We start from the raw sequence: 72,089 nt of genomic DNA on the forward strand, positions 1-72,089 counted from the left end.
CGTATCCACTGTATGTAATGTGTGTGTCAAGGGTGTATCAAGTGTGTGTATCAAGTGAGTATCAAGAGTATCAATCTTATTAAAGTTTGTTTCAAGTAAGTTTGTGTAGGAGCTCTGTGTAGCCTTCGGGCTTCACATCTCCAAAATTATGTTATTTCTTTAGTCTGTTACATTGTATTTCCCCCTTCACATTTAGAGTGTATGAGCATAAAGCTAAATCCACTAATAACAACCAAAAATATTTTCATCGTGCGAAAACAATTTAAATATAGAACCACAACCAACGCTCCATGTTACATGCCAAAAATCATTTAAAAATTGGACCATGCTGACACAAGGTGAAAATCCAGAAGAAAATGGTATTGGCTAACCTCAAAGTATCGTGAACATAAGCGACATAGAAGAAGAGTAAAGGGGAAAATATCTATGTTAATAAGCTTTGAAATTACAAGAGAGATTGTTGGGGTAATTTTTTGTTTCAAATCAAAGATATGTGTGATCAAGAATATGATTTGTAACTTTGATCAGATTCACCATACTTACTGCCTAGTAAGTATGATTGTGATCACACACATTGCTCATCCATATATTAAGTAGTATATACACTTACCTAAAATTTTACGTAGGCTTTGGTATGAACGGATGCATATGTTTATGTTGCTTGTGGCAATTGTTCCTAAGACTTAAAGAGATGAAGAAGTACTTTTGTATGTTTTTGAAGGAAAGTGGAGGTACATGTCACTATATTTTGCTTATGAATCCCTTTTGCTTTTAAAAAGAAAATGTTGCATGGAATATGATATATTTTTGTGGTGATATATATTATGTACTTTGTAGAATTTTTAGTTGGGGTAGTCTTATATGTGGTAATTTTATTACAAATTTATAAATAAACCCAATCCTAGACATGTATTTATAAAAAAACCCAAGCACTATTTAAACATAGAAATACACCCAAAATCAACCCCAAAGTCAACTTTTTGGGTGTGTTTATAAATGGGTTTTGAGTGTGTGTAATGATGGGTTTTGGGTGTGTTTATAAAGTGTTTTGGGTCTTGGGTTTTTTTATAATTTCAACCTCCATTTTGGGTGTTTTAGTGAAACTCCCTAATTTTTTTTGGGACATTTAATAAAAGTTTTATAAAAACTATATTAAATTAATAATAAAAAAGAAAATAAAATAAAACATATTATTAATATTCAATAAAATATATATTTTTAGTTTTTTAAACAATTTAAAAAACCTCAAAATCAAAGTACTTGGCGACAAAATAATTCAATATTTGAGACAAAAACTTGGATGTAGATAGATTATCCCGACCAAAGCTTTTATTATAAGCAACCAAAAATATTGACATTAAATATAAACCAAGACCAAGTTTTTATTTGGTTGCCAATAAACATAACTTCAACGACCAAACTTTTACACTTTTTGGAGACCCAAATTGTAGGACGCCAATGGTAAACTGCGACCAATATTTATTTGGTCGCCAATCCCTTGGACTTTCACTCCATTTATCAATTTTGCGCGCCAAAGAGGCAAGGGATCGATGACGAAATTATGAGAAATGGGCGACGAGAACTATTGGTTGCTTATGAGAATCAACAACCAAAATAGTTTTTTGTCATTGTTTCCAATATCTACGACGACCCTTGTATGAAGGCTAGATTGCGACGAAAGTTTCGTTGGCAATATTTATCAGCGACTAAAACCATACATTAGGCGACCAAACTAGGGTTTTTCCTTGTAGTGATCCACGTCAAAAAACCAAAAAATTTAGACTGTTGTCTTTGATAAATAATTAAAAATCAAAACAAAAACAGTGTATGTTCTACCATTAGGCTCAAGAACTAATTAAAGTAGCAAACAAAAACTATCTTTATATAAGCCAAAAGTTTCAATTTGCTAATTTCCCGCTAAATCTTGAAGAATATTTAAATTTTCCATGGAAACAAAATTTGAGCAAGCAATGATTTCTCCACTGTATTAGTGTTTGAGCAAGCTCAGACCCTACAATCAATGTTTCTCACAAAGTTTGAGTAACCAAACATAGAAACTATAGGGTTAAAGCTCTTACCTTGAAAATCCAAGTATGTAGAAAGAGAGGGTTTTTATAATTGGGGGCATTTCCTAAAGATTTATGATATGTTGGAAGAAGAAGCCAACGGCTTTTTCCTCCAACCAAATCCAAGGGTATCGATGCAAAAATCGAGCGGAAAAGGAGGAGACGAGGCTTTGTTTTCATCGCTTCTTCACACACGGCTCTTCACGCTTCAATGCTTTGAGTCCAACTCTCCAAGTCCGCTTTCATTGTTAAGTGGGTTTTTACTTTTGTTTCAACCAAAAAAAGGCTAAGCGGGCCGGGTTCGAGCTATGCTTAAACAGGCTGCCAAGCCCGGTCCATGTTGGGCTAGGGTTGGCGTCCATGTCCGGCTAAGGGCCGCCCTAGTCCATTATACCTAATTTTTGGATCCCGGCCAGGCCCAAGCTTTGTCATGTCTCGAGCACGGCCCACTAATATTAGTGCTCTTGCCCTGTCGTGCCCTATTTAAACGGGCTGGGATCGTGCCGTGCTAGGCTGGCTCGTCCTATTTGACACCTCTAGTTTGTATGATAACATTGTAATGAAATGTAATTTATGCCCTAGCTATAATAAAATGTAATTTATGCATTAACATTGTCAAAATGCACAAGTTCCAATCTCAAGTTTCAAGTCTCAAAATACATAAGTTGTAATCTGCAATACACTCAAAATACATTGTTCCAATCTCAATTCTCAAAATACATAAGCACCAATCTGCAATACACTCAAAATACATTGTTCCAATCTCAATTCTCAAAATACATAAGCACCAATCTCAATTCTCAAATTAAGTTCCAATCTCAAACCCAAGTCACAATTAACACAAGTTCCCATCTCAAAATAATCAATTCCCATTTAAAAATATACCATTTTAGAGTTGACCATAATTCTTCCCATCTCAAAATGCAAAACATAACCAAACAAAAACTAAAACTGTGATCCAAATATCTTCTGCCTTCACATGTTTTTGCATAATTGTTTTATCTTTCTGCTTCTAGTTATGGGTTGACTTGGTCTTTCTCCATAGTTACTTGTTACTTGGCTGGCCTACATAACACAAATGTGCATTTCATGCAAGTTGATACTTAGAACCACCACATGTGCAGTTAAATGAATCCCACATTGATTGTTACTAACCTGGGTGGGTGCCTTTATTGAATTGGTGGATATGGACCTTCTTATCCTCATTGCAATTGGTTCAGTTGGTGGGTTTTTTGTCTATAAACATCAAGGCAATTTTATAAGTCACAGTAACCATACATGCATAGCTTATAAATGAAGAGACTAAGGTTTAGAGACTTACAAGAGTTGCTTCTTCATTTGTCTTCTTACCCTTTGCAGCTTTTTTTTTTCCCTTTTCTTTTCCCCTTGGAGACAGATGCTTCTTCAGTTTTCTTCTTTTGATTTGGAGGCAGATGCCTATGATGAATCTTGGTGTTGTTATCTTCTTCTCCACAGTAGCTGCACCTCATAGCAATGCTATGTTTTCCAAGCTATTTCTTCCCACATTTGGCAGTTTTCTCCTCAGGCTCCTTTCTTCTTAGTTTCCTTGGTCTTCCTGGTTGTCCACTATATGAAGATGGCTTAATAGCTTCATGCTCATACCTACCCCATAGATTTGGACCATTGATTGGTTGTATAAGGTTATCATAGGCTCCAAGGTAGGTTGATGCGCTATAGCATAAATTGACATACTCCTCAATTGGTTTAGCACCTTTGTACTGTACTACAACAATACCATGGGGACATGATATACCAGACAAGTCCCACTCCCTACAAGAACATGTGTGTTTGTCTAAGTCCACCACATATTGATCCCCTTTGCCACCATCCACTTGAAATTTAGAGCCTCCTGACCACATCACAGTGCATTGCCCAGATATAAACTTTTTTATCTTGCAATAGCTTTAAAATGTTAGGGCATATTTCATAAGAACAACTCATCATCTTGCTCCTTTTGGATACGATTCTACTCATCAATAGAATTCTTATCATCTCACTAAAGTGATGATTAGCTTATCTCTTGCAACCTTAATTGTGTTGTTGAATGACTCGCACAAGTTGTTGATGAGCATGTCACATTTAACTCCTGAGTTGAACTGGGATTTAGACCACTATTGTGGAGGCTTAGACACTAGCCACTCCTAGGCCCCAACATCAAGAGTCTTTGGATGATCCATTACCTTTTGATATTGCTAAATTGTAATGGCTCTTGCACAACCCCAATAGCTGTCCTTAAGTGCCTTGCCCTTGTATAGTTTGATGTAGTTGCTAAATAGATTCTTAGTACAAAAATGATGCCCAGCATTAGGTACTACATCTTCAAATGCTCCAAGCAATCCTTTTTGCCTTTCAGAAATAAAAGCCCACCCATGTGAGTTAACAATTCCAACATCAGCTGCTAGTAGTTCAAGGAACCAAGTCTAAGAGTCCCTTGTCTCCATCTCCACCACTGCATAAGCAATGACCCAAGTCTCATTGTTTGCATCTATTCCAATGGCTATCAAAAGTTGTCCCCCATAGACTCCTTTAAGTGACAACCATCTAACCTTATTAAAGGCCTACAACATTCCTTGAATCCCTTTTTACACTCTCCTAAATAGACATAGAGTCTCTGAAACACTTAATCCTTGCCATTGAAATCACACTTAATTTTCATAGTAGTTTCTGGATTAGCTCTCTTCACTTCTTCGTAATAATCCCAGAGCCTGCTATATTGTGAATCCATAGTCCCCTGTATCAACTCAAGAGCATCCCTTTTGGCTCTATAACACTTTATGTGTGATACACCAACCACCCATTCCTTATAAGCAGCATCCACAAGTGACTTTGATGAAATTTGAGGGTGATGAATTTTTCAGTTATCCATTTGGTGGTGGCTTGTTTATTCTCCCAAACTTTGGTACAAATATGGTTGGGATTGTAAATGTTCACAACCAAGGTCCTATCCATAGAACTCTTAGCAAATACATAAATCTGCCATGGACATGGCTTTGTCTTACATGGAATCTTCAGTTTGTATCTCTCATTCCTCTTATAGGTGACATCTTTCCCATGCTTCAAGTAGTATGCTTTGATTGCCTTTCTAAACACATGACAATCAGAATACATTAATCCTAACTCAAATTGTAGATCATGCTTGTTTGTCTCTGAATTGTATTCTGTGAACCTCTTTGACTCACTATCTTCCTCCCCATCTGACACAGCCCTGAGCTCAGCATTAATATGGTCACCATCCTCAATATCTTCTAGTGGCTTAAATTCATTGCCAAAAGACCCCTCCAAGCCATTCCTAGATTGAGACATATTTACACCTTGTTCATGCCCACTTGCAACTTGGTCATGCCCACTTGCACCTAGCTCATGCCTATTTGCACCTTTCTCAGGCCCACTTGCACCTTGCTTAAGCCCATTTGCAGGTTCCTCATGCTTATTTGCAGGTTCTTGAGTCTCATTTGCATCTTCGGTTTGGGCCTCACATGTAGTCTGCCCTTGTTTCTTTGTGCATCAAAAATCTCCAAGCCAATCATCTCCTAGTAAGGTATTTAGGTTAATATCATCATTCTCATGCATTACACAGCCAGTATCAACCAATTCTGAGTCGTCAACCATCATATGAATTAGAAGAATTAGATGCTTCTATTACAACTGCCTTTCCTATCCTAATTGTTCTCCTCTCCCTTACCAATGCCTCCTCATCTTCGCATTTCCAGCCTCAAAGCCAGTTTCAACTCCAGTCACCACTCAGTCTTAAACCCAAATTCAACTCCACTTGGTATAATTGCTAGGGGATTGTCCTCATTTATTTCCCCAATTTCCATTTTAGACTTCATAATTGTATCCACCTTTGGATTGGGAAGAACTCTTCAACGTCACAGTTTACATGCTCTAGATATATCTCAAACTCTCTAAATTTAGGAACTAATGCACACATATATACGACATCTTCATCATACTGAAGCAAGGTGAGAGAGTCCGAAGACCCATGTAACTTATAATGGTATAGTATAATTCCCTCTAGATAACCCAATTCCTTAACCATAGAACCTATTTCAACCACAGAAAATTTGTCCTTACCAACGTAATCAAAAAAGGCAATATCACCACCAACATAAAAATTGTCACTCTATCTATCCCCATGATACATGGTGACTGTGAACATATCAAGATCATCTAAAAATACCAAAACGCACATGTAATCAGATAGGAAATATAGTATAGTATTCATTGGGACCACACAACTCATTGGATTTACTATACAAAGTGGCAAAAACACACCTTTTAGTACACACCCCAATCACAACCCGTAAAAGGAAACAACATAAACAAATGGGAAAACCCCCAAACCAGCAAAGCAAACCCTAAAAGGGTAAACCATAAAAGCACAAAACACAAGTGCACCACGCCGATAAACAAAACCCAAAACAAGGCCCCATCATTCTGAACTTATAAATAGAACCCCCAATGACAAAAGTAGGGTGCAAAACTTACCATACTCTAGTCTCACCTTTTGTCATGGTCTCACCTTTTGTCGAGGTCCGCTACACCAAGCCATCACCAATAACAACTCAGACTTTCAAGATTTTATTCCCTTAACCTCTTTAATCCACAAGAATCAAAGGCTTTTGGCAATGGAAAAAAAAAAGTTCTTTTTTCTGCACTATGAAAGAGTTTTATTTTTTGTTCAAATTTGGGTTCAATTTGGGGAAAAGGGCTTCATCGTTGTCTTGGGGAATGCATTGACTCCTTTTACATTTGAGCGTAAATCAGACGTGGCAAGTTGGGTTTTGAGCTGCTTATGGTGACCATTCAAAATGGATTGTATCAGACAAAATACCAATGTTAGACAGTGCCACATCATCACTTAATGAGGCTCGTGACAGACTAAGTAACAGAGGGTATGTTAAGAAAGGTTTCCATAAGTTCAGGTACCGGTCAAACAGGTTTTTAAAGATTGGGTATGAATTTGAAATTTCCCCCATAGTTTGGGTGGTTTATTGTAGTTAATCCTAAAAAGAAATTAGAACTTGCTTGTTTATTATTATTCTGGAAAAAAGGGGTTTGTGCTAAAATAGCCATTTTTCACAATTTTCATTAGGAGCTGATTTTCCCACTCTTCTTTTGTCCATTTACACTCCTTATGTTGGAAATTGTAAGTTCCCACTACTTTTTTGTCCACTTACACTCCCTTGTATGTCACACACGCCAATAGTAAACAAATTCTAATTTTTGTGGTGACGCCACTTGTTGTCACCTGCTTTCCCTAACGGATAGAAGCCACATGGTGCTTCCTAGGTGTCTGATCCATTATTTCTACTCCAATCCAACAGTTGCCAAATTTTGTGTAAAAAATATTGAAAAAAATTGGAAAAAATACCTAAAAATTCTGAAATTTATTCTAAAAATACCTACCAATATTATTCACTCTCCACACCAAAAATCTTCAAACAAATTCTTTGCCTTCCAATATTATTCACTTTCCACATCAAATTTTCTACTACTAAATTTCATTTGTGTAAAAATACAAATGGCCTCTTCCATAGAAGCCGGAGGGTCTTGGACAATCATGGAAGATGTTTTGTTGTGTGAATGTTGGGTCCAAGTTGGTCATTGCCCGATCACGGGCAATGAGATGAAGTTCTCTCATATGTGGAGAAAAACTCATGCTGAATTTTGTGAAAGATTGAGTTCGACTCGTATGGAAATGGCATTGGCTAGTAGGTGGAAAATTTCGAATAAAGAGTTAGGGAAATGGAGAGATGCGTTGGCAAAAGTGAGGGACAACATTTGAAGTGGCGAAAATCTTGGCAACGGGGTACATTTTTTGTAATTTTCGTTTTATTAAATTTAATGTCATATATTTTAGAAATTTTCTTGCATTTCTAATTTGTTTTTTATTATAAAGTATGCAAGTACAAATGTGGTTCGGTGTCATTGGCCAAGGCAAAAAATCTTTCAACAATCACCAATGTTGGAAGGTTGTGAAGAATTGTTTGAGATTCAAAATTATTCCCACGGGTCCAAACGGTGTGTTGAATGAGACGCTGTTCTACAATTCACACTACTACAATTTTGTTAAACTATGACCTAATAAACAACCCTTTATATAAAAACTGTTGTAGTATTTTTAAAAACGACGAATGTTATAAAACCGTCGTTTTAAGGTACCTAATACATCGATTTATTGAGTTGATTTTTAAAATTACGACGATACCTTATTAGGACCATTGTGTTTTTAGGAGGCGCTAAATGAAAATTCACTTTAAGTTCGCAAGTGCAGAGCTTTTCAAAAAACCCTTGCTCGCTCAAAACACTGTACTATCTCAAATTCTCTCATGAACCTTTTAGAAAACCCTCTCCCTCACATCGATGAAGAACATCTCCCTCTCGACGTCCACCGAACTAGCCAAGATCGACATCTCCGTCACGTCGTTTAGGACACTGAGTTCGCTGAAATCATCGTCTCCATCGCATTGTTCAGTCCATGGAAATTACCCTTCCTCGTCGCGACCATTTTTAAGCCCTCAAATGGATTCCCATCTTCCATTTTACAAGCTTTAGATTAGATCTTCTTCCTCATAGACCAAAAAGGTACGAAGCTACTTTTTTAGGGTAACTTAGGATTCTTCTGATTTGATTTCAGTTTTTATTTTTTTCTTGTTTATGATGGTTGTTTGTTTGAGATATAGGGTTACGATTTGTTTGTTCTTTAATTTCGGTGCTTATTGATGTATGTTTTTGTGGTTAGATCTGACTTGATTTAAGCTGTATACAGTTCAGTAGTTGCATTTTTTAACCTTTTTGCTTTTATTTTGTTCAGAAATTCTAGTTCATATGTGTTTTTTTTTTTTTTTTGTACCTTTTAGTGTTTTGTTGTTGAGTTGCAGGGCTTGGAAAGTGGCTTGGTTTTAAGATTATGCAATCCTAACCATGATTTTGGGAGGCTAAACATGTGTCCAAAAAAAAAATACAAGATTATGATAAGACTAGCCATTTGTGTAAAATAATTGGTACTAAATGGGGCTCTGCTTAGAACTCAGTGATAATCTTAAATTTAACTTGGGTTTTGAATTTCTCTTGTGTTTGCAATTGAATTTCTTGTTTTTATTTCTGGATGCAGGTTTTACGTTTGCAAACGCACATGTCAACACTATCCATGAACTCTCAGTTGTAATGTCAATTGATTTCTCTAAGACAGTCAATGAAGTCCACCCAAGCTTGAATGATCACTCCTCTGCTCATTCCAAGATCTCTCAAGTTTTACATTTGACTTACCATTTGGCTCTCATTATGACTGTCTAATTTGTTAATTTGGCATCTGCATATTTGTTAAAATCATTGTATGTGAAGTAATTAGGTGATGACATAACTAGATACTTGCTACATTTGTAAAATCAACTCCTGTTTTTGCCTTTCCCCCATCAAGTTGAAACCATGGTTGATTGTCTTACTGCCCCATGGTACAACAGCTACAAGAATCATTACATGGAATTCAACAAGTAATTTTTTAATGCGTAATTTCTGATTTAATAAAATCTTTGCTCCTTGAAACCAATAAAGAAAAAGTTATGTTGGTTAAAAAATTCCTAAGCTCCTCTGGTTTTTGTGGATCAATTGAATTGGTATGAGTAAATGAAATTTTGTCAGAAAATATTCCTAAATAGTTGAGATGACAAATGATAATGAAAGCAAACACTACTTTGGCATTTGTACTTAGTGTCTTCAGCATTGGAGCATGAGTATCTGGTTTTTTATTTGGCACCATATGGATTCAATTGTTAGACTTATAATATGAATTCAATGTTATTATCTCCCTTGTTTCACTTGTATGTTTAGCTAGTACTAGAATAGTTTATGTGAGGTGGATGGGGTAAGAATTATGGTCTAAGCTTTAGATAAGCTAACTTTTCTAAGCAGCTGCTTTTTCTTAGTTGTGATTGTGTGGCTACTTTTTCCCCAATTGGGCTAAGTCCTTGCCTTGTCTATTGTAACGATCTGCTAAAGTGATGTAACTTTGGAAGTTATGGTAAGATTTTCTTCAATTCTATTGACGTAGGAGTTGTTTATTTCAGGTCCTGGCTCTTAAAGGATCTTATCATGGTGTTATACAGGATTCCTCCAACAACCATGGTATGAATTTTCTGTCACATGATACTTGAAATATTCCAAATCTGTATACTTATATCTCAACTTTTGGAGTTAATCAGCATCCAATAGAGAATATAGTACTCTTTTACTCTAGGTTTTCATTATTCTATTGATTTATGATTCTCATTATTTCAAGTTAAGTCATTATATTAGGTAGCACTATATTAATAATCCTTTCATTATTGGTAATGTTATTTGGATTGTATATCTCACTACTAAATTAATTTGGCTTGTTAAGCAGTTTCCTAGGCCATAGAAGTGATTCTAACGAAGCTACTCCTAGTGGTAAAAGTTGAAGAATGCAAAGGAAAATTGGTGATGATGAATGTATAGCTCTGTATACATATGGATAACTTGACTTGAAGGATAATTAAGTATAGGAATTTTGGTGTATTTATTGTAATTAGGCTTGCAGCTTGTAGCTAGTAGCCCTAGAGTACTTTCATTTTTTAGATTTTATTTTGTTCTATTGTACTCTTGATATTCTATTTATGAAAGAAACAATTTTTGAGTATATATATGTATGGCGTGGGTAATAGCATATTTGAGTATATATTTCTGATACCATTGGAAACAACAACAAAAAAACTAAAATGTAAAATTACGTCAGTTTTATAGTTAATAACCGTTGTCTTAGAGTTAATAGAAGATAAACCGTCATTTAATAGATGACGGTTTTTTAAACAAACCTGACGTCTTTGGATATAATAAAAGAAATGATGTCCACTACATATAAAGACAACGGTTCTTTCCAAAAAACTGTCGTCTTTACATCTAATAGACGAGGTTCTTTCAGAAAAACTGTCTTCTTTGCATCTAACAGACAACGGTTCTTTTAAACCGTCGTCTTTAGATTCAATAGACAACGGTTAATTACCGTTGTAGTTTGACATTCAAAAAGATGGCAGTCAATTTAACGACAGTTTTAAAAATAAATAAATAAATAAATGACGGTGTTTCCCATCATCTATTTCAATTTTTGTAGTAGTGTCACTGGCATTGAATTCACCATTGGACTTGCCAATGAATCAAGACTCACCAATCCAAGAGGATCCAAGGCCTATTTGGAGAAAGGCAACAAAGGGCAAGAGAGGGAGCACTTTGAACTATGATTGTGCAAAATTTTTGGAGCAAATTGCTATCAATGACACACTAAGAATTGAGAAAGACATGAAAAGAGATGAGGCTGACAAGGCAAGAGATGAAGCATTTGCAAGAGAAAGGGAGTATGCATATAAACAAGACATGGACAATAAAGATCGAGAAACCATGGCCGAGGATATAAGCCATATGTCCCATGAAACAAAGTCATTTTGGAAGCAAGAACGAAGGGATGTTATAAGAAATATGAGAAAAATGCTTTTCCTTGACATTGGACCTAGCAACACGAATTAGTTAAATGATGAAAACCATTAGATTGTATTGATAGAGTTGCTATTTCTTAATTAGTTGTATTGCTCTTTTATTGAATTAGTTGTATTTCTTAATTAGTTATATTGCTTGTCTTTTATTGAATAAAGAAAGCATTCAATAATATAGCTATTTATTTAAAAACATTGCATACATCAAAATAAAACATAATTCATTACAAAACACAAACAAAACATAATTCAAAACAAAACACAAACAAAGCATAATTCAAAACTAAGCATTAAACTTGACTTTATTGAACGTGATTGTCTCTCAGAGCCCATAAGTGCTCCATCAAGTCAACTTGATGTGTTTCGTGAACACAAGAAGATTGCATTATTGTGTAACGGTTAATCATACGATTGTCATAATGACTGTCCCTAATCAACGGTTAGTGCTCCAGTGGTTGTCCATTTTTCCCACAGGCCGTTCATAAATTCTTGTCAATGTCGTGTTCATCGGATCGGGTTCGAACATCTCTTGTTCATCATAATCATACTCATCATCCACAATCATGTTATGGAGGATGATGCATGTCATCATAATGCTCCGAAGCATCTCTTCATCAAACATACAAGTAACCTCCCTAATGATTGCCCACCGAGCTTGGAGGATACCAAAACATCTTTCCACATCTTTCCTATAACCCTCTTGATAGGCGGTAAAGTATTTTTCGTTCTCCGATTGGGGATGAAAAATTATTTTGATGAATATTGTCCACCTCGAGTAAATTTTGTCTACTAGGTAGTAGCCACCTAAGTAGATGGTATTGTTGATTTCATATGTAATATGAGGGGATTGACCTCTCAACACATCATTGAACACCGGGAATTGACTGAGCATGTTAAGGTCTTTTTTGAGATCCCGCAACTCCGAAAAAGGCATGTCAAACCTAGGTATCGAATGATGCAACAACTTCCAGAATGATACTTTTTTGGCCCTTCCTATTCTCATAATATCCATGTCAGGCAGTTGGACAATTCTTCCACTGCTAGTGCATGCTGTCGATGCTTCCAATCATGCTTGGGAAACCTCGAGCCTCGACTTTTTGTAGAAGCCTTTGGAGGTCCCTAGACATAGGTTTGCGAAGGTAATCCCTAGTGTAGATAGTTTCGATTGCATCACATAATCTCACCAAGCTCTCTAGGATAATAGATTTCCTCATCCTAGCAGTCTCATCCACCTGGTCTGCAGATGTACCAAACGCCAAAGATCTCAGAAGAAGTCGTAAGTTTTTGCTCTAGAAGAAGACCCAAAACCTGAGTAGCATCGTACTTCTAAACGAAGTATGTGTTGCAATTGCAAACATTATGCATGTTTTTATTGAACAAATGGGGTTGCATTCTATATCACCCTATAAAAATCAAAATTAGAGTACAACGAATTTGGGATAAAGTAATCTTTCAAGAGATTCTTACCTCAAGAGTGCCTACGTTTGTCCATGTTCGGGTCACGGTCGGGTTGTGAACCATGGTGGCGTTGGCTTGATTGATCAAGCATACCCACTGCCATGGCACTTGATCATCATCTACTTGCCACTCCTTTTCTTCTTCAACATGTTTAAGCATTCTTTCTTCATTTTCTCGCTCGGCCCTCTCCAACAACCTCCTCATGTAAGACATTGAAAGTAGAATGTGTTTTGTAAATATGAGAAATGAAAGGATAGAGAGGATATGGATGATTACTGTCAATTGTAGCAACTAAAAATCTTATTCGAAATCTGAAATGTGAATTTTATAATAAATATGGACACGTAACAACTGAAATCCTTATCCGAATTAATCGTTAAGTATAAAGAATAAAATAAATTTAAAGTGAATAATAATTGCCATTTGCCATAGTAATGGGTGGAAACCCAACTAGCATTTTGCAAGGACTCGCACTATTCACATAAATAGTAACAGACCATTTCCTTTTACCATGGCAAATGGGTAGAAATGCTAGTAAAAAGTATTAAAAAAAACAAAAGGGAAGTGGGAAAATCAACACTCTTTTTACTATAATACCACCTATCTTAGAGTATCAGACAGTGTCTCCTTAGAGCAATTCCACCGCACCACCCAGCTCGAGCATGAAGGGACCTAGGCCCTTCAAGTTGTTTCTAGCGATACAAAATAGCCTAGGCAAGGTGTGGGCTCCACCAATCCTTGGCCTGAAGGCAAGAACAACTCGAGTATTGCTGAGGTCTATGACGTCCAGAATGAAAACAAATTTAGAAAAATAGAAATAAATTCTGAAAAAATAATAACAATTTCGAATTTTTTATTTTTATAAATACCTAAATATTCTTCACTTTCCATACCAAAACTCTATACAAATTCTATGATATCTCATGAATACCTCTGGGTTGCCATGGCAATGAGTGAAAAACCAACAAAAAAATTGATAGGACAAGTACTATTCATATGAATAGTAACAACACTTACCTCCCCTTACCTTTTGTCATGATAAATGAGTGAAAATGTTCTTATCGTTCCTACCTCTTTAATGCAAGAGGTATTTTAGAATAAAATTTGTGAAAAAAGAGCTATTTTAGCCAATTTCACCAGAAGGAAAAAACAACCCCAAAATTATAAAACCGAATAGAGGGTTTTTTAATCTTTTGGCTGTCAGAAGAAACTTCTTTTTTCTCTTTGGTCGAATCTCTCTGATACTTCAGTCCTGAACTCTCTGAAACACCACCACCATCACAGGCACAGAGAGAGAAGAAGAAGAAGAGAATGGCCACAGCTGCTTTCAACTTAGCTCTAAGAAACCCGTCGACTTTCATTCTTCCAAAGTCTCCAAACCCTACAAAGCTTAGGGTTTGCACTCTCAGATGCTCCTCCGCCACCGCAAACGTGGTCCCAGGTACTGCGAGTACTCTTTCATTTCCCTCATTTCAATTGTTGTTCTTGGTTATGCCAACTATTCCAGCCCATTAGTGTGCCTCAGGGTTGAAATGTTCTTTATCTGAATTTTTTTTAATTTTTTAAAGATTATATTTAATGCACTGACAGTTAATTTCACAGTAATTGTATTGAAGGGCAAGTAGATTGGGTGCCATGGTAATTTTAATTGAAAATAAATATACAAAATGATGGTTTTGTTTGGTTAAACAATCCACAATTCAGCTATGTAATTCTTGTTCTTATGTTCAGAAAACATGTTTTGGATGAATAAACAATCAGTTGAACTGCAAATTTCGGCATCATATGTGTTGCACATTAGGATTTTTTACATTCTATGTAGAAGTTTCAAGAGTTTATAATGTTAGATGTTGTTAGTTCCTTACTAATACGGGGTTAATATTGCAATGGTTTTTTTAATCTTTAATACCGAACTTTCTCCCTTCCCATTTGTATTTTTCATCGTTGTTCCACAAGAAAATCTTAGCATGCTAGACCCTTATACTTTGATATCTACACTTCATATTATTTTTTATGATTTAGGTTTGTCAGAGAGACCTTGGAAGACTTCAGATGCTAGACTTGTGCTTGAAGATGGTTCAATCTGGAGAGCAAAGTCATTTGGTGCTTCAGGAACCCAAGTTGGTGAAGTTGTATTCAACACATCCTTGACCGGGTAAGATGACTTAATGGTGCATTTCCAGGAATTTATCTTAACATGTCAACTATCTTGTCACTTTCTTTCTTGTGGGATTTAGCTGCTATAATACAAGGGGTTTCTCAACCTTTCACCATGGACCCTCCTATATTGACTTGAGCAGTATATTTACTTGCACGAGTATTTCCTAGTCTTTTTGAAAGCTATTGCAATGTTAAGTTATTCCAGCAATTACTTCCCTACTATGGTATCATTTCCTTTTCCTGATTTAGTTGATTCATTGCTAAAGACCAAAAAAAGACGGAATTTGAGTCATTACCATGGTGCCGATGTTCATAATTTTATAATCGAGTGCTCAGGCCTGTGGTTTTCCCCCACGTGGTCTGGGGTTTGATTCATCAAGATAGCCTAGGTATTTGCTAGAGTTTCCTGCCTCCCAATGATTGTTGGGTTCCGCATGAGGCCCCAGTTTTGAGTTCAAATGAGCAAAGTGGGTTGGTGGGATTTCTGAGTATATATAAATAAATAATAGATATTTGTGTGCCCAAGGGTATAGGAATATGGAGAGGTTGATTTTACATGTTGTGGCATGTTTTGATTTCTCAGACTAGTTGATTTATTCCTTCCTAGGTGCAACATAGACGGAATCTGAGTGATTATTGAGGAGCTGGTGTTGATAGAGCAGCTTATGTTTTCCTTTATACATGTAGATATATTTTGAATTTTTTTTAATAAATTTTTTCAACCAACAGTAATAGTTGACTCCCAACTATTCTATGGGCCAACAAACATGCATGATTTCCCCGTATTGGTAGAAGAGATATATAGGCTCCATGTCTTCTTAACTGGATGGCATTGCCTTTTAATTTCTTCCTACTACATGCACATACCAGGCACTCAATCCTGAAACACACCCACCACACTTGTTGTTAAGGGAAAGGAGGGTGTTGTTAGGCCCATAGACCATTGGCTAGCAATTGTTGTTCAAATGAGTCAAACTAAGTGCCAAGTACCTTCCTGCACATTACATAGTTGTGAAATGTTCTTTCCTACAAGCCATGGTTTCTCCACCTCAAAATGTGTGAATATGTTAACTTGCATGGATACTGTCTATTAGTCAAATTACTACATAAGTCAGTCACTAAATGTTTGAGTAATTATTGAGTCGTCTGAGTACAAGCTGACCAACTTATTGAAATATTATACATCTCCTGTCTTTCTTCCATCTGAAAGTGAAGATGATAAATATTGTCATTTTGTTACATTGGAGGGAATAAAACCCTTGCCCTGTCCAAATCCTAACTCATTATCCACCCACCACTTGGGCTAACCCCAAGGGCTTGAAGATAATCACACTTTGGGTAAAGAAGATCAAGTGCTTGCATGAATGGAAGTAGTTACCACGGCTTTGGTTGGGTTGAATGTTTCTAGAGTTGCTAAGAACATACATGGCGTCTGATATATGGGCATTCCACATTTATATGCAGGTATCAGGAAATTCTTACAGACCCTAGTTATGCTGGTCAATTTGTCCTGATGACAAACCCGCATATTGGAAATACTGGTGTGAATTTTGGTAGGTTGGTTTTTCCTCTGTCTTAAAAATTTTGTTGACTTGGATATGTGAATTCTCATATTGATGGGTTCCCTTTCAGATGATGAAGAATCAAAGCAATGCTTCCTTGGTGGTCTAGTGATCAGGAGTTTAAGCATCAGGTATGCTTCCTTTTGCTAACTTTTCTGATTAGCTCTGCTCACTTTTTTCAGTAAATTGGTTTTGTTTATTGTGTTGCATGTTTTGCAGTACTTCAAATTGGAGATGTACAGAAACACTTGGTGATTATTTAGCCGAAAGGAATATCATGGGAATTTGTAAGTTAAACCAGGCTGTAATCTTTTTCTGAATCATGTTAATTGGTGTGATATGCTTTATCTGTGCAACTTCTGACTTTTTCTTTTGATGCTGGCTGATTATATAACAGATGATGTTGACACACGTGCTATCACCCGCAGATTAAGACAAGATGGAAGCCTTGTTGGTGTTTTGAGCACAGAAGAGTCGAAAACAGATGAGGAATTATTAGAAATGTCTCGATTGTGGGATATTGTTGGTAAGGATCTCATGGAGTTAGTTAAAGAAGTTGGTAAATATTGCACAGCTAATGGCTCATGGTTTTAATTTAATTTTGCAGGGGTCGATTTAATAAGTGGTGTGTCATGCAAGGAACCTTATGAATGGGTGGATAAAACAAATTCAGAGTGGGAATTTAACTACAGTGGAAGAGATGGAGAGGCTTTTCATGTAAGTTCTCATAAAGTTCTATTTGAATTTTGAATTACTAAATTGTTGCCCCGATGTTGCCATGTTGGTAGTTTGGTCTTAATTTACTCTTTTTCTGTGTATGGATTGAAGGTTGTTGCATATGATTTTGGAATCAAACATAACATACTTAGGCGCTTGGCTTCCCATGGCTGTAAAATTACTGTTGTGCCTTCAACATGGCCAGCATCAGAGATTCTTAAGAGGAAACCAGATGGGGTTCTTTTCAGCAATGGCCCTGGAGACCCGTCTGCTGTTCCGTATGCTGTTGAAACAGTCAAGGAGATACTTGGAAAGGTTCCTGTTTTTGGAATTTGCATGGGTCATCAATTGCTTGGCCAGGCATTAGGTGGTAAAACATTTAAAATGAAGTTTGGTCACCATGGAGGAAATCATCCAGTACGTAACCTTCATAGTGGACATGTTGAGATCAGTGCTCAGGTAACTAAATCACATAAGTTTCTTTTAAATAGAATGTGACAATATTTGAGTACTGTTATATTTGAATAAATTTGAAAGAACTCAATTGGCATCTTGAAGTAAGCATGCCAAGTGATAGGTAATACTGTATATTCTGTCTTAAGCTTGTTGTGCTAGAATTTGTTTTCCTTTTTTCTTTTTTTTTTGTAGTTAATCATATGAGTTACATCTATGAATTCAAAAACTTTTTCTGCATTTTCTTTTGTGGCAGAACCACAACTATGCAGTTGACCCTGCATCACTTCCAGAAGGTGTAGAAGTCACTCATGTCAATCTCAATGACGGAAGCTGTGCTGGTCTTGCCTATCCTGCACAAAACATCATGTCTCTTCAATACCACCCTGAAGCATCCCCAGGACCTCGTGATTCAGATTATGGTAATGTGAATTATGTTTCTATTTTACAATTATCAAATACACTGGTGCAAGGGGAAGGTAGAGCTCATAGCATGTGATTTTTTGCCTCGTCTTCTTCGTTGCTAATTTTCTTGCCCTACACACCCTTTTCCATTTCTTTCTGATGGTGCATGCGTACTGTATTGACATTAAGAAACCGGTATTGATTAACGGAACTTTTTACTGCAGCTTTTGGGGAATTCATAAATCTGATGAAGAAAGTGAAAGTAAATGCATGAAGGCTATGCCCCAACTTTATTGATGGATGACATGCCTAAGGTAGCGAGGGCTCGAACGGTAGTTCAATAATCGATCTACTGCTCTTATCTATTTGTTTTGCGGGTGCGGTTTCAGGTGCAGAAAACTAGTGAGGAGTGTGCTTCCCACCTTTTTCATTTTGTAGCATCGTGATTTTGCTAGTGGTTGTGAAGTAAAAAAGATTTACGTTGCTTAGACACCCAGTGAAATTTATAAAACAGCATTCCTCACTTGGAGTTGTATAATTATTACCCAATTGGTTTTGTTTTGTTTGCTTTCTTACGCGAATTGGGGTTAAATATAATGGTTATTCTATAGATGATCGCACACACATCTATGAAAATAAGTTCATGCATTGACTGCAACCATCCAACTTATCAGAACTGTCCTTCAGTAATTGTCCATCCGCCATACTATTATGTTTACAGTACATCAACCTAAAAAGAGAACCCCAAACTGTGAACATCTCCCCAAGACATGAGCTCTCCCAACCCGTCAAGTCTCCGGTTGTGGACGGTGAAAGCATTGGAGAGAGTAGGCCTGAGATTGTATGACTTTGCGAGCGTGCCACTATTAGTAGTGTTAAACCCTAATAAGCTTGAATAAGAATTAACTTGCACACCAAGAAACTGACTTTGATCAAACAATTTTCGAATTGAATGGGAAAACTAGTTCCATTTAGTTCTTTTTCATGACTCATGACAAATGATGCACTATAGTCAAGCAATGATAACAGTCGAGAAATAATGTCATAACTTGCACTATGGTCAAGCACAACGCCTTCAATTGATGCAAATCAATTGGAAATTGATACGAGAGATAGATCTAGCAGAGAAATTATCAATAAACTGGCTAGCCTTGAGAAAGGGATTAGGATTTGTATCGAGTTGATTGTTGAAAATTTGTGTCTTTGGCATTAGCTATCTCCTCCCTTTCACATGATTTTTACCCTATCAAGAGAGATCATAGTCTATTAGGTCACGCCTTTGTGAAGATCAGATCGTAATCTTTTAAAATCAATTATCTAATTGATTTGCGCCAAAAATGAGCATGAATTATCCTTGATTTCCTAGGTAATTATTAATTAATAGATAATTCCATTTTTAGCCATTTAAAATAGCCCAAGGAATCCATCCACTTCAAATAACGAAAACCCAAGCCACGACTTGGCCCAAATGGGCATTAATTTAAGATGAAAAAATCAGGCCCCAACAAGAGCACACAACAAATTTTACAGATCATACACGTGAGAGATACCATCAAGAAAAAATATGAAATTCCAATATTCAGCACGAAACTACCTACAATTTTAAGAATTTTTAGTTAAGATGGGGGAAGGGGGGAACATTTCAGCGCACACAACAAATTTTAGAGGGCACGCACCTGAGAGATACCGCTAAGAGAATACTAAATCTTAACATTCAGCACGAAACAATTTAAAATTTTAAGGATTTTTAGTTAAGAAGGGGGAAGGGAGAAACTCACACACACAAATACCATGGAGGCTTACCCCATGACCACCTGAGAGAGCAGCACACCAAAAATCAGAGTCAATCCAACTAAACACTGTACTAGGGTGGAGAGTAAAAAATTATTGAACCATATCTCATTTGGAGGCTCCAAAGAGACGATTTTATGTTCCATTAGTTACGAATAGCTTTTTCATCAACTTGTGTGATTTTTTCTGCCTTTAATGGTTGAGGTTCACTTTGTTAAAGTGATAGTAGGTTTAAGAAACATAACATCTGAGGGTGTAGTCAGAAAATAAATTTTAATTTAAAAAATTCTTTGGCCTCACAAAAGTCAGTTCATGTTAGGTTGAGCCAGACTTCTCACGTTAAAAGTTCAAGGAGAGGTGGCATTAAAATTTCTCAATTTCTTATTTGAAATCCTCAACTGAAATGAAATCCATACAATTAATTTGTTTTGCTAAAAAGGACATAATATTTGATATTCAAATCCAAATACAAATGGCCTTTACATTTTCTTCACTTTTATTTAGGATCTTGATGCCAACACCGTGCCCTCCTCCAAAACAAGTTTTTCACTTCATCCACTCTAAATCTAAACCCCAACACACAAAAATTATTCCATTTCTGATACCGATCATCATAAATTTTATACCCAAAAATATAGGTACTGTAGAGATCGCCATGCTCTGATTCTTTGATTCGCGGAAGCGATCATGCATCGAGTTTGTAAAGGAAGTATGGTACAGATTCGAATTTCATTGAGGTTAACTCATGAAGGAAGTTAACGTTCCACTCTAAAACCAAGCTCGAAAAGGAGGTTTCTTTTGGGAACTGAGAAGTTAGCCGGTCATGTTAACGGAATAAATGCCTCGGTTCCAATCTCATCTTCTTTTTGATATTTTCTTTTTTTCTTTGTATTTGTTAGAATATTTGAGTGGTAGGTACACACAAGTAGTTTCAAAGTGAAGTATGCATAAAGACAAAATTACAAAAAATTAAGAAATAAAACCCTTGGCAGGTCTCGCATACAATTGGCAAATGGCAAGCCCATCCATTCGTTTGAGGCCAAGGATTCCTTGACAAAATAAAACCCTGACCACGAACAAAAACAAAACGCCAACACACCTCAAAAGAACCAATTCAAAGCACAGAAGAGCCAAGATTCCTCTCAAGCTTTCAAGCCAGTATTTAAATATAATTTCCATAGCAGTTTATGACCACAAACTGACACTACCATAAAATTTCAGATACAATAAAGCTATTAATATTAATGTTCTCAGGAAAAAAGACCGTCAAATATAGAACAAAAGGGAAATAAAAAGGAAAAATGGAAAAAGGAAAAAAAAAAATGAAAAAGCATCCCAATCACTCTCCTGCTACAAACATCCTACTGAAAGAGATGGTTGAACCAAAGATTAGGTAAGGCGAGGATGGATTTCGACTGATTTTCTGCCCACCACATATACAGAACACCATTGCCATTGCAAGCAAAGCCTCTCACATGGATGAAAAGCTATGATACATCAACATCAGAATCTACTCCGTCCTTCACTGACCCCACCTCAACGCATATCGTTGCCAACCAAACTGACTTCACATGACACGACACGAAAATCCAACTAAATTGAAAAATAACTCACCATCAAAACATTTGTAGAACTCAGAAGCACTTCCTGTGGACAATGGATGGGCCAGACTCATCGTACTCACCCTTGGAAATCCACATCTAATTAGAAAAGAAAAAAAAGCATATCAGTCTCAAGCAAAACTATATATAGCATAGGAATAAAAAAAAAATGAAGGAAAGGAAATCATAAACAAGCAAGAGATACAACAATGATGATCACCTGCTGGAAGGTACTGAGGGATGCAAGGATGGACCCTCCAATCCAGACACTGTACTTTCTCTCTGGTGGAGCCACAACCTTAATCTTCATGCTGCTAGGAGCAAGAGCAGTAATCTCCTTGCTCATCCTGTCTGCAATACCGGGGAACATAGTTGACCCACCACTGAGCACAATGTTTCCATATAGGTCTTTCCTAATATCCACATCACACTTCATGATAGAGTTGTAGGTAGTCTCATGAATTCCAGCAGCTTCCATTCCAATGAGTGATGGTTGGAAGAGAACTTCTGGGCACCGGAATCTCTCAGCTCCAATTGTGATTACTTGGCCATCGGGAAGCTCATAGTTCTTCTCTACTGAAGAGCTGCTCTTAGCAGTCTCAAGTTCTTGCTCATAGTCCAGGGCAACATATGCGAGCTTCTCCTTCATATCACGGACAATTTCCCGCTCAGCAGTGGTGGTGAACATGTACCCTCTTTCGGTGAGAATCTTCATCAAGGCATCTGTAAGGTCACGACCAGCAAGGTCCAGACGAAGAATGGCATGAGGGAGGGCATAACCTTCATAGATTGGCACAGTGTGACTCACACCATCACCAGAGTCCAGCACAATACCTGTACAATGGGAAGCTCATTCAATGCCAGAACAATAATAATAAGATATCAAGATTCAGACTCAGCAAATAGTTGATACGAACCAGTTGTACGACCACTGGCATACAGAGAGAGAACGGCCTGGATGGCAACATACATGGCAGGCACATTGAAGGTCTCAAACATGATCTGCGTCATCTTTTCTCTGTTAGCCTTAGGGTTGAGAGGAGCCTCAGTAAGAAGAACTGGGTGCTCTTCAGGAGCAACACGAAGCTCATTGTAGAAAGTGTGATGCCAGATCTTCTCCATGTCATCCCAGTTGCTTACTATACCATGTTCAATGGGATATTTCAAGGTAAGGATACCTCTCTTAGATTGGGCTTCATCACCTACATAGGCATCCTTCTGACCCATACCAACCATAACACCAGTGTGTCGTGGTCGACCAACAATAGAAGGAAACACTGCCCTGGGTGCATCGTCACCAGCAAATCCAGCCTGCATAATTAGTCGTAGTATATGACAACGGTTTAATTAAAGCTTCAATTAAACTTCAATGCATAAAGAACACAAAAGAGGCAAATAAATGACACTTACCTTCACCATTCCAGTTCCATTGTCACAGACAAGGGGTTGAATGTCCTCAGCATCAGCCATCTTTTACAAACCTGAAACCAAGACATACAGAATTAATACAACAACAATATACTACATGAGTGAAACCATATCAGTGATCAAAATGCCATGCCATGTTCACTATCAAATATCTTGTCAGTTAATTTAGTTCGTGTATAACAAAAAGGTAATCAGTCTCATTATTCCTTTGTGCATTATAAGTCTCTTACATTTTCATTCATAAAGAATCACCTTAAAAAACCTCATGCACACTACTCCTACAATATGTTATTCAATTCAATACACAACACACTGATGAATACTGCCTAAAGTTTTAGATCCCATTCATCATAGCCAGCCAAAAGCAAACAAGACAAAATCAAACCATCACTACTATAAATAAAAAGATTTTTTTTCCATATTATCCCGATGGCTTAGATAGATTGCTACTACAATGCTCAATCAGCAAAATAAACATCTTTTTTTTTTTTCAAAACAGCTCACTCTAATACCTACTTCAAACACACTGTTTATCCTGGGTTTTTATTTTTCACAGGCAATGAAAAAGGCTTGCATGAGATTTAAATCTCAACCATCAGAGTTCAAATTCAATGCTTTCACTGAATATATGAACAAATCAAAGCATATCAAATTCCAACTAATTAAGATATACAGATCTAAAAGAAAAGAAAAACAGAGATATGCAAAACAAAGCAGATCACTAGCATTAGATCCAAAGAAGAGAGCACCAGATCAAACTTCAAAACCACCTCAATACAAAGAAATATTCAAAATCACAATCTACCAAAGCGATCGGTAAAAGAGACTACAGATCACTATGCTCATACAAGATTTAACTCCAGCAATCACAAATACACAAGAATCGGCAGCAAATCTTCCAGATCAGACACAAATGAGCTCCAATCTACTCGTCAATTACAAATCAAGCTCAATTTTCACCAAACAAAAAACAACACGCAGAGAATTTCAAACTACGACCACACAGAAATTGCAGAGATCCACTCAGATTACCTTGAAGACGAAGACAATCGAAGACGACGATGAAGAATAACCAAGCCAACCTCTGCAGACGAAGGCTTGGCTGTGTCTCTCTCTTCTTCAAGGCTGACAAGAAATGGTCGAAATGAAAACAGAGCAGAATTAGGGTGAGCCTGCAATGAGAGAGGGTCATATATATATATAGCTCCGGGTTTTGAAATGCACATGAAATTTGGACCAAATTAAATGTTGCATATTTTTATTTTATTTCCACTTTTTCTAAATTTTAATTTTTTTGGAATTTTATTTTCTGGGTGAAGAATCATTTCGACCACGAGAAAAGATAGGGTGACCTGGCTGACAGCCTTTTCTCCAAATCCTCCTACTCAACCCATGTTCTGTTCGATTGGGGATGTTGGTTTTTTTTATTTAATCTCAGCCGTTTGATCTGCTGCTTCCGCCTCTTGATTGCCACGTCAGCTTCCGGTCCGTATGGTTCGCGTCATAATTCAGAATCTCCGCGGTTGTATTGGTCTGTCCTTGACATTAATATCCATTGCAACAGGTGCTGTTTGGCTTAGCTCGGCTCCCTAGGCTCGGCTGTTGCCTTTTCCGGGGATTTGGTGGGTTTCCTTGCTTCGACTCAATCGCGCGCCGGCCAGTTTCGCACCAAAACACTTCAAATTTCAAAATCAATGCAAACCAACCAACCAATTTAACGAAAATTAAATAAAATGAAAAAAAAAGAATAATCTACTCTTACATTCAGATTGTATCTATACCACCTTATGTGGCGGATGAAAACACATCAATTAAAATTAATTTAAAGTTTTCTTAACTTGTATGATTTATTGACACTTTTTAATTAATGTGATTGTCTAATCCGCACATAATATAAAAATGATATAAATAAATTACTCAAAAAACCACCAAATTTATTTATTTTACTACTTTTTAAAAAAAATTATTCTATCAAAATCATTTTGCTCGATAAAAAAAAAAACACAGCCGAGTTCAAATCCACCTCCTCTTTATTTAGATTAAATTAAAGTGGAATATCGTTTATAATTAAACAAAAATTTAAATTAAAGTGGAATATCGTTTGTAATCAAACAAAAAAATTAGAAGAACCCAACACCTACCCCACAAGAATTTCCTAATTACAAAAATAAAATAAAATAATTTCAAACACTACTACAATTTTGGGATTGCTGTCACTTTTTTTAAAAAAAGTTGTTTCTACTGTGCTTTGAAAATAATTAGTTGTAAAGTAAAGCAGCTCTATGTTTGGTAAACAATATTTTTAAAGTGTTGTTAGTACAAAAAGCAGTGACAAAACCATTTGGTAAATTTTAATATAAAATTGTTGTAACTGTGAATAATGACTAAAATAAACATGATGTTGAAAGTGTTATGTACTAATCATGTGGTGGTAGTGGTGGTGGTAGAGTGGAGGTCATGATGGTGATGAAGGTGGAGTTGGTAGTTGTGGTAGTGGTGGTGGTGGTGGTGGGGATGGCTGTTGTGGAGGTGGTGGTGGTGGTTGTGGAGGTAGTGGTGGATGTGGAGGTTTTGGAGGAGGTGGTGGTGGTGGTGGTGGAGGTGGAGGTGGAGGAGGTGGTGGTGGAGTTGGTGGAGGAGGTGGTGGTTGTGGTGGTGATGGCGGAGGATGAGGAAAAGGAGGATGTGGTGGTGGTGGTGGCGGTGGTGGCGGTGGTTGTGGAGGTAGTGAATGTGGTGATGCAAGTGGTGAAGTTGGATGTGGAAGTGGAGGTGATGTCATTTTTTAAAATGAATGATGGTATTTTGGGAATTAAAAAAATTCATTAAAGGTTCATCTCTTCTTTTGAAAGCGATTTTGAAAAGCAACGCAGAACCTTTTAAAATTTGCTTTCAAAAGCCTCGCTTAAAATAATCTGTTATTTTATTTTTATCAAACACTTTAAACCGCTTAACTTTAAAGTGAAGCGAGTTTTTAGCCAAAAAATAATCCCAAACAGGGCCTAATACTAGCAAAAGAGCAGTTCAGCTAGCACTGGGACCCAATACTGGCAAAGTCTAATGATTTGTCACTACTAAATAATACTGACAAAGTCTTTTGTCACTACTAAATTTACTGGCAAGCCAATGCGCCAGTCCCTTCTAGCGTGGGAAGTGAAAATATTAAGCACTTAAAATTTTAGACACTATGAAGCCAAATCTTGTCACTAACGAGTTCGATTGCCAATACTATTCTTAAATATAATCTTTAACTTCAATTTTTTACTATTGATATATATAAATAAAATAAAATAAAACTTCAATTGTTTACTTAAACTTTCTCTCTACTTCCTCCAAACCAACCATCTCTTCCTTCTTCTTTTCATTGAAGAAGAAATTGCATTCTTCCTTAGAGCCATGGAGTTGGAGGGATGTGTGGTAGTGATTTTCGTGTTTGCTGGTTCAGATTGAGATATATATATATATATATATATATTAAATTTGGGAGTTTTCTTTGCTCTTCTCAATTGGGGTTGCTAATTCAGATTGAGAGAGAGATTAAATTTAAGGGTTTCTTTGCTCTTTTCAGTTGGGGCTGACTTGGTTGTTCTTCTTTAAAGAGGGTCCCTGTTTTGGTGAGATTTTTGTTCTTATTTTGTTTGTTTATTTTATTTTTTCAAGTATAACATAGGTAATGACCCATGAATCCTTCCAATTAGTTATAAAAATTAGAATACTGATATTTTATTCCAAGATATAAATGATGTACTGGTTGTATAGGTGAAGACTGATTACATCCTTTGATTTTTCAAAGCTCTTGTTTTAATTTTTTATTATTTGTTGATGAAGTCTAATATGCGGGTATGCATGTATTAATCTATTGCAGGTATGTTGAATTTTTGTTGGAAACTTAGGGCCCATCTGGTAACGTTTTGAGAATGTTTTCTGAGAATATTTTCAGAGAATGAAAACAAAAAAACAAATTTGCATTTTTAGGAAATGAAAATGCGTTTGGTAGATAATTAGAAAACTTGTTTAGAAAACAAAAACAATGAAAACGTGTCTGGTAGTACAATTGTTTTTCATGTGTATTTTTACTAATTTCAGTTCTACTTTTTTTAAAATTCTGATATTTTTAGAGGCTAAAATTATTATAAACAATGAAAATATGTCTAGTAGTACAAATTGAGAATAATATTATGTGAATTATTTTTCAAGGGTATTTTTGCTAATTTCTGTTTTGAAAAAATATTTTTAAAAATGTATAATTTAACAAATGAAAAATTCTATTGTTTTTTAAAAGATAAAACTATCTTTTTTCTCCTTTCTTTTTTATTTTTTATTTTCTCCTTTTTCTCCTTTTCTTTCTTTCTTTCTTCCTCTATTCTTCCTCTTTTCTTCCCAGATTCCTTTTTGTTTCCTTCTTCCTCTTCTCTACTTTCTCTCTTCTTCTTCCTTCCTTCTTTTTCACTCACTCCTCCTTCCTTCCATTACATGAATCCCATCAACCCATCTCTCCAGTTCCACTAATTAATGGTTGTGGTGGTTAGATTGGGTGGTGATGGTGGTTGAGCTGGGTATGTGGTGGTGGTTTCTCTCATCTCTCCCTCTGCAACTCTCTCTCTCTCTCTTTTTCCCTTTCCCTTCTTTTCCCTCTTTCTGATTCTTTCTCTTCTTCTTCTTCCCCTTTTTTTCTTTTCTTCTTCCTCTCTGTCTTTTTTCTTAGTTGCATTTGTGTGATTATGAGTTTTTTTCTAGAAATTTTGGGGCTGATTATGGTTGGAAGGAGGAGATTTGATTGTTTTGGATATAATTTGATTGGATTGTTTGCTCAAGTGACGGAGGAGAGTTGGCTTTGATTCGAGAGATCAAAACAAAAGCAAAACGAAACGAATTTCTGGCGTTTTCAACATTTACTCATACTTTCATTTTCATTCTCAGAAAACAATTTCAGCATGTTTCTCAAAACAACCCACCGAACACGTTTTCACGTGAAAACAGAAAACAAAAACAGAAAATGGCCCTTGAAAATGATACCGAACGGGCCCTTAGAATCCAAGTGTGTTTCCCTTTAATTTTTTTCTATTATATTGTTGTTCTTTGATTATTGTTGAATAAGACGTTGTATTGTTTGCTGCACTGTGAGACCAGGAATATTTACCTTATATTGTTGGGCTCGATCTCACAAGCAAGGGTTAAAATATCGGCCGATGCAAAAATTTGAGGGGTATGACAGTTTGAGCATTCCCAAGCAACAAGTGTAGGATGCAAAAAAGACATGGTAGTAGTCAGAAGCTTCCAAACGATGATAAAAGGTCAAGTACCCCGGTGGGTCGGTGGGGAAAGGCTACCAAACGACATGGAGGTGGTGGTCTCTCAAGGGCTCTTGGGTGACTTGAGCAATCTCTGGATGGGTGTGCCGTTTGGTATATTGGAACCCTTCTGAATCAGTAGTGTTGTTAATGGTGGAACGGAGAATTTAGCAACTTGGAAAGTCCTAGAGCCTGTGGGTATAGATGCCTTAGTCTGGAGTCTTCAAATATGAGATATCTTGAGAGGGCAAACTTTTATCGTACTTTGAACAGCATGAGACCTCTTTGCATAGATATTTTATTGACTTGCCAAATGACAAGTGTTGAATTTTAATAAGATGTAGTACTGCTGAAAAGCATATAGGCAACACAAATGGCTTTTGCTTATTTTAATTGGATAGCCTATTTTCTATTATATTAATAAGGGGGAAGACTAAGCTTATCTTATTGTTGGGCAATATGTTGCTGTTCGACAGCTTTAGCTTGCTAGGTGCCGAAAGGTAAGGGTTTGTAGAAGAGCTGGGTCCTTCATATTGTTCCTCTTCTGCAATATTGCAAGGCTTCATCTTCTACATGTTACTGCCTTAGCATTCATGGTTGCTCCAACAAAGTATTCCTGAATGGGAACTTAGGTGATGTTGATTGTAAGGGTGCCGAAGGGCACTAAAGGAGAGAACGACATAAGCTTTATGTGTCGATTCCCATAGACTGTGCCAAACTGTTGATGCTAAAAAATGGTTCAGCACTTTTAAGCCCAACTTAGTGATAAGGTATGATAGATGATGGGTAAAGGTGAGGACTTTCATCATGTGTGTGAAGATTTAGGCAAGCGATAGATATACAGAAGACAAGATATATGGGTTTCACCGTTAATGAATGGGCTACATCCACGGAGAAGTATATTCTAATTATCATAATAATGTATATTTACATTTGTACATAGGGTTGGACCCAAATATAAAGGTAAGAAGGGACAAGCCCATGACTAAAGATCAAGCCTAGCCCAAGGATCCCCTCCTAAGTGGAGAGTAATCTCCTTTTATAGGTGATGGGGAGTCTTCACTCTTGTAATATTCTAATGCGAGACTCTTTGTCTTGCTTAGAGTTGCTTCTAGTTGCTTGGTCAAATATGGTATAAACAAGTGTTATATTTCTTCTTTTCCTCAGTTGAACTTTTTTATAAAAAAAAATAAAAATCAATAGGAACTTTCATTAACCTTCAACATAAGGCACAAATAGCCAATACATCAATATGGAACAGGAGGGCGTAAAATGTAACAACCCGATCCTTAAATAATTATTAATTATTAATTTATTCAAATAAAAGACTATTTTACCCCCGCGAATAATTTATTAGGTTTAAAGTTGAATTTTTGACCGGGAAGGAATTTGGGAATTCCGATTGTACCATTGCGTAGAGCACAGTGAAATGAGTTTGTAGACACGTATTGGGCTCAAATCCGAGTTATATTAAGTAAAAAATGATTAAAAAAAATACTAAAAAGGGAGAAATTGTAATTTTGCAGGAAATCAGATTTTGTTTTTTTAAAACCCCTCTTTCTCTCTCTTTCGTGCGACACTCTCTCTCATCTCCCTCTCTCTCTCCCCAACGGCTCTTTCTCTCACTCTCTCTTTTCAAACTTCGCCAACCGCCACAATGACATGTAAGCTATTGCCAAAAGAATGGACGTTGTACATTTCAATTTGAATTAGGCATTCCGCGTACAAATACAAGTGATCATTAATTACATATATGTCCTGATCATATATGTATTACAAATTACAATAAATAAGGAGGATTTTAAAATGCGAGATCTAAAAACATATCTCTCCGTGGCACCGGTAGTAAGTACTTTATGGTTTGGGTCTTTAGCAGGTCTATTGATAGAGATCAATCGTTTATTCCCGTTGATATTCTCCTTTTTTTAATTCTCGTTCTAGTTATTGACATGGGAGGGGGTGAAGACGATTAGAGATATAATCAAATATCAGTGACTAATCCCTCCCCTTCCCTTCTTTGAATTTTCGAATTTCTTAAATTATAATAAGTTCGAAAAGAGAAAGAATAAAAGTGGATTCAACATTTCAACGAAATCTTTCAGAATTTGATTTCGAGTTAGCAACTTCTATTTTCTTTTTCGTTCCTTTCTTCTCTCTTTCTTCTCTTTGGATCGGAAAATGGAATAGTTGGTTAAAAAAGTCACCCTACCTATTTGAGTACTTTTTTAAAAATTTCAGTTTACATTGCAAGATCTGATCTGTCCCAAGATCTTTTGGAAATGATAAAATGCAGCAGCCTTGATGCTAGTCTCCCCATTACCCATGTGGCCTTAGAACCCCAACCTTATCCGCCATGCCGTCTTAGACAGGAAAAAGCGAAAACGGATCGGTTTTCCGCGTGATTTTCCCCGGCTTTGTTCTCTCTCCTCCAATCGCCATTTTTGGTAGTCAAGGTATGGAATCTCATCTATTCTTCGAGCTTTAGTTGATGGCTGGGTAAGATTTGATCAATTTCTAGTTTAGATAACCCGATTTTCGATTCAAAGTTTGGCTGGTTTTTGAATTGAAATTCCGGCCACTTCCGGCCATTTTTCGGGGTTGGTCCAAGAACAAAAGTCGCTCCAATCGATGTCCTGAACCTAGGGTAGGAATCTTGGCCCTTAATTTTGAGGTTTTTCTAGCAGCCACTATCGCTTAGGATACCCACGCTGCCAAGCGTGGGCACTATAGCAAAGGGGCATTGTGAAACGACATGACCCAAATTTCACTTTGGAATCCGGGTCGAATCTGTGCAAAATTGACACCTAGTGCCTGTGGGTCGTAAATGACCAAAATACCACAGGCGATAACACAAACTCGGGCCCTATCTCGTGTTGCGCTGTAGCGTAGGCGCCTCGTACCCTTTACGAGGATCAAGCCACACGTAGTTCTTTCACCGCCCCTGACACATGCGGTTCAATTATTCGTAAAACATACTCTAGGGCTGGCGTTTGCGGAGTATCCAGGACTCCGTTTATGATCCGCCAAATACTATACGATCTGGAAAAACCTAGATCAACATACGAAGTTGACTACGATCCAAGCGGTTCAAACATATAGAACTGGAAATCGCATACTAGGCGAGATCCGTTCGGGGTTTAACGGTATCCGAATTAAGATCCGCGAATTCCCTCGCGCTCATGGCGACCAGGATCATTCGGAACTAAATGGGGTCTCGACCAATCTGCTCCGCGCCGCCACAGCGGCGTGTGCGTGGGTGTCCTAGCGATAACGCCTTGCCAGAAAAACTCAACATCTAAGCTCAAGACTCTATCCTAGGTATAACACCCTATTTGGAACCACTTTTGTTCTTGGACCTACCCCAAAAACTGGCGGAAGTGGCGGAAGATGACCGAAAACCTCTGAAACCTAGCTCGTAAATCGAGTTATCTACGCTGAAAATTTCTGAAATCCTACCCAACCAGCAGCTAGAGCACGAAAAATAGCTAGAAAACCATACCTCACTTATGCGAAGCGATGGCGGAGGAGGGAGAACAGCTCCACGAAATTTAGTCAAAAAGCTGTCCAAATCATACTGTTTGTGGCGGTTTAAAGCTATCACGATGACGGCAGATCGAGGCGAGATGGCTGGGACTGGAAGAGGAAAGTGTGGTGGTTCTAACGTGACCGGTCTTGCCTGAATCGGTGACCGTAGGTGGGAGAAATAGCCCGGAAGCTATGCAGTCGAGCCCCCAAAACCAAATTTCTTGGTTTATATAAACTGAAGTTTGAAATATTTACGGTTATGTCACTGAACTTCTTTTGATCGTAACTCCTTCGTTACAACTCCGATTTGAGTCCACTACATGTCTGAACTCGTTTTGTCGTTGCTCTACATAGCAGTACAACTAAAATCCCAAATTCCTTCCCGGTCAAAAAGTCAACTTTTAAACTAATAAAATATTCTAAGGGTATTTTTGTCTTTTTCTCAAATAAATTAATAATGAAATATTAATTTTGGGTTTGGGTTATTACAATCTGCCCCCCTTACAAAAATTTAGTCCTCGAAATTTACTTTCCCTATAACGGAGGGTGAGTCTTGGACCCACAACTACTACTCGTTTGTAACTATAAGTCAGTATCTGCATCTAATATTCAAATAATAAAATCCGAGAGCAACCTATTTATATCTATCTACCCTCACCTTTTCGAGTGATGGGTACTAAGCCTACATCTATTACCGGGGTTCTCAAGTCTGTCCCTCTAGTACTGTACTCACTACTTGCATCTCAATAACTGTATCTATAGGGTAATCAATAAAATCTGAGGGCCACACATTTATATAACTCATCTGCCATCATGCATCAAATCATATTCAAGTAATCAAACATCATAATATTTTGGCATCAGGCCACAACAATTCAAATAATTCGATCTACTAATGCAATTCATGTGAACTTTTAGATTAGCAATGATACTCTGACAATCTCAAACATCCTGACTCATGCATGACTTATCAAATAGTAATTCTGCTGAAAAACACTGAATGTATAACTCATCATGTTACTGTAATCTGGCTGGACCAGAGACATCAGTCAACTGATCCATAATTCGCTCCCACAGTCGGATAAGCTGTAAGATTCGTGGGGCAAAATATGCTAGAAAACTTGAACTGTTTAATATCATAACAAACAATAAAAATTACTATCAACAATTTAAATAACATAAAATAAGATAACTTAAAGCACCCTGGATGAAAATAAAATAAAATAAACAAACTTTGAATAAACTTGCATCGAACTCATTTAAAATTCATAAGTAACCATGTGTGTGTATATATACATATATAGATGTAATGCTTAAGAAAATAATGGTAACTGTATAAAATCCTCTCCACCTAGGTGTACCCCCATATCGATCCGTCAATTCCTGATATTCCGTCAATTCACTGTTATCCGTCAATTCCTCTGGCAGGTCTCGGTGACACAAAGTCAACCCGAGCCCATAGCGAGACTCGGGGACCGTAGTTAGCTGATCCAGTAAAGTGGCAGGTCTCGGAGACAACCTCTCAATCCGAACTCGTGGGGCAAAATAACTGTACACTGGCACCACACGGTTCAGCGTCCCCGAACTCGTGGGCAAAATAACTATCTCAAGGCAACTGGGGGGTACCCTCACGGTGGGTTTGAAAACCATAATCTGCTATTTTCACAACTTCCAATAAATTGGTGTTCAACTGAGCTTAAAATATATTCATATATACATAATTATATACATATATTTATATATACCAAAATCTGATGAAAACCAAAAATTAAATTTCTTCCTTTTCAACCCCTGAATATATGCATCAACTACTTAGCTAGTTGGTTAACCACCTTACTCTCTGCTGAGCATATAATTCCAATAATAAATTTATACCCTTACAACACAATTAATCATAAGAACAAATATAGATAATTAAATACTGATCTTGCTAAACCTCAGTTCTCGACATATAAGCATATAATAACATATATAACAAGTTTCTCAAATGAAAACCTTAACAAATTTTTCAAATCCTTCTGGATATCTGTTTTCTCCGTCACACCAATGCAATAAATAAAATAACAATATAAAATAACAATGAAAATAACAATTGGAATAAAACAACCTAATAATTGTCCAGCAATTCTGAAAATACGGATGCACATGTAATGCAGTGTCTACAGGAAGTTAACCTAATGCTCTTATACCAATTGAAACGACCTGACCCAAATTCCACTTTGGAATCGGGTCGAATCTGTCTAAAGCGACACCTAGTGCTGTGGGTCGTAAATGACCAAAATGCCCAGAAGCGATAACACAAACTCGGGGCCCTATCTCGTGGCTGCGGCAGTAGCGTAGGCTGCCTCATTACCCTTTCGAGGATCAAGCCACACGTAGTTCTTTCACCTTACGACACATGCTTGGTTCAATTATCCGTAAAACATACTCTAGGGCTGACGTTTGCAGAGTACCGGGACTCCGTTTTACGATCCGCCAAATACTATACGATCCTGGAAAAACCTAGATCAACATACCTGAAGTTGACTACGATCCAACGGTTCAAACATATAGAACCCGGAAATCGCATACTAGGCGAGATCCGTTCGGGGTTCAAATGGTATCCGAATTAAGATCCGCGAATTCCTACGGCGCTCATGACGACCCAAGGATCATTCTGGAACTGAATGGGGTCTCGACCAATCTGCTCACGCGCCGCCACACGCGCCGGCAGCGCGTGGGTGTCCTAAGCGATAACGCCTTGCCAGAAAAACTCAACATCTAAGCTCAAGACTCCTATCCTAGGTATAACACCCTATTTGGAACCACTTTTGTTCTTGGACCTACCCCAAAAACTGGCCGGAAGTGGCCGGAACAGTGACCGAAAACCTCTGAAACCTGGCTCGTAAATCGAGCTATCTACGCTGGAAATTTCTGAAATCCTACCCAACCAGCAGCTAGAGCACGAAAAATAGCTAGAAAACCATACCTCACTCGTCTGAAACGATGGCGGAGGAGGGAGAACGAGCTCCGCGAAATTCCGTCAAAGCTGTCCAAACCGCCTGTTTCGTGGCGGTTTTCGGCTATCACGACGGCAGATCGAGACGAGATGGGCTGGGACTGGAAGAGGAAAGTGTGGTGGTTCTAACGTGACCGGTCTTGCCTGAATCGGTGACCGGAGGTGGGAGAAATCACCGGGAAACTGGCTGGTCGAGCCCCCAAAACCCAGAAATTTCTGGGTTTATATAAACTGAAGTTTGAAATATTTACGGTTATGCCACTGAACTTCTTTTGATCGTAACTCCTTCGTTACAACTCCGATTTGAGTCCACTACATGTCTACGAACTCATTTCGTCGCGCTCTACGCAAGTACAACTAAAATCCCCAAATTCCTTCCCGGTCAAAAAGTCAACTTTTAAACTAATAAAATATTCTAAGGGTATTTTTGTCTTTTTCTCAAATAAATTAATAATTAAATATTAATGTTGGGTTTGGGTTATTACACATTGTGTCCCAATGCAATCCCCTAGTTGTCATGAGCGCGTAGGTGCGCTCGGTTCCAATTTGGATACCATTTGAGCTTCGAACGAATTTCACCTGTTGTGCGATTTTCGAGTCAATATGTTCGAACTGTTGGATCGAACTAAACTCATGTATGTTGTACCCCATATTTTTAGGATCGTATAGGATTCAACGGATCGTGAATCGGAGTCCTGAATACTCCGAAATCGCGAACCCTAGGTGAAATTAACCGTAACCGTTCGATCGAGCGATCGTGCGATCGTGATTAATTCGATAGTCTAATTTGGACCAAACTTGCAGAGCATAGTTATTAAAATATGTCGAACCTATAGAAACTCTCGGATTGACAATTGGAGGTCATGGACCCCATGGGGTCCCAAGTCGACCAATATGGAAATCTATTGCTTATCGATTCCCGGGTCTTTTTAAACCATTCTAATCATTGGAAATGGCTTAAGTGGGCATATGAATGGTCTAAAAATAAGTGTACGCACTTCTAGGAGCCGAGGGTCAGGGTTTTGAATTAAATGATTATGTTGAGCTACTTTATTAATTAAATATTCGTAATGGCATAAATAGCTACTCGAGCACCAGCTGACCCACAAAAGGGACCCTCCTAAGGTCCAGCGAGCTCGGACGCTTAGTGAGTGGACTTTTGTTTTATAAATGATTTTATGTTATTTGATCTTGAATAAGTCATTATTGACTATGGCTTTCCAAGCATGTTTAATTGGATTTAAATGTTTTATTTATATGCTGCTATGTTGGAAATGAGAAAGGGCTTGGAAAGTAGGAAATGAGGTGATTACCAGATTGAGTGGTTTGATGAGAAATAAAATTATAGTTTTTATGAATGGCAGCAGAATATAAGGATAATTAAGAAATAGTTTTATAATCTTTAATCTCTTTTTTTTAGAAATATATTTGTTTTAAACCACCATAGGTGCCTAATTGCTGCCTTTGGTTATTAAGTTGCCTTCGGATAAATTGGTTGCCTTTGGATTATAGTTGCCTTCGGATATGACGATGTCCACGGACATCCTAGTTGCCTTTGGTTTTGTCAATGCGCTTGAGTTTTGCCTCACGAGTCTTAGGGATATCGGGATCGTGGGAGCAAGGAATGCGGAGAAGGTTGACCAAATGTCTCCTGAGTCCGGCTCGGATTGCGGCTCGGGTGACTTTGTGTTCCCGAGGCTTGTGAGGACGTGTTGCTTCGGTGGCACGAAGAATTGACGGAATATCATAGGTACACCTAAGTGGTAGAAAGTTATTTCTTTTTTATGATAGATAATTGGTTTGATAATTTGTTTAAATGATTGAATGTTTATATAAATATAAATATGCCTGCTTGATTTCTGTACGAATATAGTATGCAATTTGATTAAGTTTCCTAAATATTTCTACGAACATGTTAGTATGTTCTTATACTATTTTCTAAAACTTTATTTTTGTCAACTCACATTTTTGAATGTTTTGTGCCCTCAGGCAATAGACGTGCACCAGAGCGCCACCACTGGGAAGATTCCACCTTCCATTTCATCCTTTCCCTATGTAGGGTTTCTGTATAATTGAATTATACTTGTAAATCAATCTGTTTAGTTGCTCTAATATTGTCCTAGGATTGTTGTAAGCATGATGCCATTTCGTTTTGATGTTGAGTTGCTAGAATATTATGTGAAAGCATGTAGAACGTTTGGGTTACCTATTTATGCTTGTTGACAGGTTGAAATTTTGGGATCTGATCAAATTACAGGGGAGACTCTGCCGAATTTTCAGCAAAAGTCAATCTTGTAATAAACTTTGAAGTTGACTTAAAAGGGCAATTCTGTCATTTGTGCCCAGCACCCGCCAGGTGTCGGACACGCATAGGGTTTGGCTCGGATTCCAAAGTGGAATTTGGGTCGGGTCCTGATATAAAAGGTGACCTCGTTAAAATCTTGCCATTAGAAACCCCCAAGGGGGAAAATCCGGTCAAGGAAAAAGAGTGTCGCATCGCCTCCGACATGAACTAAATACATAAAAACCTGGCCTAACTCCATATCTCTGGCAAGGCTCGACTCCAGCCAAGGCGAAGCGACATCTTCCCAAACAAAAGTAGTCCCTTTCGATAATCCAAACTGTGCCAATGCATGCGCCACTCCATTGCTGGACCAGAGTTGAAAGAGCACTCTTGAAAACGCCAAGTCCACCATGAGTCGACAAATATCCTCCACCACGTTCCCAATATTGTTGGCTCGCATTAGAAAGAGTCCCTTCCTTATGGCCGCTAGCTCAGTTCCAATCACATCCAAACCCGTTGGTCCTGTAGCAGCAAAACCTCATAGGAAAAAACCATTGTAGTCCCGTATGCAACCCCCCAACCCCCTCTGTCGGCCTTCCTTTCCTACGACACCATCACAGTTGAGCACAAGGGTGTGATAAGGTGGACGAATCCACCAACCAAGAGGGGAGAAACAACAGGTTTTGATATCTCCATACAATTTTTGTTCTGTACTAGCCACTCCATTGTACGCTCCACCAAGACCACAGCCTCAGCTGTAATTCTTCCCTGGAAAAAATCATTTCGCATTTGCTAGAGTTTCCACGCACAACAATCGAAATGGTCCAAGTTGTCATGTGAGAGCTCTTTTGCAGCCAACTGAAAGAGATCAGCAAAAGACTTGCCATGGGCCTGAATACGTGCCACAAAACTTGTATAACACCAAAAAAATTTATTCTTCTTACAACTCCACAACACATGCCCCGAATCTTCACTACCCACCCCACACCTTGTGCTTGTCGGGGAATTCACAACCTTCCTATGAAAGAGATTAACTGTAGTTGGTACCTCTAGCTTCCAAATTCTTTTCCAGAACTCTTGTTGTGAACATTGATCTGACTCACCTTGATCTCCATTCCCTTCGCATTGTCGTAGTGCCACCCTGTAACCAGTTTTAACTGTGTATTTTTCACAAAGTACCAATATTTTCCATCCTCCATGAACAACAGCTCCTAAAGCAATCTCGAAAATCGCCTCCCGATCATCCTCATGAAAAAATGTGGCTAATAAAGCTTGATTCTAGCCTCTAGAAGGAGTAATGAGATCCAACCCTCCATTTTGTATCGACTTAAAGGTAAAAGGCTTACGAATCAACCGATCTTTGAAAACCTGTATGGAACGCCCACTCCTAACATGCCACACAAGCCCATCATCCACAACATCTCTACCCCACAGAATAGCCTTCCAGATCATGAAGGGTGAAGGCCCCGCAATTGCTTGCATAAAATCTCCATTCGGAAAATAACGAGCCTTTAGCATTCTCCCTACAGAGAGATAGGGTGTTCAGAATGCGCCATACCTGTTTTGCCACCATAGCTTTATTGAAAGCTTCAAAGTTTTCAAAACCAATTCCTCCCAGACACCTCGACCTCTTGCCCTTCCCCACGACGTGCGAGCATCATGAGCGACTCATGGCACAAGTTACGTAGTAATCTGAAAACACCCATTGTTTAAGTAGGTAGTGCTTGCCCCACTGCTTTGATTAATACCTCTTTACCTGCTGCTGACAATAATTTTGAATTCCAAGTAGATAATTTATGCCACAACATGTCACGAACATGGCTGAACATCTTATTTTCGTTTCGTTGGGTAAGTGTAGGTAGCCCCAGATATGTCTCATGGCAAGCCACAATTCGAACCCCGAGCATGTCTGAGATTAGTTGCTTTGTGATGGGATCAGTCTTGGGACTAAAGCGAACAGCAAGAGACTTGTCAAAATTAATCATTTGACGGATGCACTGTTCACACACTCGAGAATCTGAAGAAATTGGTCATGTCAAATAAATCGCATTCTGAGCGATGGTGTCATCGACCAAAAAATAAATGGGAGAGAGTGAGAGTTCCTTGCGCCACAAAAACCCTTTTAATAAGTTTCAATTTGAGGCCATTTGTCAGTAGCGTCGATAAACCTTCAACACAAATCAGGAACAAGTAAGGGGACATTGGATCTCCCTAGCGCAAACCCCTTGTTGGCACAATCATACCCGTAGCTTCTCCATTCACTTTAACTGAATAAGAAACTGTAGAAATACAATCCATAATCATGTTAACCCATCTGGCATTAAAACCCAATCTGCTCGGCATAGCTTCTAAAAATCCCATTCCACCCAGTAATATGCTTTTGACATATCAAGCTTGAGGATCATCTTTTTCAGCTTACTTTGACCCCGCCATTTAATAGCACGGATACTCTCAAAAGCCGTAATAATGTTATTAGTGATAAGCCTTGCATGAACAAAGGCACTTTGATACTCAGAAATAATAAAAGGCATGATCAGCTTCAATCTGTTTACCACTGATTTAGATATAATTTTATATAGCACTGTGCATAAATTGATTGGTCGAAACCCAGTCACCTTCGTTGGCATGTGCACCTTCGGGATGGGAGTCAGGAGTGTGTGGTTCACTTCCTTCACACTGGCTCTCCCATTCATAATATTTAGATAGAAAGTCACAACATCATTACCCACTACATCCCAATACTTCTAATAAAACAGAGCAGGCATGGCATCTACACCCAGCGATTTGGTAGGGAACATTTGATTCAAGGAACCTTCAACCTCATCCCTAGGGAAGGGATGGTTTAGACTCTCATTATGCTCCAACATTACAGCTGGCCGTACCACCTCAATGATGTAAGAGTTGTCAGTCGTGCCATTTGTCTGAAATAATCCTTAGAAGTAGTCACAAATTTTTTTACCAATTCCCTCTCTAGACATATACCAATTGCCACTGTCATCTAAAATCCCTTTTATTGAATTTTGCCTTCCTTGCTTCTTGGCTTGCTCATGATAAATTTCGTGCTCTAGTCCCCATATTTCAACCAGGATACACGAGACTTCTGACGCCACAACATTTCTTCTCAATCGAACAACACATCCATCTTGCAGGATAGAGCTCTCTGTTGAAGAGCAATTGTTGCATCTTGCTCCTTTTCCATTAAAATATCTAGCTTACTATGCAAAGATCTTACTTTAGTGGGAATATAGCCCACCTTCTACTATAGTGGCAATTTGCTCAAAACAGACCCCTGATTAGCCCCCCTAAGCACTAGTAATGGTATCCTGACAACCTTCAACTGTGGTTCAAAGTTCCTCGAACATAAAGCGTCGCTTCCTCCTTGCCCAACTATGCAACCCAAACCCATAAAGATAGGGAGATGGTCCAATACCACATAATTAAGATGATGGGTAAGCATATCCGGGAAAGCTAGAAATATTAAATCATTCGCCACCATTCTATCCAAACTTAGCTTAACATTGCCACCACCTCTCCATTGGTTGGACCAAGTAAATTTATACCCTTTGAAACCTATCGTCGACAGACCACAATCCTTAAGAGTTGTGCCAAAATCCCTCATCTGTGACATAACCCTAAATTGATGGCCTAAATACTCATGTGTCGCAACGATTTCATTAAAATCACCACCCACCAGCCATGGGCCAGTCACATCATGTGCAATCCATCGTAACAGATCTCATGCGTAGACTCATATCTGTATTTCCATAAAAACTAGTAAACCTAAATGTAGTTGGCTCCAAACCCCCAATGATGGCATCAATATGACCTGGCGAGGAAGAATGAATCGTTATATCCACCCCATGTTGCCAAAGGAGGGCAAGCCCCCAGGGACAAGCCAACTTTGCCCACACTAAAGCAACCAGCCCAACGTAGCAGCCATTGAATGTATTCCATTGACAAGTAGTTTTTTTCGTTTCTGACAAGAAAACTACCCAAGGCTTTTTGTATCTAAGGAGGAATCTCATAGCCCAAAATGTTCGTGGATTGCCCAGACAACAAACATTCTAGCATAAGATTATCATTGCTCATGATGGGCCCAATTCCTGGGTCACGGATTGACCATTTTGGCTCGTCTTTTGCTTTTGTAACTGCACTTCTCCTTTCCCTCGTCCACCACCTCTACATGGCCTGTATCCTTTTGTTGGCCTGTTTTTCGTTCAATTACCTCTCATCGTAAAGGCCCCCTTACTGCCTATCTGCTCTTTACCCTTAGAGAACAAAGATAATCCTAGTTGTTGTTCAACATCGACACAGTCTATCAACGCCTTCTCCATAGTCCTAGTCTCTGGCAATTCTATCAGTACCTCTTGAGTTCTTGATCCCCCAATGCTCATTGATAAACCCTTATGAGTTTCACCTGGCCCCTCCCCCATCAGTACTGTCACTATGTGAAAATTGACCTTTAGCTTTGGAGAATGTCCATTGCTAAAGGTACCCAAGAACCGAAGTATTGGGAACTGATGCATATGATATAGTTATACACTTTGGACATTCCCCGTCGCTAAAGGTGATTTACGACTTCGCTCTTCACTTAATTGCCAATGCTTAAGTTGTTACCATATGCCAAAAAGAGCGTTGACCTTTGATGCCTAAACCTTTAATAACATTAGGGAATATATTAGCACTGATGCTAAATATTCTTTATAGCATCAATGGTTTTCTTTATACTGAAGCGTGTCTGACTTACCACTTCAGAAAATATGCCACTGCTGTTGCAAATTATGGTTTACAAATTCATTTTTTGTACTTATGCGGAAGTGAAAAACCAACAAATAGTTTGACTTTCTACAAATATTATTGACCTTTCAGATTATAGGCTTCGATTCCCAGAGAGTGATGATATTGTTTTTATTTTTTAACTTCAGTTGTTATGGCAAAACTGAGGTTGTTATACACAATAGACATCCTTGTTACTAATAAAGTGTAAGCAATTTTCCACATTTCACATCATATTTTACTTAGTTTCTGTCTCAAAATATAGAGGCATCTCATCCATTTCATATATATTGCCATTGCAACATCAAAAAAACTAAGTAAAATATGTAAACTTATGAGTTTTGCCAGTAAACCAAAATCCATACATCATCCATACATAAATAAGCAAAATACGACAAAAACAAGGAGAATGTTCAAACTCAAATCCACTCTAGCACATGACATGCCCATTCATCTCGAACCTTGTCCAATTCCATTTGGGTGTAAAATGCCTTCTTTTTCCCACTTCTCGCATACTGAAATGAAATGAAAAGATCATATAAGATTAAGAAAAAGTATATAAAATCTTTACCAAGAAGCTATGCGCAATATTTAACAAAAAGCTTAAGAAAAACTATATAAAATCTTTAACAAGAAGCGATGCACAATAAGGTTTTATATTTAACATTCATCGACACAAAAATAAAAAATAAAAACAAAAAAGTCACCTCAAAGCTGGAAACATTGCCAGAGCCGAAAAGGAACAACATCAAACAAAGGAATCAAAAAAATTTGGTATTTTAGCTGAACCCAATCATCCAATCCTTAACAAAGACTAAAAATACTGAAGCTGTATATAATTTGTGTAAGTACCTTAGTTCAAAATGCAAGGGTTGAATCTTCACAAATTTCCTTCATGTACCGCATCACACAATAACCACACGTCTTTCCATCAGCTTGTTTAGGAGGACCCTACATTATGCGCAAAACACATTCAGCATTTAGTACTTACATTCCCTAAAATTAATCTTACTAGATTGTCAAATACACACATACCGAAAGCATAATCCATGTTGGTGGTCTACGCAGGCCTCTCCCTTTTTCAGCATTGAATTGTTTAATTCCACTTTAGCACAAAAATAACAGAAGATTTCAGGCTATAATACAAATGAAAAAGTTTGACATATTAAGGAAATAATTAAAAAAGAACGACTTACAGCGTTTACAATACGTTTCCACACATCATGAGGGTGACGAGCCCCAAGAGGATCCATGATATACATATTGTCTTTCTCTTCATCAATGATTGTAAGGATCCAATGACCCCTACATATTAATTGGAAATATATTAGTAATAGTCATAAATATATATTCTAAAAAACAAACCACTTTACTTACCCAGGATTGTATGGGATCAAAGGGAAGTTGTCAATACTAACTTGGTTCAAAGCTTTCACAATGTATTGAACCCTCCCTGCCTCATCCGGTGACTTCGGATCATGAAAGGTAAGACTTGGGTTCATAAATACAATCATTGGTTCCCATTCTTGGTCTTTTACCAACTTAAATAAATAGCTATTAACCATTATCATAGAGTCAGTAAACTGAAATACATTATTAATATCCAAATATAAACGTAAAATTATAAAACACAAAGTGACTATTACCTAATGTAAGCGGTTATTACAGCTTGTCCTATTTCATTCATTTGAATGAAGCTAATAACATCTTCTTTTAGGACATATATAATCTTTTCTAACCCAAATATGCCCTCATCAATATATGAAGCGAGAGTCTGACCTTAGGACATCAGTTTCTATGCAAAGCCATATAAAATCTTGCAAGACTTTGGTACTATTTCCAGGATAGACTGAAACAATGACTTTGGTACTGTTTCCGGGATAGACTGAAACAATGACTTTGCTAATTTTTCCTTTGTAGTTTTCTTTTTCTTCTCCTATCACATATACCAAAAGGTCACATATATATTAGGGATAATATGAAATAAAAGAAGTTCAAAAGTAAGGTTGCTTACCATATATCATCTATAAAAACTATAAGATCCTTTGGCCAAGCTACTTGAGACCCAACAACATCCTCAACAGTATTCAACACTCCTTTCACTGGTATTGGTAGTGGAGAAGCTCCATTTATGGCATAATTAACAGAGATTTTTATATTTCCCTCTCCTAAAGGAACATTATGAAGCAACTGTTGAGGCACATTGATGTCAACAATTGTGCCACTTGCAACAATATTGTCCTTTGAGTCGAAAGCCAATTTGCAATCCTTGCCCTAATACACATATAAAAGACATTTAAACAAAAAAAAAAAATAACAATCAAGCATACCTTAGCCTTAAACTAAATTAAGCATATGCATATTATAAAACTAGAGGCATTGTTGTTGGGTCAAATTCTTCCTTACCATTAAATTCTTTGGTTAATTTTCTGTAAGCATGATAACGTGATAAGAATCTTCGATGCCCAGTGAATGCCATTTTATTTTCATGTTCCAACCTTTCCGCATATGTCTTGTCACCACATATTGGACATGCATAATACCCTTTTGTAGTGCATCCAAACAAGTTACCATATGTCGGAAAATCATTGATTGTCCATAAAAGGATAGCTCTCAAAGTGAATGACTCTTTCTGGAAAGCATCATAGACTCCCTCCACCCCATCCCATAGTAACGCTAAATCATCAACTAATGGTTCCAAGTAGATGTCTATATCATTGCCAGGTTGCTTAGGGCCAGAAATTAACAATGTTAACATCACAAACTTCCTCTTCATGCACAACTCTGTAGAAAGGTTATATGTCACCAAAATCACTGGCCAGCAACTATATCTACTACTAAGTGAACTATGTGGATTGATTCCATCTGAAGAAAGAGCAAACCTAAGGTTTCTTGGCTCATTCCCAAAATCTGGCCACCTATAATCAATCAGCTTTCACGATGGCGAATCAGCTAGATGATGCAATCGACCATCCTTCATTCGAGCTTCATTATGCCAAGTTAAACGTTTAGATGTTTCCAAGGACTTAAACATACGTTTAAACTTGGGGATAAGGGGAAAGTACCATAAAACCTTTGTCGAGACCCCTTTCTTCACTACGTTCTTCTTTGTCACCTTCCATCTTGAAAGGCCACATTTGGGGCAGCTTGTCAAATCATGATACTTCTTCCTATACAAAATGCAATCATAGAGCATGCATGTATCTTCTCATATTTCAATCCCAATGCATTCAACGTCTTCTTTGCCTTATACATAGACAAGGATAGCTCTTGACCAATCGGGAGCAAATCACCAACTTTGATCAACATATCCGCGAAACAATTGTCGGTCATGCCATGCCTTGCTTTAAGATTGTACAACTTAACCAATCCTGATAACTTGGTGTGCTTTTGACACCCAGGATAAAGAGGCTTCTCGGCTTCCTCCATAAACTTCTTAAAATCCTCTGGATTTTCAGTGAAGTGTTCATGTGCACCTTCGCACATGTCAACCGTTTCACGAAAAAAATCACGTTCCGGTTGTGGTTCTTAATTTACAGTTTCACTAGCATTTATTTCAATAGGCTTGGCATGCCATATCCAATCCTTGTATGTTTGGTCAAAACCATTAAAATACGTATGCTCCCTTATTACTATAATCGTATACTTTCTTGTATTCCCACATTTCTGGCATGGACAACGAATGCGTCCATGATCAATAGCATTTGCTAATGCTATCCTTAGAAATTCTTCAACTCCCATTTCATACTCTTTACTTCTCTTATCGGCAAGCATCCAAGATTTTTCCACAATTGCTTAACCCATCATTTTTGCCAATACACAATTAAGTTAGAGGAAACACTACTTTATATTCAAACAAAGAGGGCAGCAACCAATTGCATGCAATTCAGCTCAATTGCAATGATGTTACATGAATTACATACTACATGGTGCTGCTATGGATATTCATAGTTTTTGACCTTATATTTAATGCCTCTAAATCAAGAAAAAGGCATGCATACAGGAAGGAAAAGGAGTTGCGAATGTGTCACCTTTTGGTGGGTTTGGATGGTAGGCTACAATAGAATTAGGGGCTACTCTTAAGTGTTTTTCTAATTATAAAGTTAATCTAATCCGAAAGTAATGATTAATTGGCTAAAACAAGCATAATCTAATAAGGTAAGTTGGTTACCTTGGATTTGTACTAAATAATTTATTTTAGAGCTTGAATTTCAGCTTTTAATATTGGTGGCTGAACCTAAAACAGAATAATGGGCTCAAATCTTTGAAAACTATACCATTGTGATGCATTTATCAACCAACCATTGGATTCTCTATTTGAGAACATGAATCACGCAGAGTAAAAAACCATGCAGACACAAAAAGCTTCAAACAAACAGCATCAAATTTACACTCTAAACCATCCATTGCAATGGAAATTACAAGCACAACATTGACCTTCCATCATTTAAATAAAATTGCATCACAATATTTCCCACAGTTGCCAACAAAGAACCAAAGTTTTTTTACTAACTCTCAAAGACCAAACCAGAGTATTCAAACAATTTTAAATAGAATGGTATCCAAATAGAAATAGTAAAAGCATAAATGGAAGCATACGAAACTCAGAACTCAAATAGTGAGAAACAAATACACTCAACATTGAAGAGGAAGATGCTTTGTCTTACCTATAGTTATCAAGATTCAGTACAGGTAGAGATAAAAGACTCCACCAAAGGCAGTTGCGTGAGCTCCAAAGGGAATGCAAAATTTGGACTTCAACTGACCTCCAAATGAGTTGTTGAAGGTTATTGTGGTGCCCTTACCCAGTCTCTGAAAGAAGGCACCCATTTTCAGTAAACAATGTCAAAAAACCACAACCCTTAACAAACTGAAAAATAAGCTTCAAATTGCAACATGCAACATCTATGAAAAATAATAGAACTCAGATGAAGAATAATCAAACCCTAAACTTAAAAATTATATGTATAACAAATTACCCAAATCAAAAAATGCCATGTATAGATCTACCAAACTATGACTTTAACTTTACTAAAATTTAGAAAATAGAAAGTAATTCACAACACATAGAACATGAGCAATCTCAGAGCCATAACAAAAAACAAGGCTAGCTCTCAACATCTAGAAAAATTGATCCCATAAACTAGCAGAAATTCCACACACAGAAAAATGCAAACATGGGATCAAATCCACAAACAGAAAAACGATGGTAAAATCAGCTAAAAATGCAGCATAAAGTGTACAAAACGACATTCTCATAATCGTAAAAGCAAGAACGTACCAGCAAAGGATCAGAGTTACGAACCCTAGCTGAAGAAGAATCGTCAAGAGGAAGGAAAGAGATGACCGACGAGCACAGATCTCAAAACGAAGACGAGGCGAGTGGATGCGTGACAGGATGAGAGAGTGATGAGAGAGTGACAGTGGCTGTGGGTATAGCGAGATAAGGTTTAAGGTGAATGAGGGTATCGCGAGAGAGAATAGATGGAGTTTGAAGGTGAGAAGATGGGAGCTCACTGTCGTTCGTGGGTATCGAGAAAGGGAAATTTTTGGTGAGAAGGGGGGAATCTGAAATATTCACAAGGGACTGAAATTTTTTAGGAAAAAATCACTGTAGTGGTCAACTATAGGCTTTTGGCATCAGAGCTAAATTGGCGCTTAAATTTATTTTTCGCATCAGTATATATCTATCATAGATGCTAAGTGTAATCAATGGCATCGATAGTGAAAACCAAATATTTGTGTTGATGCCTTTATATACTTTTAGTCTTATTATTTATAAAACCGATGCCTAATATACTAACAGCATCGGTATTTCATTTCACCGATGCCTATGTAGTGTTGCGGAAAGTGAAATTTGGCATAGTGTGTAGTGGTATAGCCTTCACCTTCACTAGAAAATCGTCTCTTTCTGAATAGATGTAGCACATGATCACTTCCCAAACCATCTTCCTCCATGGTTGTCTCTCCCTGGCTATTCCCCATCGCTTAGCGTGGGTGAATAATGCCCACCACCTTCAGAGGTGAAGCATAATTGTCCAACTGTGTCTCGTCCCCCCTAATCCAACCCGGTTCCTTGTCAAATCATTGACCATCCTAATACAAAAAACATCTTTGAGCATAGTCTTCCACGGCCCATATCGTTCCATAGTAATATCCCTTGTCTGTTTCAACTCACAGTTTGAACCTACATGGTCCAATCTACCACAATACAGACAAAAATAAGGCAGCCATTCATACTTGATCTCGTACAGCTTTGCAAGTTCATCAAGTGCTAAACGAAGCGTAACACAACACTTTAGGGGCTCTGATATCTTCAACCCTACCCTAATGCACAAGAAACTGCCCAAACAATCCCCATTCAATCCGTGATCCACCATGACAAAAGATCCAAGGTAGTTGCCCAATTTTTCGCCCATTGCTGGAGTCAGAAACAAGGGGAATACGCCTAACCCTTACCCAAAAGTTATGGGTATCTAAAGTAACTGTCATCGGATCAACATAACCATCTATTGCCTCAAGCAACAACAGGGCCTTATCAAAAGTCCAAGGAGAACTCCTCAACACTCCCCTACGATCAAGATCAGACTTGAAGGAGAACAAAAACCTCTCGCGTGCATCCAAGGAGACTGCAGTGACATCCTTCCGTGTACACCATATATTCTTCATAGTACCAAACAACGCCTCTTTATGGAAAGGCTTAGTTGTGAGTAAGCTCCCAACCAAAAGGAAACGATCAGCCTTCAATTTACTCAGCTTATCCACGCCTACAATCTCCAAAGCCTCTGCCTTTGAGAGAGCCAGGTTAATGGTAAATCCTTGAACGGTATCCTCTAATGCCTTCATAGCCCACTCTAAATCTCACCCCAAAACCTTCACAAAACGCGATGTCGAACCCTGGAGAGTCACGAGCCAATCACCGTCATCAATCCTACACAGATAGAGGACGCCTATAAGCGGGAAAGAGCTGCATGCGTGGACGTGAGCACTAGACAACGCAAACCCTAGTCGCCAGACTTCAGTTGAATGAATGTGCAATTTTAATATATTCTTTAGACTCAGGTTTTGGTATTTTAATTTGGTTTTGCTAGTGAATTGAAGTAGAGGATTATGAGGGTCATCCATTGGATAATAAATTGACCCACTTGATAGGAATTTATAGACAGTAAGTATGAGGGATGATCTATGCGGAATAATTGTATTTGATGCCTTGCACTTAATATTAGGTGAACTATGGATAAAGTTTGGTACATTTTAGGAGAAATTGTAAGGAATACGCAGACAGAATGAGAATGTTTTGGTATTTTAATTTGGTTTTGCTAGTGAATTGAAGTAGAGGGTTATGAGGGTCATCCATTGGATAATAAATTGACCCACTTGGTAGGAATTTATAGACAGTAAGTATGAGGGATGATCTATGCGGAATAATTGTATTTGATGCCTTGCACTCAATATTAGGTGAACTATGGATAAAAGTTTGGAACATTTTAGGAGAAATTGTAAGGAATACGCAGACAGAATGAGAATGTTTTTAGATGACGTCTTTACCATAGTGGGTTTTGGAGGTCATATGTCCTTGCAAAAAATGTTGTAACCATTATCGCTATGAAAGAACCATCATCCAACTGCATCTTATAGAAAAAAGAATGGATCCCACATATATGAATGGCCCTTTGGAGGCATCGTGGAGAGCCCATGACAGATTTACCATTCTAAGAGGATACAGAATCAATTCACAATGAAGAAGTAGGTATAGAAGACATTCATGATTTTCTCAATAAAGCCTTTGTGCAAACAATAATTGGAGAAACCGTTGGGACTTCGAGAGAGCCACCTATCTTTGATGGCCAAACACATGAGGCTGAAATTTTTATAAGTTACTTGAAGAAGCAAACATGGAGTTGTACCCTGGGCGTAAATATAAGAAATTGTATTATGTCGTGAGATTGTTCCAGATTAAACGTTTAAGGAACATGAGCAATAATGTCTTTATAATGCTGTTACAATTGGTTAAACAATTGTTTGCCAAAGGGAGTTCGGACTCACAGTCCAGAGGATTGACGCTTGCCCCAATGATTGTATGCTATTTTGGAAAGATACATTATACCTGACTGAGTGCACACTTTGTGGTGCTTCAAGGTACAAAGTCAATATTGTGGGAGGTTGTTTATGTTGAAGCATACTACTGAAGATATAAGATGGCATGCAACCGAATGTCCTAAAGATGGATTCATGAGGCACCCATTAGATTCCCATGCGTGGAAGCATTTAGATTCCTTATACCCTGAATTTTCTTCGGAGATACGCAACGTGCGAGTGATGGGTTTAATCCCTTTTCAAATATGAGCAAACCCTGTACTGTCAATTTATAATTTACCTCCATGTATTTGAAGCCATTAATCGATGAGTTGAAAGAGTTATGGGAGGTTCGTATTAAGACGTTTGATGTGTTTACCAACCAAACTTTACAATGAAGGCTGCATTGTTATGGACGATTAATGACTTTCCTACTTATGCCATTCTTTCGGGATGGAGCACGAAGGGGAAGAAAGCGTGCCCGCATTGCATGAAGGAATAAAAGCTCGTAAGGACCTTTATATAAATGGGAAAACATTTTAGGTACATTGTTAAATATTCCTGGGAAGACAAAGGATGGAATAAAAGCTCGTAAGGACCTTCAAATTTTGAATATAAGGAAAAAACAACACCTTTATATAAATGGGAAAGGTAAGGAGGTTTTTTATCCAGCATTTTTTGACATGAGGAAAGGGAAAAAACAATGTTTTGTGAAGTCTTGGCCAATGTGAAAGTTCCTGATGGGTATTCTACAAACCTGTCTAGATGTGTTAATGTGAATGAGATGAAAATACACATATTGAAAAGTCATGACTATCATATTATAATGCGAGAGCTGCTGCCCCTTGCAATACGACAGGTATTACCAAAACTTGTTACCATTATATTGCTTGAGCTAAGTGCAATTTTTAGACAATTATGTAGTAAGAAGGAATCTGAAGCGTCATACATGGCTTTAAAACCTAGGATTGCAGTGACATTATGCTAGATGGAAAATATATTCCCTTCTTCCTTCTTTGTTGTGATAGTACACTTAATCATGCATTTGGCAGATGAGGCTGCAGTAGTAGGGCCTACCTCATATCGGTGGATGTATCCCATTGAAAGGTAATTAGTTCAACTCTTATTTATTCTTTCTAGTTTTCTATTTTAATTTTAAATTAACATGTTCAATTTTACCATGTCTTTAGATACCTACAAACGTTAAAGAAATATCTTTGGAATAAGAGTTATCTTGAAGGAAGTATGGAACAAGGATATCTTGTCGATGAGGGATTAGCTATGTGTACCATGTATCTTAGCAACGTTGAGACTCGAAGGAATCAAAAGGGTCAAAATGCTAATGGTATTGGTCGTGGTGTCAAGTTTTTGACTCTTCAGGTCATTCTAAGGGTTCAGGTGAACAAATATATCTTGACAAAGATGTCTGGGACCAATGTCGCAGAGTTGTCTTGTTCAATTGCGATGAAGTTTTCCCCTTTTTAGAGTGAGATATATATAAATAAAAACAAGCAAGTTGTTGATACTTTTTTTTTTCAATCCTCAATTATGAACTAATAACTAACAAGTCATTACATTATATTGTAAAACAGAAATTGCTTCCAAGAATTGAGACAAAGTAATCGACAAAAGACCATACGAGAAATTGAGGGGATGAGAAATAAGATATTTCCAACTTGGTTTAAGGATCATGTAAGTATGTTTAGTTCTATTATGATTCATTTTATGTTGCTGCACCATATTTTCAATTAAAGTTATTTACTTTAGTTGTTGTTTTAAATTATATGTTACTAAATTGTACACAGCCCATGATATGTCAATATCTGAGGACTTGCGTTGGCTATCAATTGGTCCTAGTAGATTTGTGAATAAGAATAAGAATCACATAATTCATGAGTGCAAGTTCTGGATTAAATCAGTACACAATAAAAAGAAGAATCAGAATAGTGGTGTATTTCAATGTGCACAGACATCTATTTACTCAAGCGCAAAAGACCGCAATCCAGTAATTGGCAATGTTAATTATTACGGTGTTCTTAAAGATAACCCTTTAAGTGTTGCTGATAATTATGTCATTTCGAATCTTGATGATCAGCTACTAAACAATGAGGAATTGCATATTAGGATTTATATGGATGAGATAGTAGATGAGGATGAGCCTGGAAATGAGGATGAAGAAGATGTAGAGTCTTGAGATGATCTCTCCACTGAAAACGAGGATGAGCTTTATGATGACATGGAGTATAGAATTTTTCATGCATTTCTCATCATGGCAATCATCCCCCTTCTCACTCTCGTGGCTAGTCGGGTTCCTCCATGGTCTATTCGGGTTCCTTCACAACAACTCCAACACCAATCGGCGTTCCAACACAGGCTATCATGGCGTTTGTCAGTGATGTGACACTTAAGGTCATAGTGCTAATCGCTGCCCTCATCTTTCCTCTAGCTCCTCCACTCCACCAGTGGTTAATCATACTACCACTCGTACATTGCAGGCTCCTACTTGGCTCCTAGACTCGGGTGCCTCTCACCATGTTACTTCTTCCATTGCTTATGATGGTCCCGATGAGATTATTATTGGTATTGGTAAAGGTTTACGCATCACACACTAGCTCCACACCACTTCCATCTCCTTTTGTCACACACTTTCATTTAAATGATGTCTTATGCGTTCCCTCTATTCGTAAAGATTTAATTTCTATCACTAAATTTAATAAACAAAATCACACTTCTATTGAACTTTTTCCTTATTTTTTTCTTGTCAAGGATATGAGCAAGTGGCGGCGTTACTTCACGGCCCAAATAAAGATTATACATATGAATGGCCTTCCTCGTTGCCTTTGTCTCGCCCTCAGCCACAAGCTATAGTGGGCGTGGTGCCCCCCCTTCATTTCTAGCATTGTCGGCTTGGTCACCCTAATCATCTCACCTTCCTTCAAATTTTACATTCCTCCTCGGTTGCTATGCCTTCTGATCCTCCTGTTTGCACTTCGTGTCATTGTAATAAGGGCCATCAACTCCCCCTTAGAACTTCTTCCCTTGTTAGCAAAGGTCCTCCTGACCTTCTTTATAGTGATGTTTGGGGCCCTGCCCTGTACTCTTCCATTGATAGTTTCTCTTACTACATCATTTTTGTTGATCATTTTACCAAATTTATTTGGCTTTATCCCATGAAAAGCAAGTTTGATGTCTTCTCTATTTTCACTAATTTTAAAGCTCTTGTTGAGAATTATTTCAAAACCAAAATTATCACCCTAGATTTTGATGAAGGCAATGAATTCATTAAACTTAAAAGCTTCCTTGCCACCCATGGCATCACTCACCTCATCACCCCATCCCACACCCCTGAACATAATGGTGTTGCTGAACATCGTCACCGTAATGTAGTTGAAACTAGTTGAACTATCCTTCATCAAGCTTTCTTGCTCCTTCCTTATTGGTCATATGCCTTTAAAGCTGCCGTGTATCTTATTAATCGGATGCCCACTCTCGTGCTTCATAACATCTCACCATATAAAGCCCTCTTTGGTGATGATCCCAATTACACTAAGCTACGTGTCTTTGGCTGTTTGTGCATCCTATGGTTCTGCCCATACAACTCTAACAAACTTCTCCCCCAGTCCCGTCCTTGCCTCTTCCTTGGCTATTCCTTCACTCAAAGCACTTACTAATGTCTTGACCTCTCTACTTCTCGGGTTTTTGTCTCTCGTCATGTCCAATTTGACGAAAACACTTTTCCCCTCTCATCTCGTGACACTACCCCTTCTCGCGCTTCATCCTCCAATTCACCTCCCTGGACTGCCTTTATCCTTTCTTCATCATCTCAGTCGTGGGATTCACTGGCAGCAATGTCTTCCATGATTTGATGATCTCCTAGCAATCCAAGGAACCTACAGAGAGAGAGAGAGAGAGAGAGAGAGAGAGAGATGGAGCAGAGAGATAATCAGGGGAATGAGGGAGGAAGAGACGAAATAGAAGAAGAAAAAAAAAATATAAATTTACAAAAATGCCCATAAGCTTAACGGGTTAACGGGTATTCGCGAATTGACACGACACAACCCGATAGCTTATTGGGTGGCTAATGGGTCAACAAATAGCAACACGACATGATAGCTTGGACTCGAATACTGAATTTTTTTTTGCGAATTCGTGTCGTGTTAAAGGGTCATATAAGATATTGGCAGGTCTAAACACAGGTATATTCACGATCTCCTTTTCAAAGCCAAGACGGAAGGCGCCAAAGACCCCACTGTCTACTATCGATTCCTTAGTTCTCTCTGATGGCTCTTCCTTCACAGATGCCACTATCTTTCGTCAACTCATTGGTGGCCTCCAATAACTCTGCCTCACTAGCCCGGACATCTCCTTTGCGGTTTACAAGCTCTTGCAATTCATGCATCGCTCGACTACGTCTCATTTGCAGGGCTTGAAAAGCCTCATTCGCTACTTGAAGGGTACTATCTCCCATGGACTTCTTCTCTATCATCTTGCCTCTTTGCATTTCGATGCCTTTTCCAATGCAGATTGGGCTGGTGATCGTGATGACCACACGTCCACCACTGGTTTTGTTGTCTTGCGGTAACTTAATCTTATGAAGCTCTTGCAAGCAACGTTCTATCGCCTGCTCATCCGCAGAGGCAGAGTATCTTGCCATTGATGCTAAAGCTATTGAGTTAACGTGGGTTCACTCTCTCCTTCAGGAACTTAGTGTATCTCCCCCACACAAACCTACCATATCTTATGACAACATTGGGCCCACCTTCTACTATGCCAACCCAGTCCTCCATTCTTGCATGAAGCACATTGAACTCAATTTTCAGTTTGTTCATAATCGTGTTAATCGTGGTCTCCTTCAAGTGTCCCATGTCTCCACTCATGATCAACTTGCTGATGCGCTCACAAAACCTCTTCCTTGTCCATGGTTTCAATTACTCTAGACCAAGATTAGTGTCTTAGATGGTGCCACCATCTTGCAGGGGAGCAAAATTGATTCCCCCCCAATCCACGACAACAACTCCTTCATCATCAGAAGTCAACTACTCCAATCAAGCCTAATCCTCTCCAAGCTGGCCTTCCCTTTTTAGATTATTGTAATTGATTCTTTATATTTACTCCATTGTATTTACTTAATGTAGGTCTCTAAAACCTGATATAATAAGTATATCTTCCTTCTATAAACAATCAATGAAATATATTATTCATCACAACCTTTATAATGAGAAAAGAGTTGGAAGCTGCCTGACCTCGCTTGGAGTATGAGAAGAAGAAAACGGACGAGTTGACTGGCAAGGCCTGGGAATTGAGGTTAGCATGGCTTGTACACAGCCGAGTAGAATAGTGATTATACAACGAGATTCCCTGGAGGGTCAACCATTTGACCAATCTGCTCACTTTCCGATTCTGAGGTTCGATTTCCAGTCTGAAAGTTCTGAAACTAGAGGAGTTCAATGTCTTCGCAAACCTATTGACTGGAAAAATACCCAAGTCGTTGTCAGGTTTCCCAAAATTCTCCTTCATACAAAACAACAGTCTATGTCTCAAGTGCATGGCTTTAATGATCCTGCTCTCCACTATAGCGAAACAACAGAGTCTATGGTCTCCCTATGCACCACATTCGAGCATTAATTAAATTATAGAAATTTGTCCAGTCTTACATGAAGTGCTACTCTAAACATCTTACACCTGTGATAGGTGTAGGAAGGAAATATTGGACAAAACCTTGAAAGACATAACACAATACACCCCCACCACCCCCTAGCCACCAAGCACTTAGCTAATTACACCAAACCACCGCCTACAAACAAACACAGTACTTTACTTTCTTACTTTCCTACCTTTAAACACATGCATATTAGAAGCCTAGCCTATGCGTGAGATCCACGTTTGTAGTAGCTGCAAACATGGGCTCCTCTATCTGCCTAGATGAAAAAAATGTGACAGCAAGAGCTGCACTTGAATTTGACCTCGAACTCTTCCCGATGCTTCTTCTTGGTGTGGTCAACAAGGCCACTTTTGTAATAAAATTTACAGTTGCATAGATAGCAGCGATATCTTGGAGAGTCCACCACATGGAGCAGCTCTATGTGATTAATCATGGTAGCCTAACTTGAACACGTTGAGTGGTAGACATCATAGTCCATCTTGAAAAAAATGATAGAATAAACTATTGTTAAAAATGAATGAAAAATCCTTTATCTCTCATCTGAAAAATAAAAAGATAGAGTATTGAAAAAGAAAGCAACATTTCCAATTCCAAGCTGCTCTCTTTTTGAATCTCAGGTGTTCAAATCAACCCTTTTTCTGGTTTTTCTCTCTCATTTTGAAGATCTGCAAGATTCTCCTCTCACATTTATATTCTCAGATCCCCACAAGACTTGTTTATACCATAATCAACCGAGCCTCAAAACAACTAGCACCAAGGCAGACACGCCTTCTCCCCTGCCGAAGGAAGACACTTTTCCGAGGTGGTGCACTGCCAAACTCGCAAACTGCTAAACCTAATCTCCATGACACGTGTCGTCACCGCAGCAACCTGCGTAAAGTCCCACATCGGAAATCTACACAATCCTCCCACTTTCACTTGCCTATAAAGGGAACAATACCCTAGTAAAAGGGGTAATTACTTTTCTACCTTTTACTATTACTCTACAAAAGTTACCCTTCTTAGCTGACTTAAGCATCGGAGAGCCTTCGGCCGGCACCACACCGGTGTCCGAAGCTTAACGATTGCTTCTCCCATTTTTGTCTTCCGCGGGCTAGCCTTTATTGAAGGTCCGACCCTCTCCCTGCTGAAGGCAAATCCCTTTATTTTCTCTAAGTTGACCCTCTCCAAAAAGAGCATCAACAGGTTTGGCGCCGTCTCAGGAAAGCGATACTTGAATCCCATTTTCTCTACCCACCTCCTTCTCCTATCCGGCCCGTCGCCTCTTTTCACTCCACACTCATTCTATGCCTACCGAGGATAGCCAGGCGACTCAACACCATACCCCATAGGGGTACCTCCCAGAGGAGACCTTGGCAGATGCCAATCTCCAGCAGAATCGGAGAGCCTGCGCCGATGTCACCAGGATGTCCGAGAAATATGACCATCTTCATGCTAAGAACGTCGAGCTCGAGCATGACTACCGCACACTAAAGTGTAATCTGGGAGATGAATCAGCCCAAGGCTCTCAACGCAGCCTTACCCGGGAACTCGAGCGTACCAAACCATGAGCACTCCCACCACAATGTCCCAATCCACCTAGGCCCGGAAGCGTAAAGGCCCCTCCATCCGGAGCCGACCAAGTCGCGGCCCGCATCTCCCGCCGAGAAACCGCCCCATGAACCAACAAAGGTTTACAGGATTGCGGGGACCGTGATTCGGGACCGTCGGATCAACCCTTCTTGTCCCCGCTAATCTCCAAGACCCAAAGGTGACACACCTAGGCCCCCACCAAAGCTTACCCAACTACCCTTAGAGAAGGTACAGGGGACTCGGAGGAACTGGGGTAGGATTACTTAGAGGACTACGAGTCTTATCACACCGAAACATTTGAAGAACCTTATCCAGCCGATGGCCACCCACACACTAGACCCCAAAGATCCGAGACTCTCCCTCATACCGACCCGGCAATGAGGCTTCTCTTTGAGAAAGTCAGGCGCTGGAGAGCGAATAGCAACGCATAACCATCAACCCTTTTGGGTAAAGCCATGACTGGGCCTTTACCGAACGAATCCTTAATTACCTACCAAGAGAAGGACATCCACCACTCCGACGCTTTCTACACCGCACAGAGGATCCTCTCACCCACATACATTCTTTCCACCGCTCGAGATGCAAGGCCTCACTGACGAAGGCATGTGCCTCCTCTTCCTTCCACTCTCGGGCGCGCCCTAAATTGGTTTCTACAGTGAACCCCGCACCATCAACACATTTGACACCGAACAGCTTTCTGGACCATTTCATGATCCGCATCGACGCTCTACTCGCGGGACGACTTATACATGCTTCGGCTGGGTGAGAACGAGCTCTTCGGGAGTATGCAGCCAAGTTCAACCACGAATACTCCGCTGCCCAGACATCGATGATCGTGCCGCCTTGGTGCTTTCAAGAGTGGCCTCCGAGAGTCTAACTTCCGATACGGTGCATGCGAACCCTTGGAACACATATGTCGAGCTCATGAAGCAGCGACTCACGCCAAGGCCGAGTATTTCAACTCCAAGCGCAGAACCCCCAGATAATCCTTTGTCGATCCTCCCCGCCTCAGTACCCATCCCAGCTCCACCTCAACATTCGCCCTACACTGAGCACCCAGGTGCCCAAAGACCCCAAGAGGAAGGATAGCTACCAAAGATACCTTCAAGAACAACAAGCGGGCGCATATGGCAACCACCACCACCTAGTGAAAGCAACCCCCAGACAAATGACTGGGCCCCACTCCCATTCTCACCCAAACCCGGGTTCGAGGTCTTCACCACCCTCAATACGCCTATGAGAATGTCCTAGTGCACGAGGCACCTATCATACCCCAGCCTCCACCTCGGAAACCGGGTAGCAAGCCTATGCCTAACATGTGTCTTTTGTCGCTTTCATCAGCCTCGGTGGCTACGATACCGAATCTTGTGTTTCCTTGTGCAACATTATTGAGGGACTTATTCGTGAGGGGAAGCTGGATAAATATGTGCACAACCTCCCACCCCCACCTAACCCTCACCAACGGCAGATCAACATGATCTCAACCATCAGTGGTGGCCCTACCTTGGCCGAAACCTCCAACAACTCCATCAAACATTATGTCCGCTCCACCTATGTGCACCAAGTCTTCAGCACTGAGCAAGGACGCTTGCCAAAGACACAAAAAACAGCGGGCCCCCATTACCTTCATGAGGAGGAGGAGCGTGGCGTTATCCTCCCTCATGATGACCCAATCATTATTCGAACCGACATCTCTAATTTTGATGTTGGACGCATTTTGCAGACACCGCAGCTGGGTGTGATGTTTGTCGATGCCTTCAACGAGCTCCGTGTCCCGCCTCATTTGCTCGACCAAGTGTCACACCCTAGTAAGCTTCTCGCGATGTGGTCCACCTATTGGGAGCATTCATCTCCTATCTCTATTGAATAGCCTCACGAAGACGCTACCACTCCCTTCCTCATTATTGATTGCCCTCACCTACAACGTCATCTTGGGGGCCTCGCCATGGCCTGATGAAGGTTTTCATTTCCACACATATGTTACTATTGAAATTTCCTACGCCTTATGGCATGCACGGCGCGGCGATCAACTTGGCGCCCGGTCGCTATGCTTCGCAAAGAAGTCTACCAATCGCCAACATAGGGGTGAGGCCCTAGTCAGAACCCGGCCCCACCTACCTCGAGCCGCACCGAGCGCCGAAGACCCTAGGAGGAATCGCCACCCAACAGCCGAACTGTGAAGGACTCGAATCGTCACCCTCTATAAGGACATCCCGATCGACAGTCGATCGCACCTCCTTTCACAAGAGCTCGCTCGATCTTGTTGCTTTCCTCCGCCTCAACTCTGAAGTCTTTGCTTGGTCTTACAACGATATGCCGGGCATATCACCGACGCCATCTCCCATAGGCTAAGCATTAATCCCGCCGTCCGACCCGCTCGCGTAAGGCCGCGGCTTATGACCCAGAGCGATATGAAGCCATGAAGGCGGAGGTGGATAAGCTGAGCACCATTGGATTCATCAAGGAGGTGGATTATCCCACATGGCTAGCCAATGTAGTCATGGTACGTATACCAAGGAAGGGCTGGTGCATGTGCATAGACTACACAAATCTCAACCGGGCCTGCCCAAAGGATAGTTTCCCCCTACCCCGCATTGACCAGCTAGTTGACGCCACTGGCCACGCCCTTCTCACTTCATGGATGCTTACTCAGGGTACAACCAGATCTTCATGCACCCTAAGGAGCAGGCTCATACCTCCTTCATCATTGACCGTGGTCTTTATGCTACAAAGTTATGCCCTTTGGCCTCAAGAACGCCGGCTACGACAAAGATCGTGAATAAAGATTTTTGCTCCACTAATTGGCAACACCATGGAGGTATATGTTGATGACATGCTGGTCAAGAGTCGCACTGCTGACCAGCACATCCCCAACCTCTCTGCCATGTTCACCATCTTGAAGCAGTATAAGATGCAGCTCAACCCCACCAAGTGTGCTTTTGGAGTGGCCTCTGGCAAATTCCTTGGCTTCATGATCAGCCAAAGGGGTATTGAGGCCAACCCGGAGAAGATCCAGGCTATCTTGGACATGACGATACCCAAGACATCAAGGATATTCAGAGCCTTCGGGCGTGTCGCAGCCCTGAGCAAATTTATCTCTAAGGCCACCGATCGTTGTGTCCCATTCTTCAAGGCACTTAAGGGTAGCAAACGCGGCATTACCTGGAATGCCGAATGTGACCGGGCCTTAGGCGAACTCAAGGCATACATGAGCCGAGCCCTTTATTGTCAACCCCGAGTCCGGACGCCCTCACCATCTACTCTCTGCCTCGCCACAAGTTAGCTCGCTGCTCATTCACCCACACGAAGGTGCTGAGCATCCGGTGCACTATGTGAGCAAAGGATTGCAAGATGCGGAGGCTCGGTACCCAGACATTAAGAAACTTGCTTTCCCACTGGTAGTCTCAGCTAGACGCCTCCAACCATACTTTCAAGCTCACACCATCCATGTCTTAACCAACCAACCACTCCGGCAAGTGTTGCAGAAGCTGAGACTTCGGGAGGTTAGTTAAGTGGGCCATTGAACTTGGTGAGTTTGATATCCACTATAAACCCCGCCAAGCCGCAAAGGGCCAGGCCGTGGCTGACTTCATATCTGACCACCGAACCCCATCAGAGCCACAGACACGATCGAGCCTACTCCTACCTCGTGCCAGTCCATGTCGCCAGAACGGCACCCTAGACTTGACTCAGCCCTTATGGACCTTGTATGTGGATGGCTCTTCCAATGCCCAGGGATGTGGAGCTGGCCTCGTTCTCATATCCCCGACAAGGTTGTCCTTGAGTACGCCCTCCGCTTCAAATTCCACGCCTCCAACAATGAGGCCGAATACGAAGCACTCTTAGTCGGCCTTCGACTAGCCAAGGAGATGGGCGCCAAGCAAATCCAAATATTCAGCGACTCGCAGCTTGTTGTTAACCAAGTCAACCAAGACTTCACGGCCAAGGATGTCTCCATGACAGCCTACCTCCAACATACCCGCCACCTGCTTACAACTTTCAATGCTTATCTCATAGGCCAGGTGCCACGCTCTAAGAACACCCATGTTGATGCATTAGCAAGACTAGCCTCGGCGATGGAGCAAGACACAGGTCGCAATATCCACATCGAGTTCTTGGACCAACCCAGCACACGGGCACCACTCATTTGTGTCATCGATCAAAGCCCTACATGGATGGACCCTATCACCCAGCTTCTTGCGTAACTGCACTTACCGCTGACCTCGCTGAAGCGCCGGCGTGTTCGCTACCGCTCCGCTCGATACTTGATCATCAATGGCGCCCATACAAGCGCCGCTTCATCCTCCCTACCTTCGTGCCCGACCCCAGAGGAAGGTAGCTATGTCCTACGGAGATTCATGAGGTATCTATCGCAACCACTCAGCGCCGCTCCCTAGCACACAAGATCATTCGGCAGGATACTTTGGCCATCACTTCACACCGATGCCCACCTTCACCCGTAGTGTGATAAGTGTTAGCGATTTGCCAACATCCCACAACTTCCAGCTGAGCCATTGACAGCCATGGTCAGTCCCAGCCATTTGCCCAATGGGGACTCGACCATCGACCTATGCCCGAGGGCAAGGGCCAGTCAAGTATGTGGTTGTAGCTGTCGATACTTCACCAAGTGGGCTGAAGCCGAGGCCTTAGCCACCATCACAAAGAGCCCGCATCGAAACTTTTGTCCGCAAAACATCGATGTCGCTTTGGCATCTCCAACATCATCGTCACGGACAATGGCCGGCAATTTGACAATGCAAAGTTCAAGCAATTTTGTTCCAACCTCAAGATAAATCTTTGCTTCGCCTCCCCAGCCCATCCTCAATCTAATGGACAGGTGGAAGCTGTGAACAAGATCATCAAGAAAACTCTAAAAACTAAGCTTGACAAAGCTAAGGGTCGCTGGCCAAAGCTACTCCCAGAGGTTCTCTGGTCCTATCGCACCACCTTCCGGACCTCAACAGAGAAACACCTTCTCTCTCTCCTTTGGTACCGGCAAGTGGCACCAAAGTGAAGATTGGCCAGCCCACATACCGCACCTCCACTTATGAGGCCGAAGCCAATGACGAGCAGCTAGCCCTGAACCTCGACTTCATTGATGAGCTTCGTGACCAATCCAACATGCGCAATGTCGTGTACAAACAGCGATCGCTAAGTACTACGACTCCCGAGTCAAAGCCCGTGCTTTCAAACTTGGCCTCACAATTCAATTTTGGCCAACACGATGGCTGGATAAAAGCCAAGCCCAAAGCCCAGTTCTAATCTAAAAGCCCAGCCTTCCTACATTTAAAAATCACAAAAGACAAACCGGTCCTAATCCAGGCCCAAAATCATGGGCCCAACCCCCACATCTCCCCAAATTTGCCCAACCGACTAGCTACAATTTGGGTCAGCTCCAAACCCCGAAAGACCTAGCTCTAATTCGGTCAGCCAGCGAATGGTAATTTACAAACACCCTTGCCGAACGGCAAGGGTTATGTAGCAACAAATTGGGGGGCTTGTGAAAATGTCTTACCTTAAGGTCACCAAAGACCTAGCCCCCCTTGCCAAAGAGCCCAGCTCTCACCTTGCCCAAGCCCTTGCCGAATCCCCCTTGCCAAAAATGTGCATACCATCAAGCTCCTCTAAGCCTACCCCGAGCCTTGAAATTTGAAACCTCAGATCGGCCTAGCACTAAAATTCTAAAAAGCCTGTTGAGCGTCACATATGGGCATTGATTAACCGATAAAAATTTGTCCATTCTTACATAAAGTGTTGCTCATTCCTTTGAAAAAAAAAAAGTTATAGAAGATTTAGAAGAAAAAAAGAGAGTAAACAAAATGAAAAAAAGGCCCGACCCATCTAGGCACATGGGCAATTCCGTCTCGTCAATGCTGTCCAAGCCCGACCCAATGAGCTGTGGCTCTAAAATTTGAAACCTTAGATTGGCTTGGCCTAAAAATTAAAAAAATCTCATGAGGCCCGACCTGAGTGCCATGTCTGGGCATTAATCGCTTTGTGTTTCCCTGAATCGTCATTCACGCAAAACAAAGGTCTATGTCTGAACTGCATGGCATATATTGGTTCTATGATCTCTCTTATCTTCAGTTGTCTTGTTTTGATTTTCTTTATTTGGCTAGTGCTATACTACTATGTGTTTAGGAATTTCTACACTAGAATGCGGTAGGCAAAAGCATAAGTTCATGGCATATTTTGGTATTTTAGTGTTTACAAAGAAAAATAAAATTTTGTTCATGCAATATTTTTGTATTTTGGTTAGAAATTAGGTGAAAACTATCCACAGTGGAGGACAATAATTGTACATGCTTATCTCCCGTTGTTTAGGTCCACTCGGCTCGGCAAGTTCTAAGTTTGGATAGGGCTTGGGCAAAGTTGAAACCTTGGGGTCAGCCCATGACACTACCCTTTTGGGCCCTGACACAGATTGACTCGACCATAAATATAATAAATAACAAATAATAAAAATGTTAACGGGTGAATTTGTACCTAACGGATTAAGACATAATCACACACATAACACAAGTGTTTGAGTGGTTCACCCATAATGGGGCTACATCCACTATAGTTTATAGCTTTGTATTTGTATTTGAATATGGAGATTACATTGTACAAGAGAGAGATATGGGGAGAGAAGCTTAAAAGCTCTTGTAGAAGAGAAATAGGGGGCTTGGGAGAGCTCTTGGAGAACTAGCAGCTGCTGTTCCCTTTGCTTGGAGGTGATAAGCTTCATTTTGTAGTCCAAGTAGAGGTAGAGAATGCATGGGAGGGGACATGGTTAGCTAATCCTTATGTGGTGGGATGTGAGGTATGACAAGCAAGGGTTATCCCTTAATTGGTGGGATTTGCTTAAAGGGGAGGGCAAGTCAACATGGTGTCAATAGAAGCCCCCAAGTTCACAGTCGAGAATAGCTTCTTGGTTGGGGACTTTCAAGTAAGACCAGTGTTTGGCTGAGCCAAGCATATATCTGTTGAGGTGATGAGGCCGAGCCGAGCACATATATTTGAGATAAATTTCCTTCTCTTTAAGCATGGGGAGGCATCTTGGAGATAGTGTGGCCGAGCCGAGTTCATATATAATGATAGTAAGGCCGAGCCAAGCACACATATATGTTAGGAAAAATTAATAAATATATTATATTATAGGATCACTATATTAATACATGATTATAAAATGCAGACAATAGCAAAATACAAAAATTGTATAAATGTGTAAGTATAAATTAAGTATAGAATACTGACTTTTATTAAAGATAAAGGCTTGCGGATTCGCAATGTCCTAAGATAGAGGCTTGTGGATTTGCAATGTCCTAAATGTCCTAAAGATAGAATTTCGCCTTTCCTCATTGCTTGAAGTTCAACATGCATCTATCTCTCAGGATTCAACTATCTATAACTCATGGATCTAGCACCGGATCCTTAAATTCTGGGGAACGTTGGTTTGCTTCTCTCTCCAATATAGTATGTAATTTTTAAAGCATTATGAAATAGTTCAAAAAATAAGATCGTATTATGGATTAGGACTTGTGGTTTTATAACATAATTGCACCCCTTCAAAATAGCAGTTAGTGTCAGTTATACATGTTCAAATTCAAACGAAAAGATAAGACTTTTGGTTTGAATTTAACTTATGCTAAAAGAAATCCAAAAAATAAAATAAAATAATTTATTTTATTTTCCGGCTGGGTGTATTTCTTTTATTTTTCAGAGACCCCAGGCCCAAGTCTTAATTATTTAAATATTATTATTAATCAAGCAAGCCAACCATATATAGCCTTCACTACCAAGCCCATCAGCCCACCAATCTTATTTAATTGGTGTTAAGGTTTCATGCTTATAAAGCATGTAGAACCTTTTGTTTCCTCCAATGTGGGACATTTGCTTTCAAACTTCCAACAATTCCCCACGTTTGAAATGCAAATTTGTTTTTGGAAAGAATATATGCATACTCAAAAACTGCAGAGGAAATTAGATAAAATGCACATCAGGATCTACTTTTGGACTTGAACTTTCCCTAGTGTAGACGTATCGGATCTACTTAATGAATCAGTGGAATTCACAACTTTGAACTATTCATCGTTTTGTAGTAAACCAAGACAATACGTCACACATGCATTAAATCTATACACACTTAAGTTCATGGGGTTGTGTTCATTTTGGTCCTGAACAAATCCCGGTTTCATAGGAGCTTTAGAGAATGTAGCCATGTAATTCTCTTAAATGCGACCCCACATTTAATCCTATATAGGTAACGTAACGTTAATTAAAAGTATTCTGCCATACTTCTTTTGAATATCAAAATATTAACGTCATCAAATGTTTTGTACAAAACATACCCTAAAAACTTCTGCAGACAACACACTTTGGTTATAGGAATGAGTAAATAGTGTGTTCATACCTTAAGCTATTCCCAACCGGTTTGCCTATTGAACCTAGACTATGGGATCAACAATTAGCTAGGTTAGGGTTCCATTAGGTTAGCTCATTGTGAAATTGGCATTAAACCCATTCACAAAACATACCCTAAAAACTTCTACAGACAACATACTTTGGTCATAGGAATGAGTAAATAGTGTGTTCATACCTTGAGCCATTCCCAACCAATTTGCCTATTGAACCTAGACCATAGGATCTCCAATCAGCTAGGTAGGGTTCCATTAGGTTAGCTCATTGTGAAATTGGCATGAAACTCATTCGCCTCGATGCATATTTAATTTGCTCTCTAGGTAGGCCTTTTGTCAAAGGATCAGCTATGTTTTCCTTTGACTTTACATAATCTAATGAGATTATTCCATCTTTGAGCAACTATCTAATAGTGCTATGTCTTCGCCATATATACCTTGATGCGCCATTGTATATCTTATTTTTGGCTCTTGCAATAGCTGTCATGCTATCACAATGAATACATACTGTAGTTATTGGTTTAGGCAATAACGGTATATCTTCCATAAAGTTTCGAAGCCATTCTGCTTCTTCAGCAACCTTGTCCAAAGCTATGAATTCAGATTCCATAGTTGACTATGCTATACATGTTTGCTTGGTAGATTTCCAAGCCACTGCTGCCCATCCACACACGAAAACATAGCCACTAATTGATTTCGTTTCACTTTGACCAGAAATCCAATTTGCATCACTATATCCTTCTAAAACTGGTGGATAACTTGCGTAATGCAATCCATAATTTATTATGCCTTTTATAAATTGTAGCATTCTAATCAAAGCCTTCCAATGATCATCAGACGGGTTGCTAGTATATCGACTAAGCCTGCTAACTGCATATGCTAAATCAGGCCTTGTACTGTTCATCATATACATTAAGCTTCCAATCACTTGTGAATATTCTAGCTAAGATACTACATCTCCGCTATTTTTTGCTAGATGAACTAATGGATCAAAAGGGGTCACAACGGATGGATCATCAAAGTGACCAAATTTTCTAAGTATTTTTTCTGCATAATGGGACTGAGTCAAAAAATAACCTGGTTTGGTTCTTTGAACTTTAATTCCAAGTATGACATCTGCAAGTCCCAAGTCCTTCATGTCAAAACTGGAACATAACATTTTCTTTGTAGAATTGATAATATCTTTGTTAGTACCCATTATCAGCATGTCATCAATGTATAAACACACTATGACACATGAGTTCTCGAAACTCTTCACATATACACATTTGTCACTCTCATTGATCTTAAAACCATTTGACAACATAACATGATCAAATTTTTCATGCAACATCTTTGGTGCTTGTTAAAGTCCAAACAGTGACCTAATTAACTTGCACACTTACTTATCTTGTCCTTTAACCAAAAACCTTCCGGTTGTTCCATATAGACTTCTTCATCTAATTCTCCATTCAAAAGGCCGTTTTAACATCCATTTGATGTGTCTCTAGTTTATACATGGCTGTTATAGAAATTAATATTCTTATAGATGAGATTCTTGATACAGGTGAATATGTATCAAAGTAATACAGTCCTTCTTTTTCTCTATAGCATTTTGCTACTAGACGTGCCTTATATTTGTCTATAGAACCATCAACCTTCAATTTCTTTTTGAATATCCATTTATGACCAAGTAGTTTATCACCAGGTGGTAGATCAACCAATTGAAACGTATTATTTTGTAAAATGGAATCCATCTCACTTTTAATTGCTTCCTTCCAAAGAAAAGCCTCGCTTGAAGCCATTGCTTCCTTCTATAGATTCTTATGTTTGTGGTTCAGCTTCTGACAAGAAGGTTAGAAAATTAGGTCCAAAATTTCTTAGGATTTTCGTTCTACTTCCTCTTCTTGATTCCATTTCATTTTCATGAACCCCTGATGAAGAAGGAATGTCACTTTGATTTTGTTCAAGTGACCTCTTTCTATTTGGATAGGACTTATTTTCTTTGTAGAGATAAATATGCTCAAAAAATTCTGCATCTACAGATTCTATGATAGTATTTACATGAATATCATAAATTTCATATTTGACCACTAAGAATCTATAGGCTGCACTATTATTTTCAAAACCAATAAATACACAATCTACTATTTTTTGTCCAAGTTTAACTCGTTTCAGCAAACGTACTTGAACCTTTGCAACCACACTTTGAGGGTTTTATATGTAGGAATTCTACCTTTCCACACTTCATAACGAGACTTGTTGGTCTTCTTATGTGGAATTTTGTTCAAGATTGTATTTGAAGTAAGTAAGGCTTCACCCCACAGATTGCATGGAAGCCCTGAACTATTCAACATGGAGTTAATCATGTCCTTGAAAGTTTTATTTTTTTTCTTTCAGCAACACCGTTTTGTTGAGGTGTATATGGAGCCGTTGTTTGATGAACTATTCCATATTGAGCACAAAATTCAAAGAAGTCTATAGACTCATACTATCCTCCTCTATCAGATCTTAGAGCTTTAATTTTTTCTCTCTAATTGATTTTCAACTTCAGCTTTATATGTGTTGAACATATTCAAAGCCTCGTCCTTGCTATTTATCAAATAGACATAGCAAAATTTACTGCAATCATCAATGAAAATAATATAATAATTCTTTCCTCCATGAGTTGGTGTTGATTTAAAATCACAAAGGTTTGAATGTATCAAACCCAGCAACTCATTAGACTTTCCAAAAACATATTTGAAACTTTGCCTTGCAAATTTTGATTATGTGCATATTTCACTTTTATTATTGTGATCAATTTCAAAGCTTGGCAGCAAACCTAAATTGATCATTCTATCTAAACAACGGAAATTAACATGTCATAATCTAGCATGCCAAATATCACGAGACTCAACAACATAAACGGAAGCCTTATTTATTTTATTACTAGCATTTGTAGCCAATACATTAAGTTTGAACAAACCCTCAGCCAAATAACCCTTGCCCACAAATATTCCCCATTTAGTAAGAACAAACTTGTCTGATTCGAACACTAGTTTAAAGCCCTTATTGCTAAGCAATGAACCAGACACTAAGTTCTTCCTAATATCAAGGACATGAAGTACATCTAGAAGGGTCAGTTCCTTCCCAAAGGTAAATTTCAGGAACACCTTTCCTTTTCTAGCAATGGTAGCAGTTGAGGAATTTCCCATGTAGGGTTGTTCTCCACTAGAAATCTCTTGGTATGTAGAGTCTAGAGAACATGCTCTTGTCACCACATATGTGCTTAGTTGCACCGGTATCGATCCCCCAATCCTTTGTATCTAAAATCATATTGGTTTCAAACACTACAGCAGCCAAAACATCTTCAATTACATTTGCTTGATTATTAGCAGAATTGGCAGGAGCTCCATCTTTCTTGTGGTGACAATCTTGTGCCTTGTGTCTAGCTTTTCCACACACCCAACAACTGCCTTTTATTTTCTTAAAGTTCTTTATGTTTGGTGCTAGTTTGTTGGAATAAGACTTGCCTTTATTTTTGTGGGAATTGAATTTTGGCTTTCCAGCAGAGGCTTTGCCTTCAACAATGTTGGCTTTGGCTTCAGAGGAAACACCATCCACTTTCGCATTAATTCTGTGATCCTGTTCAACTCTTAGTTTTAGAACCAAGTCATCCAGGGTCATGTCAGATTTCTTGTGTTTCAGATAGATCTTGAAATCATTCCAGGAAGGAGGCAACTTCTCTATGATTGAACCAACTTGAAAGTTCTCCTTCATGATCATGTTTTCATTACGCAATTCATGCATAATGATCTGGAGTTCTTCCACTGGATTAACCATTGACTTGGAGTCCATCATTTTGTAATTCAGAAATTTCCCAATGACAAATTTCTTTGTACCAGCAATGAAACGACCTGACCCAATTTCCACTTTGGAATCCAGTGTCAAATCCGCTTAAAATCGACACTTGGTAATCGTAGGTCGAATGACAAAATGCCCTAAAAAAAGAATAACATAAACCCCGAGCCCTAACTCGTGGCTGCACTGATAATCGTAGGCTGCCTACGCATTCTTCGAGGATCAAGCCACACGTAGTTCTTTTCTCTCTCGACTTGTAATCAATCGCATGAAACTTCTCTAGGGATGACCATTCGAGTATCCGACTCTTTTACGATCCGTCAAATACTATACGATCTCGAAAAGTCTAGATTAACATACTTGGAATTAACTACGATCTAACGGTTCAAACGTATTGAACCCGGAAATCGCACAATAGGCGAGACCCGTTTGGGGTTCAAACGATATCCGACTTAAGATCCGCAAATTTACGCTCATGAGGACTAGGAGATCATTCTATGACTGATCGTGGTTCCCACCGCTGTCCACGCTGTCACCACACGCGCCGACGCATGGTGCCTAAAGCGATAACGCCGCCAGAAAAACTCCAAATCACGGCTCAAGACTCCTACCCTAGGTGTAACACCCTATTTGGAGCCACTTTTGTTCTTGGACCTTTCCCAAAAACGGGCCGGAAGTGGCGAAATAGTGACCCAAAAATCTGAAACCTAACTCGTAAATCGAGCTATCTACACTAGAAATTTCTGAAATCCTACCCAACCAGCAGCTAGAGCATGAAAAATAGCTAGAAAACTATACCTCACTCGTCTGATTTGGTGGCCGGACGACGGAGAACGAACGCTTGAAAGTTCTGTCAAAATCGACTAGCACCGCTGTTTCGTGGCTGTTTCGGTGACTATGGCGGCGGATCAAGGCGGGATGGGCTGAGACTGAAAGAGGGAGTGAGCTGGTTCGTTTGGCACTGGTCTTGCTCGAATTGGTGCTCGGAGTTGAGAGAAATCCTCTCCTAAAGTCGGCTGGTCGACTCGAGGAGGAAGAAAACTGGGTTTATAAAAACTGAGTTCGAGATATTTACGGTCATGCCACTGAATTTCTTTTGATCGTAACTCCTTCGTTACAACTCCGATTTGAGTCCACTACGTGTCTACGGACTCGTTTCATCGCGCTCTACGCAACGGTACAACTGAAATCCCCAAATTCCTTCCCAGTCAAAAAGTCAACTTTTAAACTAATAAAATATTCCAGGAGTATAAGTGTCTTTTATCATAATAAATTAATAATTAAATATTAATTAAGGACCGGGTTGTTACAAGCAACCTCTATTATGTACTTCTTTTCGAGAGACTCCCACAATTCCTTAACAGTCTTGTTACTTTTTTCACTCAATTTTCTAACTCGTCAAGGTTTATTCTCAAATTTAAAGCTCCAATTTTCTCAATCTCTCTAAATCCTCATTCCTTTGGTGGTGGTACTGTCATTCTTTTATTTTCTCAAATTTCAAGCTCCAATTTTCTCAATCTCTCTATTTCCTCATCGTTGATGGTGGTGCCACTTTCATTTCTTTGTAATAAAAAGTTATAAAGGGCTTGGAAAAAAAAAAGAGTAAACAACACGAAAAAAAAGGCTCGAGTCGTCAAGCTCGTGTAGGCTAGGCCCGAGCCTTGAAATTTGAAACCTCAGATCGGCCTGGCCGGAAAATTCAAAAAATCTTGTTAGGCTCTGCTCGAGCGTCACATATGTGCATTAATTAACCGATAGAAAGTTTTCCATTCTTACATAGAGTTGCTCATTCCTTTGTAATAAAAAGTTATAGAAGACTCTGAAGAAAAAAAAGTAAACAAAATGAAAAAAAGGCCAGGCCCATCTAGGCACATGGATGGCCCGACCCATCAAACTTGAATAGGCCCAACCCAATAGGAGGGCCATGGCCTTGAAATTTGAAACCTCAGATCGGACTATCCTGAAAATTCAAAAAATCCTGTGAGCCCCGGTCCGAAAGCGTCACGTGTGGGCATTGATAGTTGTAAGGTTTCCCAAAATCCTCCTTTACGCAAAACAACAGTCTATGTCTCAACTGCATGGCATATATTGGTCATGCTCTCCACTATTGCGAAGCAGCATACCTTATCTTTGGTTGCCTTGTGTTTATTTTCTTTATATGGTTAGTGCTATACTATTATGTGTTCATGAGTTTCTACGCCAGAATGCGATAGGCAAAAACAGATATGTTCATGACATCTTTTGGTATTTTAGTTATTAGAAAGCAAAAACAGATAAGTTCATGCCATATTTTGGTATTTTGGGTTAGAAATTAGTTGAAAACTATCCACAGTGGAGACTTAGAAAAAAAAACTAAACATAATGAAGAAAAAACAAAAAAGGCCGACCACTACATTGGTGCCCAACCCGTCAAGCATGTCTAGGCCCAACCCAATGGGTGGGATAGGTCGTTGAAATTTGAAACCTCAGATCGGCCGAGCCTGAAAATTTATAAAATAATAATAATAAAAAAGCCT

The 72,089-nt window shown here is 39.2% G+C and overlaps 2 protein-coding genes and 2 pseudogenes across 2 annotated transcripts; 2 read left to right on the plus strand and 2 right to left on the minus strand.

The window, feature by feature from the left end:
- The first annotated feature begins 14,201 nt into the window (after nt 1-14,201).
- LOC103332037 (carbamoyl phosphate synthase small chain, chloroplastic-like) lies at nt 14,202-18,958 on the plus strand. The gene is made up of 10 exons (XM_008234730.3): nt 14,202-14,492; nt 15,074-15,206; nt 16,676-16,764; nt 16,844-16,904; nt 16,993-17,060; nt 17,171-17,299; nt 17,381-17,490; nt 17,602-17,949; nt 18,200-18,365; nt 18,573-18,958. The coding sequence occupies exons 1-10, from the start codon at nt 14,363-14,365 to the stop codon at nt 18,620-18,622; spliced, it is 1,284 nt and encodes a 427-aa protein (XP_008232952.2). The 5' UTR covers nt 14,202-14,362; the 3' UTR covers nt 18,623-18,958.
- Nucleotides 18,959-21,275: 2,317 nt separating this feature from the next.
- LOC148920788 (actin-7) lies at nt 21,276-24,336 on the minus strand. The gene is made up of 5 exons (XM_089051442.1): nt 24,201-24,336; nt 23,151-23,221; nt 22,658-23,051; nt 21,961-22,574; nt 21,276-21,839 (listed from the first exon to the last, which is right to left on the minus strand). The coding sequence occupies exons 2-5, from the start codon at nt 23,208-23,210 to the stop codon at nt 21,774-21,776; spliced, it is 1,134 nt and encodes a 377-aa protein (XP_088907568.1). The 5' UTR covers nt 23,211-23,221; nt 24,201-24,336; the 3' UTR covers nt 21,276-21,773.
- Nucleotides 24,337-42,900: 18,564 nt separating this feature from the next.
- LOC148920789 (uncharacterized) lies at nt 42,901-45,375 on the minus strand (annotated as a pseudogene).
- A 4,132-nt stretch (nt 45,376-49,507) lies between these two features.
- Nucleotides 49,508-52,312, plus strand: LOC148920790 (uncharacterized; annotated as a pseudogene).
- Nucleotides 52,313-72,089: the final 19,777 nt, after the last annotated feature.

This window comes from Prunus mume, linkage group LG1 (assembly GCF_029339155.1).
Source record: "Prunus mume cultivar Tortuosa linkage group LG1, ASM2933915v1, whole genome shotgun sequence".
Lineage (NCBI taxonomy): Eukaryota > Viridiplantae > Streptophyta > Magnoliopsida > Rosales > Rosaceae > Prunus > Prunus mume.

What these genes read in the sequence shown, in the direction of transcription:
- LOC103332037 (XM_008234730.3), top strand. Translation starts at nt 14,363, where the DNA reads ATGGCCACAGCTGCTTTCAACTTAGCTCTAAGAAACCCGTCGACTTTC. An exon ending in TTCAACACATCCTTGACCGG is followed by an intron (nt 15,207 to 16,675) that starts GTAAGATGACTT and finishes ATTTATATGCAG; the next exon opens with GTATCAGGAAATTCTTACAG. An exon ending in ATCAGGAGTTTAAGCATCAG is followed by an intron (nt 16,905 to 16,992) that starts GTATGCTTCCTT and finishes CATGTTTTGCAG; the next exon opens with TACTTCAAATTGGAGATGTA.
- LOC148920788 (XM_089051442.1), bottom strand. Translation starts at nt 23,210, where the DNA reads ATGGCTGATGCTGAGGACATTCAACCCCTTGTCTGTGACAATGGAACT. An exon ending in TGCCAGTGGTCGTACAACTG is followed by an intron (nt 22,575 to 22,657) that starts GTTCGTATCAAC and finishes CCCATTGTACAG; the next exon opens with GTATTGTGCTGGACTCTGGT. An exon ending in CCCTCAGTACCTTCCAGCAG is followed by an intron (nt 21,840 to 21,960) that starts GTGATCATCATT and finishes TTTTCTAATTAG; the next exon opens with ATGTGGATTTCCAAGGGTGA.